Source organism: Dendropsophus ebraccatus, chromosome 1, assembly GCF_027789765.1.
Source record: "Dendropsophus ebraccatus isolate aDenEbr1 chromosome 1, aDenEbr1.pat, whole genome shotgun sequence".
Taxonomy (NCBI): Eukaryota; Metazoa; Chordata; class Amphibia; order Anura; family Hylidae; genus Dendropsophus; species Dendropsophus ebraccatus.
The window spans coordinates 225,410,560-225,482,648 of record NC_091454.1 but is presented as its reverse complement, the minus strand read 5'-3'; the positions used below and the strand labels follow the sequence as shown (position 1 = coordinate 225,482,648).

The window sequence follows — 72,089 nt, the reverse complement described above, 5'->3', positions numbered from 1 at the left end:
TTGGGGTTTGAAGGTGATCAACAACGGTCACTAGGAGGATAATAAGAAGGTTCCCGACCAGTATAAACAGGTAAGTCAGGAGGAACACAATGAATAGAAGAGATTTGTTGACATTCTGGAACCCGAGGATAAATATCTGAGCGACCTGTGTCTCATTCTCCCTACACATCATTTATCTGAAGTTTGAGAAAGTTTAAGCAGAAAAAAGACCTGAAATGGATGATAATAATAATAATAATAATAATAATAATAATAATAATAATAATAATAATAATAATAATAATAATAATAATAATAATAATAATTTCTTTATTCTACTAATGATTTCCATTAGGGCACCTCCAAACAAATCACTCAGGATACCCACCCCCCACTAAGAACCATTATACTTTTTGAAAACTGAGGATATTGTGGTTTGTATAAGCTATGTTAAAGGAAAAGTCCGTGCAGCTCCCGTGCTGGTCCCCCGGGTTCCTGGCCACTTCCAGGCCTGATTTGCTCTGACTAAGCTGTCAGATGGGACCCCGTTACGACCGCTGACTGGCTGAGCACATCATGACCTGGGTCCCAAGTCAGACCAGGGAGGGGCCAGAGACCGGAACGGTGGTACGCGGCATCAGCGCCGGAGCTGGAAATGTGACAGCATGTTATTTCTTTCAGCTTTCCCCTGCTCGGCACTTTTACAAAAAAGTAAGAGACCTCAGCGGTCTGACACAGCATTCAAGACCCCCGCAGTCACAATGAAGGGCATTTAAGGGGTTAATGACAGGCTATAGCGTGACCAGTGCAGCCTGTCATTAACGGTGAGGGCCTGGCTGCTGATTTCAGCCGACCCCCACTTGCCATGAAGTGTGCTCCACTGCTGAGCGCGCTTTATAGTTGCATATACACCCAGGACGTATCTATATGCCCAGGGTCTTCTGGTGAGACCCCCCTGAGATGCAGGCTGGCATATATACTTCCCTGTGATGATCGCCTGCCACGGCACGACATCATTCTGGTAGTACTACTGTATGGCACTATTCAAATCCCACTGATACCCACTTGATCTCTTTTCTGGCCTGCAGCTAAGGAGGCCAAAAGTTATTATTCAATGCATCTCTATGAGAGCACTCTGGTAGACATGCATTGAAGACCCTGACTTCTGGTCTTCAAAAGCCATGGAGAAATAAGAGGGGTCAGAAGAAATGTAATGTCAGCGCCAATGGGATCTGAACGGCACTGGAGCACCGGAATGAGACAGCGGTAAAGCTGTCCTCATGGGTAAGTATGCATGCCAGCCTGCAGTGAGGGAGTTAATAATAATAATAATAATAATAATAATAATAAAATGGACTGCTACTTTATTAAAGTTTTCGAGTTCAGCTGTCCAAAAACATCTCCCAATGCATTGAACACTTCCTATTCTAAGCCTTGTTCACACTGATCTCTTGTCATCTCTGTGATCACTCAGTATCAGACTCGTCACTGTTTATTCTCTGTATTTGTAAATATAGGGAACAGTTGCTTCGTATATACCTGTATACATAGTCATATCTTCTCCTCTCTCACCTGCTGATTTAATGTTTCTCAATATATCCTGATTTTCTCATCTCGTTTTCCGTTGTAGCCGCTATCTACAGACATCCGCATAATCTTTCCTTTGTTCATAGCAGACTATTCATCGTTACTCGATATTCCTTAGAGGACGCTCGGACGTAACGTGAGATGCAACAATTGTTGGCTCTTCTCTTACAAAGAGTGAAACTTCCCAGATGTTGGTGTTTTTTTATAGTGTCAGGTAAATGTGGAGGATTCAGCCAGGATCCTGAGATAATAACAAGACTCCCGGGAATACAGTGAGCAGATGAGACAGCTGATGGCAATAACTGATAGCTGACTGTAAGACGCTGGTTATGGCCCAATAGTCTAATGATTTGTTCTAACAATCAGATTATTAATTGATAATAATGAAAACAAACCATGCCCAGAATGGATCTGAATAGAAGATAAATCTTTGTCTTTTCTTTATGACCTGTCCTCCATTTATAATCTATTCCTGGTGTGAATTATTATTATTATTATTATTATTATTATTATTATTATTATTATTATTATTATTATTTTGATTTTTAATAAAAATCAACCAAAAGTTTACTAGTTTGGCATCCCGTGCTGTTTATAAAATTATCCACTTGTGACAATATGCTGCTTACATGTCTTAAATCTTTATAGATTTAAGAAACTAGTAAACTTTTGGTTGATTTCTATTAAAAATCTATAATAATAATAATAATAATAATAATAATAATAATAATAATAATAATAGTTGTTGCGTCCACCCCCTCAGCTCTCCTGATGCGGTGCGCACCATGTACCAATTGTCAGGGTGTAGGCCATCCAGCACAGTGACTGCCTTACCCCTCCCTGTGTCCATTTGTGAGATTTAGCCGTAATATGTAACTCCTGCTGACACTCACTTATAAAGCTTGATCCTTCCTGGAACCCTTTGCTGACTCTATTTGTGCCCCTAGCCGGCAGTATAGTGTTGTACTGTTATTCCTGCCTGTTACCTGCCAGCTGTCCTGTTTTTCCCCCGTCCTGTCACCCGCCATCTTCCTGGGGGTTGCCTGCCACAGAAAATCCATCCTGCCTTGTGGTTGGCTCTGGTAAAGACCCCTGGCCCCTGGGTAGGCTCCTTAGTAAGGTTCAATCATCTCTAGCAGAGGTCCAGCGGATCCACAACCCCAGTCGTTACACATATCTTGCCATTGACATTTAAGCGACTCTGTGTCCACTAACCTACCCCACCAAACCGCTAGTACCATCTGTTTGATGAGAGTAAATCCTTACCCGTCATGTCTTTTAAAATATATTTGGTGCCTTGGTTAGAGCAAAACATTTTCTTTTAATCTGCTGCGCTCTGTCATATTGGTATGGGCTATTGTGGATGTGTCCCAGGTCTGTGATGCCTCTTCTTTCTTCTTCCCCATCCTCCTCATCATTAGAAACACTCCCAGAGAGGATTTTAATTTATCGCTTGTCTCAACAGTGCACTTGTGTCACTATGGCAGCATCACTGTTTAGACAAGTAGTGAATAGAAATTCTGCCTGGGGGTATTCCTAATGATGAGGAGGATAGGGAGTTAGAAAGGAGAGGAGTTGCAGACCTGAAACACAGACAATCTAGGCCACGCCAGTATGACACAGCGCTTCAGATTGAAAGATAATTTTTACTCTAACCAAGACACCAGGGGCCTCCCAAAGGCTTTGTGGCTGTCTATACAGATTTATTATTACAGCCTGTATATGGCATTATGCACCAGTAGATAACAGATAGCAGTGTAGAGATCAGTAAAGAGAATTCTTCTGAACTAGGCAGATACTCCGGCCAGTAGCACTGCACATAAGTTTACACCGTCCAGTTTTCCGTGGCAAAAGTGGGATCCTGAGTGACATCACTTTCCTTTGGTATGGATCCTAGTGCAAGCCAGAAGTTATCCTATGCATTTCAGTGTACACTGAGTGCTCCAACCTCTAGGTTCAATATGTTTGAGGCCTTTATAGGAGTTTAAAAAAATTATGAGAAAACAATCATTTAAAAAATGTTTCCTAAAACACCCAATTACACATGAATTACCCTAGTTTAACCCCTTGCCGCAAAATGACGTTTGGGAAACGTCATGTAAAGCAGGTAGTTCCCGCAACATGACGTTTCCCAAACGTCATGCTTTCCCTGCCTCCCCCCGCTGTCCCTAGGTGAGATCGGGCAGCGGGAGGAGGCAGTATCACACTGCATCCTCCCGCTGCCTCTGCCCGAAGGGGAGCCGCGCTCCCCCCAGGCAGTTAACCCCATAGACGCCGCGGTCAATGTGACCGCAGCGTCTATGGGGAGAGCAGAACAATTGCGGCGATCGGGCGGCGATCGGGCGGCGGGAGGGGGCTGTGGCATGTTGCCTCCTCCCGCCGCCACTACTGATGTCCCCCTGGCCGTTCCGTACCCCCCCCCCCCCCCCCGGTACTGGCGGATCGCCGCTATTTCCGTTATAGCGGCGATCCGCCAGTACCGGCCATTACCGGCGTCGCCGCTGCATTTCATCTCCCCCCACCGTGAATCCACGGTGGGGGGAGATGAAATAAGTGTAAATCAGACCCCAGATCAGCCCCCCCCTCCTAGTGGCCGATCCCCGGGCGGCCATCACATCCAAGATGGCCGCCCCCATCGCTGCGAACAAACGATGTTTGTTTGCAGCGATGGAAATAAAAAAATGAATGAAACACCCATGCTCTCCGCCACCGGAGGTAGCGGAGAGCATGGGGCAGTGATCGGTGACCCCCCTGTGGGGTCCCGGAACAGGCGATCGGCGGTATATACTATATACCGCTGATCGCCTGTTACCAGTGCTGCCAGCACTTTTTATCCCCTGTCACCATAAATCATTGGTGACAGGGGATAAAAAGTGTCAGTAAGTCGCCCCCCAAGTCGCCCCCCACCCCCCCAGTCACCCTCGTCCCCCAGTCACCCCCCCTTCCCCACATACGTTACCTGATCCTGGAGCTCCGTCCTCCTCGACGTCCTGACTGCTTCTGATGTGCGCATGCGCGTCAGAAGCAGTTAGCTCTGAAAATTTAAAGTGACAGAGACCAATTTGGTCTCTCTCACTAAACTATGATTACTGTGATAGAAAATATCACAGTAACCATAGTAATACAGTGAAAATGAATGTGTAAAAAGCACAAGTGAAAAAGTGTAAATGTGAAAAAGTGAAAAACATACAAATAAAATAAAACACACATTTTATTATAGTAATAATTGCAGTTTACTCCCAGATTACCCGTAACCACCGCAGGTTGCCCGTATCTGCTCTAGTTTGCCCGTAACCGCCGCAGGTTGCCCGTAAACACGCCAGATTACATGTAACCACCGCACGTTGCCCATAACCACCACACCTTGACTGTGACCACCCCAAATTGCCAGTGACCCCTTCCAGATTGCCCGTAACTACCGCACGCTGCCTCTGACCACCCCACGTTGCCACTGACCACCGCACGTTGCCCCTGACCACCGCACATTGCCCCTTACCACCGCACATTGCCCCTGACCACCGTACGTTGCCCCTGACCACCGCACGCTGCCTCTAACCACCGCACGCTGCCTCTAACCACCGCACATTGCCCCTGACCACCGCACATTGCCCCTGACCACCGCACATTGCCCCTGACCACCGCACGCTGCCCCTGACCATCCCACGTTGCCCCTGACCACCGCACGCTGCCTCTAGCCACCGCACGTTGCCCCTGACCATCGCATGTTGCCCCTGACCATCGCACGTTGCCCCTGACCATCGCACGTTGCCCCTGACCATCGCACGTTGCCCCTGACCACCGCACGCTGCCCCTGACCATCGCACGTTGCCCCTGACCATCTCACGTTGCCCCTAACCACCGCACGTTGCCCCTGACCACCGCACGTTGCCCCTGACCACCGCACATTGCCCCTGACCACCGCACGCTGCCCCTGACCACCACACGTTGCCCCTGACCACCGCACGCTGCCTCTAACCACTGCACGTTGCCCCTGACCATCGCACGTTGCCCCTGACCATCGCACGTTGCCCCTGACCACCACACGCTGCCATTAACCACCGCACGCTGCCTCTAACCACCGCAGGTTGCCCGTATCCGCCCTAGTTTGCCCGTAACCGCCGCAGGTTGCCCGTAAACACGCCAGATTACATGTAACCACCGCACGTTGCCCATAACCACCACACCTTGACCGTAACCACCCCAAATTGCCAGTGACCCCCTCCAGATTGCCCGTAACTACCGCACGCTGCCTCTGACCACCTCACGTTGCTCCTGACCACCGCACGCTGCCTCTAACCACCACACGTTGCCTCTAACCACCGCACGTTGCCCCTGACCACCGCACGTTGCCCCTGACCACTGCACGTTGCCCCTGACCACTGCACGTTGCCCCTGACCACCGCACGTTGCCTCTAACCACCGCACGTTGCCCGTAACCACCCCAAATTGCCAGTGACCCTCTCCAGATTGGCTTTAACCACCCCAAATTACATGTACCCACCCCACGTTGCCCGTAACCACCGCACGTTGCCCGTAACCACCGCAGGTTGCCCGTAACCACCGTAGGTTGCCCGTTACCACCGCAGGTTGCCCGTTACCACCGCAGGTTGCCCATTACCACCTCCAGATTATCCGTAACCACCTCCAGACTGTCCGTAACCACCTAACATTGCCTGTAATCTAATTTGTTATTGTATTTTAGTAACTGCGCTATTCTAATATTTATTACTAGCTGCGGTTTTGCTCCAGCAAATTGGTGCTCCTTCCCTTCTGAGCCCTGCTGTGTGCTCATACAGTGGTTTATGCCCACATATGGGGTACCGTTCTACTCAGGAGAAGCTGCGTTACAGATTTTGGGGTACATTTTCTCTCCCATTCCTTGTGAAATTGAGAAATTTTAAACTAAACCAACGTATTATTGGAAAAATTCGAGTTTTTCATTTTTACTGTCTTATTTTGAATACTTTCCTCTAATACTTGTGGGGTCAAACCGCTCACTGCACCCCAAGATGAGTTCTTTGAGGGGTGTACTTTCCTAAATGGGATGACTTTTGGTGGGGTTCTATTCTGCTGACACTACAGGGGCTCTGCAAACGCACCTGGCGCTCAGAAACTTCTTCGGAAAAATCTGCACTGAAAATGCTAATTGGCGCTCCTTCCCTTCTGAGCCCTGCTGTGTGCCCATACAGTGGTTTATGCCCATATATGGGCTACTGTTCTACTCAGGAGACACTGCGTTACAGATTTTGGCATGCAGCTTCTCCCCTGTTTCTAGTGAAATTGAGAAATTTCAAACTAAACGAACATATTATTGGAAAAATTCTAGTTTTTCAATTTTACTGTCTTATTTTGAATCCTTTCCTCTAATACCTGTGGGGTCAAAATGGTCACCACACCCCAAGATGAATTCTTTGAGGGGTGTACTTTCCAAAATGGGGTGACTTTTGGGGGAGTTCTCTTCTGCGGACACTACAGGGGCACTGCAAACGCACCTGGCGCTCAGAAACTACTTCAGCTAAATCTGAACTGAAAATGCTAATTGGCGCTCCCTTCCTTCTGAGCCCTCCTGTGTGGCCATACAGTGGTTTATGCCCACATATGAGGTACCGTTGTACTCAGGAGAACCTGCGTTACAAATTTTGGGGTGCGGATTCTCTCATGTTCCTTGTGAAATTGAGAAATTTCAAACTAAACGAACATATTATTGGAAAAATTCGAGTTTTTCATTTTTACTGTCTAATTTTAAATACTTTCCTCTAATACCTGTGGGGTCAAAATGGTCACCACACCACAAGATGAATTCTTTGAGGGGTGTACTTTACAAAATGGGGTGACTTTTGGGGGGGTTCTCTTCTACGGACACTACAGGGGCTCTGCAAACGCACCTGGCGCTCAGAAACTACTTCAGCAAAATCTGAACTGAAAATGCTAATTGGCGCTCCCTTATTTCTGAGCCCTCCTGTGTGGCCATACAGTGGTTTATGCCCACATATGGGGTACCAGTATACTCAGGAGAACCTGCGTTACAAATTTTGGGGTGCGGATTCTCTCATTTTCCTTGTGAAATTGAGAAATTTCAAACTAAACGAACATATTATTGGAAAAATTCGTGTTTTTTAATTTTACTGTCTTATTTTGAATACTTTCCTCTCATACCTGTGGGGTCAAAATGCTTATCCTACCCCAAGATGAATTCTTTGAGGGGTGTACTTTCGAAAATGGGGTGACTTTTGGGGGTATACTCTTCTGCGGACACTACAGGGGCTCTGCAAACGCACCTGGCGCTCAGAAACTTCTTCAGCAAAATCTGCACTGAAAATGCTAATTGGCGCTCCTTCCCTTCTGAGCCACGCTGTGTGCCCATACAGTGGTTTATGCCCACATATGGGGTACCGTTGTATTCAGGAGAACCTGGGTTACAATTTTTGGGGTACTTTTTTTCTCTTTTTCCTTGTGAAATTGAGAAATTTCAAACTAAACGAACATATTATTGGAAAAATTCGTGTTTTTCATTTTTACTGTCTAATTTTGAATACTTTCCTCTAATACCTGTGGGGTCAAAATGCTCATCCTACCCCACGATGAATTCTTTGAGGGGTGTACTTTCGAAAATGGGGTGACTTTTGGGGGGGTTCTCTTTTACGGACACTACAGGGGCTCTGCAAACGCACCTGGCGCTCAGAAACTTCTTCAGCAAAATCTGCATTAAAAAAGCTAATTGGCACTCCTTCCCTTCTAAGCCCGGCTGTGTGCCCATACAGTATTTTACGCCCTCATATGGGGTACCGTTGTACTCAAGAGAACCTGCGTTACAAATTATGGGGTGCGGATTCTCTCATGTTCCTTTTGAAAAGGAGAAACTTTAATCTAAACATATATATTATTGGAAAATTAAAATTTTCGATTTTTTTACGGCCTAATTGTGAATACTTTCCTCCAGCCCCTGTAGGGTTAAAATGCTCATTATACCCCTTGATTAATTCTTTAAGGTGTCTAGTTTCCAAAATGGGGTCACTTATGGGGGTTTACAGCATACAAGCCTCCTAAATCAACTTAAAAAAAGAACTGGTCCCTAAAAAAAAATCAGTTTTGGAAACTTTCACAAAATGTGATAATTTGCTAATAAATTTCTAAGCCCCATAACAGCCTAAAAAAGTAAAATATGTTTCCCAGATTATGCCAGAATAAAGAGGACATATTGGTAATGTGATTTAGTAACTAATTTATGTGCTATGACTTCCTTTTTTAGAAGCAGAGAATTTCAGAAGTTCATAAAATGCAAAATTTTCAAATTTTTCATGATATTATGATGTTTTTCACAAAAAACACACAAAGTAGTGACCAAATTTTGCCACTAATATAAAGTGCCATATGTGACGAAAAAACAATCTCAGAATCGCTAGCATACGTTAAAGCATCACTGAGCTATAAGCGCATAAAGTGAGACAGGTCACATTTTGAAAAATGAGCCTGGTCATTAAGAACAAAACAGGCTTTAGAGGCAAGGGGTTAAACAAGGTGATCAGTCTTATATTAAAAATAAATCAAAATTCTGTCCTAGAAATGAAAACTCAGAGGCCTTTATTACATTTGAGCATATGGTCATTAAGGAGATAAGAGATATAACTGTCAAAAAGCCCTTAAGAAATAACTTATCTAAGCAAGTGTCAGGGCTGCGGCGGCGTCCTGCGCTCCGGACCGCCGCCGCACCCTCTCACCCTGTCCTGCAGCTGCCGGTGTCCACGTGCAGAGACCCAGCACTGCTGCCACTTCGGCCCCTGGGGACGCCTCACCTCGCCCCGCTCCTGTCCGTCGCTGTGCCGGCCGGCACGCGCGTCCCCGACTCCTAGGGCGCGCTCGCCGGCTGTCTCGGAGTTAAAGGGGCAGTCTGCCCCTAATTGGTCACAGCCCACACACTCTTCTATAAAATCCAGCCCTGCCCCACCTCAGGTGTTGGAGCCTCTACATGCTTCCCATAGCGTTTGGCCCAGCTCCCTGTTGTTCCTGACCTCAGTCCTTCTTCCCAGTTCCTGTCCACTGTTTCGGTCCCAACTCCTGCCCGCTGCTTAACCCGTTGTTTCCTGAGTACTGTCTGCCACCTGCGGTTACGCCTACAGACCTCTGCCAGCACCATCTCCTGCCTACTGCTCCTGCCACGCCTCGCCTGCTGTCACTAGCAACCGAGCCATGGGTAGCGACCTGGGGGTCGCCTGCTGCAGCAAGTCCATCCCGCCGTGCGGCGGGCTCTGGTGAAAACCAGCGGCCCCTTAGACTCCGCTCCCTGGTGAGGTTAGTGCCATCGCTAGTGACGGTTCAGTGGATCCACGACTCCAGGCGTTACAGTAGGCTCCAACCATGGATCCCGGCGAGGTGCCTGACATCCGTGACGTAGCCAGAGTGGTCGCCCAACAGGCTCAGCAGATCCAGCAGCAATCGCAGCACATCCAGCAATTGACTGCCGCCTTACAGCAGCGTACTACAGACCAGCGCACACCACCTCCTGCTGCCTCTTTGAAACTTCGACTGGCTCTCCCGAGCAAATACGGTGGTGACCCCAAGTTGTGCAGAGGGTTCCTGACTCAATGCACCATGCACATTGAACTTTTAAGCAGCCAGTTCTCTACTGAATGCTCTAAAGTGGCTTTCATCATCAGCCTCTTGGAGGGTAGGGCCCTGGAATGGGCCACGCCACTGTGGGACCAAGATGACCCGATTACTGCCAATCTCAGAAACTTCCTGGCAGAGTTTCGCTCGGTCTTTGAGGAACCTGCCCGTGCATCTTCAGCAAAGACTGCTCTACTCAATCTCTCACAAGGGAGTTCCTCCGTTGGTGACTATGCCATCCAATTCCGCACGCTGGCAGCAGAGCTAGACTGGAATGGGGCCGCTCTAGTAGCCACTTTCAAGAAGGGCCTGTCCAGTCGGGTAAAGGACGTGATCTCCGCCCGAGACCTTCCTACCTCCCTGAACGAACTTATCCTACTGGCCACCAGGGTCGATACTCGTTTTTCTGAGAGAGAAGAGGAGGTCCGGCAAGAACGGCGACTGAGCCTGTCCCGTCGCCATCACCAGCTGGTGCCGGTCTTCCAGATTCCTGTCATTCCGGTGTCCCAGCCGACTCCTGAGGTTCCTATGCAGGTGAAATGAGCTTGCCTGACGCCTGATGAGAGAACTCGTCGTCTGGAGCTGAATCTCTGCCTCTACTGCGGTGACCCTGATCATTTTCAGCAGAGATGTCCCCAACGTCCTCAAGCGTGCGGGAAACGTTGCACCTAGGACCGGTGGGAGAGGCCTCCCTAGGTGTGAATGCCACTTCTCCAAGGTTGTCTTTGCCAGTGTCCATCCAGACACCCTCAGGACAAACTCACCAGATTACTGCCTTCATAGACTCTGGGTCTGCAGGCAGTTTCATTGCAGCCACATTGGTCCAAAGATGGCGGCTACCCGTGACTCAGCTAGCCCGATCCCTGTCTATCTCCTCGGTCACCGGCGAGACTCTCACCGAAGCTGTACATTACCAGACTGTACCTCTAGTCCTCCAGGTAGGCGCTTCACATCAGGAGAAGATCTCTTTCTACGTCTTGCGCCATTCCTCTTCCGACATCCTCCTGGGCCAACCTTGGCTGCAATTACATGCCCCTAAGCTAGACTGCAGAACCAGGGAGATTCTCAGTTGGGGTCTGGACTGTCCAAACCGGTGTCTGAAACCTCCTCAGCCTCAGACTCCGTCAAGCCTCTACCTGGCCTACCAGCGGAATACCAAGACTTGGCTTATGTCTTCTCTGCCAAGGAGGCGGATTCTCTGCCCCCTCACCGGACGTACGATTGTCCCATAGACCTCCTTCCTGGAACTTCTCCTTCACGAGGTCGGGTGTACCCTCTCTCCGTACCCGAGACTGAGGCTATGTCCTCCTATATCCGGGAAAACTTACAGAAGGGTTTCATCCGCAAATCCACGTCCCCTGCTGGCGCAGGATTCTTCTTTGTGCAGAAGAAGGACGGTTCTCTCCACCCATGCATAGACTACAGGGGCCTAAATAAGGTGACTGTCAAGAACCGATATCCTCTTCCACTTATCCCCGAACTGTCCGTCTCCGTGGAGCCAGGATCTTCTCCAAGCTGGATCTCTGGGGAGCGTACAATTTAATCCGTATTCGTGAAGGAGACGAATGGAAGACCGCTTTTAACACCAGAGATGGGCACTACGAATGCCTGGTCATGCCATTCGGCCTATGCAATGCCCCAGCGGTCTTCCAGGAATTCGTCAACGACATATTCCGTGACCTCCTGTATGTCTGCGTCATCGTCTATCTCAACGACATTCTGGTCTTCTCCCCTGACCAGCAGACTCACGTGACCCAAGTACGCCAGGTCCTACGAAGGCTACAGGCCAATCGTTTGTACGCCAAGCTGAAGAAGTGCGTTTTCCATCAGCGCAGCCTTCCGTTTCTTGGCTATATTGTCTCCAATCGAGGTCTACAGATGGATCCAGCCAAACTCTCAGCTGTTCTCCAGTGGCCACGTCCCGTGGGACTCAGAGCTATCCAACGCCTCCTAGGATTTGCCAACTACTATCGGCAGTTCATCCCACATTTCTCTACCCTGGTCACGCCCATCGTGGCTCTCACTAAGAAGAAGGCAGATCCCAGGCATTGGCCACCTGAGGCCGAGCAAGCCTTCACTAGCCTAAAGTCGGCCTTTGCCTCTGCCCCTGCTCTAGTCCGCCCGGATGCCACCAAGCCGTTTTCACTTGAGGTCGACGCTTCTTCAGTGGGCGCTGGAGCCGTCCTCTCGCAAAAGGACGCATCAGGCAAGACCAGAACCTGTGGGTTCTTCTCAAAGACTTTTTCCCCTGCCCAAAGGAACTATACTATTGGCGACCGGGAACTCTTGGCGATTAAGCTGGCACTGGAGGAGTGGCGTCATCTCCTAGAGGGGGCTAGGCATCCGGTCATCATCTATACGGACCACAAGAACCTTCTCTACCTCCAATCGGCCCAACGCCTCAATCCCCGGCAGACCAGGTGGTCGCTTTTCTTTTCACGTTTGAACTTTGTTATCCATTTTCGTCTGGCTGAGAAGAACGTGAAAGCCGATGCTCTCTCCCAAGCATCTGATGTCATGGGACAAGAGGACTCTCCTCGCCACATCATACCTCCCGATCGTCTGATGCCAGTCGCCACTTCGGCTCTTCAGGGAGTACCCCCCGGAAAGACCTATGTTCGCCCTGCGCTTCGAGGAAGGATTCTGAAGTGGGGACACTCCTCATTGGTGGCCGGGCACCCTGGAGTCCAAAAGACCGGGCAACTGATCTCCCGCCACTACTGGTGGCCCAGCCTTTTCCAAGATGTCAAAGACTTTGTAGCTTCCTGTACAATCTGTGCCAAAAACAAGTCCTCCCGACTAAGACCTGCCGGCCTATTACATCCCTTGCCAGTTCCAAGCCGTCCCTGGTGCCACATAGGCATGGACTTTGTCACAGACTTGCCTCCATCTGCGGGAAACACAGTCATTTGGGTGGTCACTGACCGCTTCTCCAAGATGTCTCATTTTGTTGCTCTTCCTGGACTTCCATCTGCACCCCGTCTGGCTCAGTTGTTCTTTCAACACATCTTTCGCTTACATGGTCTTCCCCTTCACATCGTGTCCAACAGAGGCTCACAATTTGTCTCAAAGTTTTGGCGTGCCCTCTGCTCACAGCTCCAAGTGAAGTTGGACTTTTCATCTGCCTATCACCCCCAGACCAACAGTCAAGTGGAGAGGGTCAACCAGATCCTGGACAATTATCTACGTCATTTTGTCTCAGCTCGCCAAGACAACTGGTCCAGCCTACTTCCATGGGCAGAGTTTTCCTACAACCATCTGGACTCAAGTTCCACAGGCAAGTCACCCTTCTATGTGGTCTATGGGCGTCACCCTCGCCCTCCTCTGCCTCTCTCTCCATCCTCTGAGGTCCCAGCCGTGGAGGAATTGTTGTCTGACCTGCAGTCGATCTGGGAACAGACTCGACAATCTTTGCTCAAGGCATCTGACCGCATGAAGGACCAGGCGGATAAGAGAAGGAGACCTGCCACAAACTTTCTCCCAGGTGACAAAGTCTGGCTCTCGGCCAAATATGTCCGACTCAAGATTCCCAGCTACAAGTTGGGTCCTGATTCCTCGTTCCTTTCTAGGTGCTAAAACGCATCAACCCAGTCACCTACAAACTCTGTCTACCCCCTACTATGCGAAAACAAAACAAATGTGGAAAATGAAAACTTCTTGCTGAAACAAGTGAAAATTATTTACAGTGTATAGTACTGTGAAGATAAATGTGCACGTTTTGGTGCTGCACTGTACCCTTGTGTGAAATAATGACATGACCCATAGGGCTGGTATATATATATAGTCTCTCACAGTGACAGGACTACAGGTCCCATAATGCTCATACCTAGGCCGATAACAGTAAGTCCAATGCCAGCAGGTAAATGATGCAGGGTTTTACCGTGATTCAGTAGTCCTTCAGCAGCAATTATTACCAGTCCTTAGGCCAGTCCAAGACTCCTTACGCTCAACGTGTTTCCTGCGGTTCGCATTCATCAGGAGCGATGTAGATGGAGTATAGTCTTATTGTATCTCTATGACTCTGATAGCGGCCGCAGATACATGCCCGCGGCACAGATTTAAATGCTCAGCACGCCTCAATCCCGCCCCGCTCGTACGTCACAGACTTCCGGGTTACCCCTGTCACGTGTTCGTGACGTCATAGTATGCAGAGTGAGAAGGCGTGCTCAAGCTGGTGATGTGTGATAGGGATCGTGGGGAACTCCGCCCCGTTCACGGCTATATTGATACAGCATAGTGGATAGTATGTTCTAGTGAAGGTTAGTGATGTGCATACTCATAGCAACACACGGAGTGTACAATGCCCTGTTCGGCACGTCCATGTCAGCATATTGTCAACTAGAGAGGCACTCAGACTCATCACTAGTGAGTGACCTCGAAAACAAAATCAGGAGAAACTATGTCCAATAAGTATCAGCCTAAGATAGTGTTAATGGTTCTCCTTCGGGCAGCACGGCGGCTGCATATATACTGCATACAGGTAGCACAGCGGCCACCATCTTTACTGATGCAGATGCCCAACTAAAGAACAACACGGCGGTTGACCACACATAGAGCGCTTGGTGCTAGACCATGGCGCAGCACAGCGGCTGCCACAAACGGTGAGTGGCACCATGCACCCAGGCAGCACGGCGGCTGCTATAGCATACATACATAGATGGTGCCAAGCATTAAGACAGTACGGCGGCTGTCAACGTTAGAATGCTGGCTCCAACTTACAGGGCAGCACGGCGGCTGCTATAATAGACTCAGATGGTATCAAGCATTAGGACAGTACGGCGACTGTCCAAGTTAGCATGCTGGCTCAACCTGACAGAACAGCACGGCGGCTGCTATGGCATACACAGATGGTGCCAAGCATTAAGACAGTACGGCGACTGTCAACGTTAAAAATGCTGGCTCCACCTGACAGGACAGCACGGCGGCTGTCAGATCATGTATTTCCTAGGACCGGGTAGTGAGACAGTACGCCAGCTACCCCCCAAATAGTATCCTGGTCCCATCCGATCAGTCAGATCATATGTTCATCTGGTGAGTGTCCAATTCAGCCTATATGAAGCTGTTGTATTGGATGTAATCATTGAGTCCTTGTGGTTTGAGAGCACGGAGTTTGTAAGTCCATTCTGCTTCTTTCCGCAGGATAAGGTTCTCCCAGTCACCGCCTCTCACATTTGTTTTCACCACTTCAAGGACCGGAAAAGAGATTTGTCTCGAGTCACAATTATGCATCTCTTTACAATGTAGCCCTACCGGGGTATCCCTGCCATGCGTGACGTCACCTACATGTTCCCTCATCCTCTCTCTCAGGGGTCTGATCGTTTTGCCAACGTAGTTACGTGGACATGAACAGGTAAGTACATAGATCACCCCCTTCGTGGAGCAGTTAGTGAATTCATTGATGGGGTAGGAGATCCCTGTGACAGCACTCTTGACTACCTTGCTTTGCGAATCCCAAACGCCTTCCATGTTTCCCTCTTAAAGCCAGTGGTCCTCAACCGATTTTCCAACAAATCTTCGTCCTCTGCTCTACAAGCCGTCTCAGATGACGTCTACATTGTTAAAGACATTCTGGCCAGACGTTTTTTCCTAGTGGACTGGAGAGGTTTTGGTCCTGAGGAGAGATCCTGGGAACCCGAGGCTAATATCCTGGATCGGGACCTTCTCAAGGGATTCTTGCAGGCTAGAAAGAGGGGGAGGCCAAAGGGGGGGGGGGGGGGTACTGTCCGGGCTGCTGCGGCGTCCCGCGGTCCGGACCCCCTCACCCTGTCCTGCAGCCGCCGGTGTCCACGTGCAGGGACCCGGCGCTGCTGCCACTTCGGCCCCTGGGGGCGCCTCACCTCGCCCCGCTCCTGTCCGTCGCTGTGCCGGCCGACTCACGCGTCCCCGCCTCCTATGGCACGCGCGCGCCGGCTGTCTTGGAATTAGAGGGGCAGTCCGCCCCTATTTGGTCACAGCCCACACTGTCTCCTATAAAATCCAGCCCTGCCCCACCTCAGGTGTTGGAGCCTCTACATGCTTCCCATAGCGTTTGGCCCAGCTCCCTGTTGTTCCTGACCTCAGTCCTTGTTCCCAGTTCCTGTCCACTGTCCCGGTCCCTAGCTCCTGCCCGCTGCTTAACCCGTTGTTTGCCACCTGCGGTTACGCCTACAGACCTCTGCCTACACTATCTTCTGCCTACTGCTCCTGCCACGCCTCGCCTGCTGTCACTAGCAACCGAGCCAGGGGTAGCGACCTGGGGGTCGCCTGCCACAGCAAGTCCATCCCGCCGTGCGGCGGGCTCTGGTTAAAACCAGCGGCCCCTTAGACTCCGCTCCCTGGTGAGGTTAGTGCCATCGCTAGTGACGGTTCAGTGGATCCACGACTCCAGGCATTACAGCAAGAGATCACAGCAATGAAAACTTTACAAACAAATAACAATATTATTATTCGCCTCGCTGACAAAGGGGGCTATATAGTCATTCAGGATCAAGAAAATACCCACAGAGAATCCCTCTGCCTCCGCAATGACACTAAAACATATGAAAAACTTAAATCCAACCCTGTAAACATATACATAAAGGAACTTCTGACAGTAGTTCGGAGGGGACGTGACATGGGTATTTTATCCGAGCAGGAGAGCAAATACATAACTAACTTAAACCCAATAACACCAGTATTTTATCATATACCTAAAATCCATAGATGCCAGAACGCCCCCCAGGGACGCCCATTATATCTGGAATAGGAGGACCAACATTCAATCTGTCATGTTATGTAGATGGTTTCCTCCAGGAGTGTGTTCAACTTCCAAATTATCTGAAAGATTCTTAACATATTTTGCAACTGTTAAGCAAAGTGTAATGGGAAGAAAACTATATAATGGGTACACTAGACATCACCTCATTGTATACTGTCATCCAGCATGACAAAGGACGACAATCTGCGGGTTTTTTTTCTAAACAGTCCAAACGTTTTTTAGACTCACAAATCAATTTTATAGGGGATTGTATCACCTTTGTTCTAACCAATAATTATTTTCTAACCGCTATATAGGCCAGTGGGAGAATCAGTACATATTTCCTGGTGGCCAACTGGGTGCGGACCTGCTCCTCTGGCACGGTTTTATTGATGATGTTGTTTTTATTTGGAAAGGTGATGAAACAAGTTTACATACATTTTTAATTCATATTAATAAAAATGACTTTTATTAACAATTCACACCCACATTTAGTTGTAAAGAAATTAATTTTTTAGACCTGACTATTTACATTGCGAATAATTCTGTATATATGTCAGGATTGTGCCTTGGCACTCCTCGGTTCGGGCTGTGCGGCCGAGAAGGCGCTGATTTTGAGGTTTCTGTGCAGTTTCCAAATCCCTGTCTGAACACAGTCTTGCTCGCTGTTGCCTGGCAGCTGCAGGTGAGCTGTGTTGAGGATCAGGGGCTGGTTCAATCTGCTGCTGGACTGAGTCCCTTATCCTGCATAAATTGTATTCAGCTCCAGCACTCCTTGCTGGTTATTGGAGTTCTAAAATCCTGTTCAGCTATGTACAGTATCTCTTTCTGTTTTTGACCCTTGGCTTTCTCTGCTTGGGCTATCCTTGTTTGCTGCCTGCCCTGAACCTTGTGCCTGTATCTGGACCTTTCTCTTGCCTGTTGCTTTGTACTTGGCTGCCCGCTGTTGCCGACCCGGACTGTTGACTTTCATTGCATTGTGTTTGTCTGTCTGTCCTGTTACGTGTTATCCACCTATTTCAGTGTAGGGACTGGCACCATGGTTGTTCGCAGTCGCCTAGGGCTGTCTTGTGAAAAGTAGGCAGTGACAGTGGGCGAGTTCAGCTTAGGGCTCACTGTTCTTGTCTCTTCTGCCTATTTTGCCAGTGTTCCGGTGCTAACAATATACTAAAACCTATAATAAACCCACAGACAGCCATTGTTTTATTGACACAGTTGCCATCTTCCAATATGGCTTACCAACATCCCGAAAAGCCAGTTCATCTGTCTGAAAAGAAACTGTACCAAGTATGAGAAGGAAGCAAAGGAAATTCAGGAGAAATTAAGTGCAAATGGTTATTATAATACACAGATGAACAAGTCTAGAAAAGAGGTCAGTGACATCCCTACGAAACACTTATTGGTGGATAGGAAGAAAGAGAAAGTGGACCCCAGCCCTACAACAATAGAAGTGCCATTTATTACTACATACAACAAACAGAGCTACATGTTAAAAAGAATTGTAAGAAAATATTGGGACATGCTAAAACATGATAGAATGGTGGGGGACAAACTACCAGCCCAACCATCATTCATATTCAGGAAGGCATGCAACGTAGGAAACATGGTGGCTCCCACTATAAAAACACAGAGGAATAAAACCAGTAACCACCTATTCTCCCTCCCCCCGGGCTTCTACCCCTGCAAATATTGCAAAGCATGCAACATCTAAGGAAAACAAAGAAAAGTTATAACCACGGGAGAAGCTCCAGCAATGGGAGAGGACAATATAAAAATGAAAGACCATATTACTTGTAAATCAAAGAGAGTAATCTACTGCATTGTGTGTCCTTGTGGTAAACAATAGATAGGCCGGACTAAAAGGTTGCTAACTACACGTATACAGGAACATCTCTACAACATAAACAGAAAATCTGAAGGTCATCCACTGTCCCGTCACTATATTGAATGTCATAACTGCTCATTCAGAGATTCATATTTTTTTTGGTCTGGAGAAAATAACATCTCATTGGAGAGGAGGTAATTTTTGGGAGAAAATGTCCAGAGCAGAAACAAAATGGATTTTTGAACTGAACTCATTAGCCCCACAAGGCTTAAATTTAGATCTAGAACTGTTTGCCTTTTTGGGACACATTGTAACAGAAAAGGGGCGGGGGCATGTAAATGATCTGATGAAATGCCATGCAATCAATGCAAATTCAGAGAAGAAACATAAGTTTAAGCAAAGGGTCACTATTTACAACAAACTATTTGATGTGGACTTTCCAATACACATTACAAGTATGTGTTTTATAAAACATGGAGGAATTTGAACAGAACTCTCCATAATGTTAATAAACCCTGGCAATAGGTGGGCTGGAAAGGATCCAAGGAAAAGCCCTATCCCTGATGAAGGTGTCCGTGTACACTGAAATGCATAGAATAATAATGCATAGAATTGCATTAGGATCCATACCAAAGGAGAGTGACGTCACTCAGGATCCCACTTTTGCCACGGAAAACTCGACTGTGTAAACTTATGTGCAGTGCTACCGGCCGGAGCATCTGCCTAGTTTAGAAGATTTCTCTCTGTTGATTAACTTCTCTACACTGCATGAAAGCTGTCTGTTGTTTCGTGTTCACACTATGTATGGTTGGGACCGTCGACAAGTTGGCCACTGTCGCTAGGACTGCTGTGGAAAGTAGGCAGGGACAGTGGGGCGGGTGCCAGTGTTAGGGCTGCACCTGTCCTTTGTCTTGCTGGTCCTATATATCCTGTCACGTCGAGTTTCCAGTTAGTATATAGAGGGACATGTAGCCAGTTTTGGACAGTTCTTATCAGAGTGTTTTAGAGTGGGAGCCAACAAGATAAGTGTTCCTGCTGCAGTGTATTCCAGGGCCTGGCCTTAAGGTCAAGACCCAGTTGTGTGACTTTATGAGAGACATTATCTGTTTCTTCTCAAGCACCTTCATCCTAGCCATGTCCAGCTAGAGAGTAATGCAGTGAGACTGCAGTAGGACAGGAAAACAGGAAAACCCTATCCACACTTGTCGGCTATTCTTCTTCAACCCTGAAAAATGAGACAGGGGAGATGTCAGTAGCTAGGTAAGCCCAACTAAAGCCAAACAGTCTACTGCCAACTGGTTTCCTTAGAGTTCCCCTAATGGTTAGCTTTACCCAATAGATGGGGCCTGCATTCTTGGATCTCATGTCACTCTGTGCCAACAGACAGCATTAGGAAGATTTTCATATGCATGGATGTGGGTAGTATTCACTACGCCCCCACAAAGTACCTAAAGGTCTGGATAAGGGCCACTACACTCCTTGCTCTGCAGGCAGTCATCCATCACGACCCTACAAGTCACTAATTTCAGTCTCAAGTGAAGTAAAAATCTATTTTAGTCTCTTAAAGTAACCACAGATTATATTATATCCACCAGTAAGAAGCTGTGATTGTTAAAGGACAACTCTGGTGCAAAGAGGGGGAAAACAATGGCAAATATAATTTCTATACTTATCCTCACTCCCGGGTTCATCACTGCTCAAATCTCCCGTCCTATCACCGTCTTCTTCTCTCCAGTACTTTCTCCTTCTTCGTCTGACAGCGTCAGGTGACTGATAGCTTGCTCAGGCAATCGGAGCTGAGCAAGCTGTCAGTCATCTTCTCATGTCTCACAGGGTGGCCCACTGTGAAGACGTCATCGACACAAGAGGGCACCGACTGTGGTTGACAAGGATACGTATATGTTTTATTACTTCTGGAGGCGAAGGGGTTGAAGTGATAGGGAAGGGGGGTAGAAAGGTAATTAAAGCACATTACAAGGTTATATATCTTTGTAATGTGTTTTAATTACCAGGAAAAAATTCTATATTCCGCCAGCAAGAAGCTGTGATGTAAAATTATATCCTCAAGTATATTCAAAAGTATATTCCAAGTACGCAGCTCATCAAGGGATCTCAGTCAGCAAAGTATTATCTATAGTGCACCTTATTGATTCTGTTGAAGACTTTTGTTGTATACTATGCCTTTAAATGGCACTCCAGCATTTTTTCCCCCAAATCAACTGGTTTTAGAAAGTTTGTAATTTACATATATTTAAAAATATCAAGTCTTCCCATACTTATCAGCTGCTGTATGTCCTGCAGGAAGTGATGTATTCTCTCCAGTCTGACACTTTGTTCTCTGCTATCACCTCTGTCCATGTGTGAAACTGTCCAGAGCAGGAGAGATTTAAATGGTTAAATAGAAGACACAGACATTGGTCTGTGTTTGCTATTAGCGGCAGCCTCAACCTGGAAGACAATGTGCATAGAGAGCTCACATGGTGAGAGTTCTGTATACCACCTTATAAGCAGCATGATGCACCAGGTATGTCATGGTGCCTTAAGGCTGGTTCCAAAATGCCCCGCTCCCCCCCCCCCCCCAAAAAAAAAAAAAAGAAAAAAAGAAAAAAAAACACTGTGGCCATATGTTTGCTTTGAGTTAATGGAATTTAATAAAATGCACCCCCCCCCCCCCCTCCATGGCATTTTTTCTTCTCTCTGCTTTTTTTTTTTTTTCCTGTTGGCTTTGTGGCAGTTTTTTTCCAAAAACCAACCATCGTGGTGATGGTTTGGCGTATTTTTCTGGAAACTGTGGCATTTCTCTCCCATAGAGTTCAATGGAATTGCTTTTGTTTCTCTCAAAAACACTAAAGGCAAAAAAGCCAATCACACCTAAAGTAAGAAACGTCAGAAAAACAGCCAAAATAATCAAATAGCAGTTTTTCTGGTGTTTTTTGGAGGAGAAAAATACCAAGAAAAACTTGTGCCTGGGGGCACCTTAAGGATAAATATGGGATAAATATATATATCTATCAAAACTAAAGAGAACACACAATACAAATACCAAAAATACCCACATACAGTGACCATATAGGGGTATTCTTCAGTTTTAAATATCATATAAGTGAATTCAGTGCAGTTGCATCCAGTGACTTATAGGGGTCATCTTTTTCTTTCTTCTACATCCAGCAATGACTGCCAAGTAAAATTTTCCCAGCTACAACTCATCCAAACAAAAAACTTTGATAAGTGCTTTGTTTGGAGATGGTGCAACCATTGTATATATAATCGAAAAGTGCCTGTAAGTGTTGGGTGAGTCAGTCACCTGCCAATCTCTGACTACAGGTAAGAAGTTGGTGGAACTGTCAGAGATAGAGTAAAAGGTAAGGGGACAGCAGAGGGCAAGGCAAAATTTAAGGAATGTTATATGCATGCCTGAAGAGTCTTTAGAGCATGATATTTGTTCAAGCCAGGTCTCCTTTATTCACCACCTTCACAGTTATCCAAAAGTAAGAAGACGTGGCCTCCTAAGGGTCAGCAGATTTAATGTGTGAGGAAAATTATGTTATAACGCTATTTCAACTCGTGGGGAAGATTTCTCAAACATAGTGTAACGTGAAACTGACTCAGTTGCCCCTAGCAACCAATCTAATTTCACCTTTCATTCCACCTGGCCACCAACTGGTCATGTTCTGAGGTTCTCCTTAGTATTTTACAGGTGGTATAGCTATAGTCAGTGCATCAGGTATTATCACAGATGCTCTCTGTATGGGATATCCTGAAATCATGACCTGTTAGTGGGCCATGAAGACTGGAATTGAGAAGCAATGTTCTAAAAATATGTTTTTAGCAAACCTTTATCCCTAATAACACTTAGACAGGTGGCTGTATAGTGTCATTGTTTTATTGTTATCGCTAGTCAGTTATACAATACTTGAAGCATAGTTACATTTTTTACTTACAGTAGTAGTGTTCCTTTGTATGTCTTGCCATGCCTATGCATTTTGAAAGATACGGCTGATGGTTTTTTCCATAGCTGTCTTGATCTCATGGCTCCTTAGGCTGTAGATGATGGGATTCAGCAATGGGGTGACTACTATGTACAACAGGGATCTATATTTATTGATATAGGATGAGCTCTGATCAGATGGAGCCATGTAGACTGTGATTAGTGTCCCGTAATACATACACACTGTGACCAGGTGGGAGCTACATGTGGAGAAGGCTTTTCTCCGACCAAAAGTTGAAGAAATTTTTAAAATGGAAAACATAATACAAATATAGGTCACTATGATAAAAACAAATGGACAAAATATGACAAAGATGGAAAATACAAAGTCTAGATTTATTAGAATGGAAGTGTCTGAAGTGGCCAATTCCACCATGGGACCAAAGTCACAGAAGAAGTGGTCAATGGAATTCAAGCCACAGAAAGTAAATTGGATAAGAACGAGAATCTCACTTGATTCTATTATACTGATTAAAACCCATGATCCTATAACAAGCTGGAGACAAAGTTCTGGACCCATCAATGAAGAATAGCGTAATGGATGACAAATGGCCAAATATCGATCATAGGACATGACGGCAATAAGGTAACATTGAATAAAACCAAATAGACAAAATAAATACAATTGTAATATACAACCCCAAAAGGACAAGATGACCTTCTTGACAAATATTATGTCCAACATCATGGGGACAACGGTGGTAGTTAGCAAGACATCGGCTATGGATAAATGTTTGAGGAAGAGGAACATTGGGGTTTTGAGGTGATCAATAATGGTCACTAAGAGGATAATAAGAAGGTTTCCACCCAGTATAAACAGATAAGTCAGGAGGAACACAATGAAGAGAGGAGACCTGTATTTGTGGAGACTCTGAAATCCAAGGAGCCATATCTGTGTGACCTGTGTCTGATTCTCCTCACACATCACTGTTATGATAATGAATATCCAAGGATTTCTTTCTACAATAAACTAAAAAAAAATTCTAATTAGAAATGGTGTCCATCTAATTGAGCTGATGTGATGTACAATAATTGGTGGCTCTTCTATAGCAAAATTACCAAAGACTTGTTGGTGTCTTTTATAGTATCAGTAAAACACAGAAGATTCCTCCAGGATCCTGATCTGATAAAAAGACTCCGGGGGATATAGTGAACAGATGAGATGGTGATTAGGTTAATTGATGGGTTAGTTGCACTTTGGGAAAGGTTTATTATGGACCAATATTCTTAGTAACAAGTCATTGTTATTCTTAGATATGAACAGGCCTATAGTGGTGTGGAAGGTAAATGGTATTAGAAATAATGTCAGTACTGTACAGTACAGTAATGTCAGTGAAATAGTTGGAAAAAGCTAATATACAGATAGAATATAAAACAGATTGTTTTACACCCTCAGCCTCTGGGTTCTTCCACAGTCATATGATAGCGATTTGGAGGGAGAGGAAACGGCATCACTGGAACAGACTGGAAGAGGCAGTGCAGTAGCCAGAGGGAGAAGGCAGTCTAAAACAAGTGGTCTCGAAACTGTTTCTCAGAGCACCCCCTTTGTTCGAAGCTAATGCACAGAGGGCTCAATCTTCATTGGTGTGGTGCTTTTTAAAAAAAAAAAAAAAAAAAAAAAAAGCTCAGAGAATAGGTGCATTGTCTTGTGCAACCTCTTTCATGCAAAGATAAACTAGGGAGCCACTACTAACAACTTGACCACCACCACCATATCAACATAGCACCTAACTAGGTGGAACCAAGTTTGTGGTCTTCAACCAGCGCTTATATGTGACAACACAGTGCCTTCCCATGTCTTAGGTGCTGGCAGTGCATCCTTTAACATGCTTTCCTATCCCAGCATTCAGCTCTCAGTACCCCACATTGTAACCCCTTAGAAATGTTGCCATATGAGCTAGAGGAAACTGAGGCATTCCACGGCTTCATGGAGACGGCTGTCTCTTGGTACTTCATACCCAGCCAGTGCAATTTTTCACTCTGTGCTCAACTAGCCTTACACCAGCAGGTCATGTGTAGTATCACCTGTGCTCTGACCAATGTGGCTACAGGGAAGGTCCACTTAACCACCGACACATGGAGCAATGTAGACATGGTTTCCTTGGCAGATTATTTCAGTTCCCCCGACCTCTCCGCCTCTAAATTCTCCTCTACTTCCCAATTATCATCTGTGAGCCTGCTGCCATTAGATGCAAGCTGCAAAGGCTGCAGCATTGTCATGGGAAAGCAGCAAAAGGCCAGGCTGAAACTGCCCAGCCTAGGCAAAAAAACTGCACACAACCACAGAGCTGTTGAATAGTATCCAGCAGCAGACTGACATGGTTGTGTGTATTACAATGGCCATAACTTGGTGGGTTTTTTCAGCTCGGCAACCTCACTCACATGCCATACCTGGCACATGTCTTCAAACTTATGGTTCAGCATTTTCTAAAAACATACCCTGATGTGCCTGAGCTGCTCTACAAGATGTGTCGCGTGTATGGCCATTTTGGAAGATTCCCCACTGGGCTGCCCTGAAGACACTGCAGAAGTGCTTTGGTTTCTCAGCTCCCTGACTTTTGTGTGATGTGACTTTGGACTGGAACTCTAAATTCTACATGTTGGCCAGGTTTTGTAAGCAGCAGAGAGTCATCAGGGAGTACCAGCTGCAAAATGTCAGTCAGTTTGCCAGTCAGCCTCTAGACTTCAGTAATAAGGACTGTGCATGGATGGCTGACATCTGTGAGGTTTTAACAAAGTTTGAGGAGTCAAACCAGATGGTGAGTGGCGACGCAAGTAGTGTGAGCTTAATCATACCACTGCTGTCTCTATTAAAAGGCTCACTGCAGTCCATTAAGGATGACACTTTGCTCAAGAGCCAGAAGTTAGAGCAAATAGCCTAAAGATGAGAAGATATAGAGTCATCTTCCTGTTGAAGACCAGGGAAGGAAACCTATTGCCAAGGGGTGCCGCCCAGTAGGGAGATCACCAAACGACCCTGATACATATTCCCTTTAGTACCACTTGGTTGTGAGTATTGGAACATAAATAGGAAAATACCAGTCTAGCTGTTCACCTTCCTCAACCCACAGTATAGGGAGAAGTTAATTATCTCCTTCCCCAAGAGAAGTGAAGTACACAAGTCCAGCTATAACACAAGGTCCTGGTGGACAAATTGTTTAAAGCCTTTCCATCTGATAATGCTACTGGCAGATTAATTGGTTTCGTGGGCCATGAGGGGACCAGGAAGTATGGCAAGCATTGGAAGAGGAACACTTTCCAAGACGTGAAACATGTTTATGACACCCAACCAGGATAAATCCACTGATACGCATCTTGGGAGGCCACGGCAGGACAAGTTCTTCACAGACTGCACAGATCACTCTGCACTTTTCAACTATTGGGTGTCAAAGCTGGACACATGGCATGAACTGGCGCTGTACGCCTTAGAAGTGCTTGCCTGCCTTGCCATTAGCATCTTGTCAGAAAGAGTATTTAGCACTGCGGGGGCATTATTACAGATAAGTATATCCAGCTGAGAATGCTGAAAGGCTAATAGTTATCAAGATAAATAATGTACGGACTTCCCCCAGACTTCTCTTCACCAGTGCAAACTGACAGGTGTGTTGGCATCTTACTCCTCCTTCTAAGACTCTCAATGTGCTGAAGATAGAAATTGTTACGGGGGCCATCACTAGGCTTTGGATCACAATTTTTACAGGGGTAACGGAAGAGTCCACACACAGTTTTTTGTGTCTTCAGCAGAAAGCAGCGTGTTAAAAGCTGGGTGAAGGAGACTGAATAGATAATAAAAATGTATGGAATGAATTGTTAGTCTCACCATGGACAACAACATATGGAAAGTTATGTTTGAGCAGAATATCCCTTTAAGTATACTGTAGGGTGTCATCTTCCCACCAATGTTTAATTTTAATTCAAAATTAAATTTAAAATTCAATTTTCAAATTCAATTTCAACCTCAACTTTGATTTTGCCAGAGCCATCCAATCTTCCAAGGAGTTAGATATTAATGATCACCTTCCAGTAGTAGGTAGACATAGGTTCCCTTATTGTGTAGATATACAGTACAGTGATCCTCTGTAGGTATCAAGACTGGGAAAAGGGCCAATCTTTAGAGCAACGAATCCCCAGCAAATGGTCCATCCAGCTGACATCTTGTTGAAATCCTACTCCGGTATAAATGAACAGCTTATATTTGAATAACAACATATTTCAAGAGATACAAACCCTCTCTTTATGGTTATCTTATATAGTAAAAAGCTAGAATTTCACAATACACCTTCGACAGTAAACAACTTTGCGTTATAATGAGTTACTATGTAACGTCACAGACTGGATTAGATATAATGTAGGGTAAATCAGTGTTGCACACCTCTCGTTTTTAGGTTGGTGCTCAGTGGGTTATGGTTCTTCAACCATGCACATCCATAAGAAGTAAAATCCACGGCACTCAAAATAATGCAGAAGTGATAGTTTATTTTACAGTGATAGAAAAAGGTTGTATACTCCGACCAGTATGAAATATATAAGCAGTAGAGATCGTGACTATAAAGCGAGCTTTCGGCCCTTCCCGGGCCTTCCTCAGGCTAGTAGATCTCACTAGAAGTGTGTGTGTCCAAGATCTCGGTGGAGTGTGCACACTCCACCGAGATCTTGGACACACACACTTCTAGTGAGATCTACTAGCCTGAGGAAGGCCCGGGAAGGGCCGAAAGCTCGCTTTATAGTCACGATCTCTACTGCTTATATATTTCCTACTGGTCGGAGTATACAACCTTTTTCTATCACTGTAAAATAAACTATCACTTCTGCATTATTTTGAGTGCCGTGGATTTTACTTCTTATGGATTAGATATAAATGATATGAAAATAAAAATGTAGAATATTAAATTATAGTATTTCATTATTTTATGATATATATTAAGAATATAATGAATGATGCACAATGTCACCTGATGACTGTTTGCTGGGGGATTCAGCAACCTACAGATTCACCCATTTTCCCTATTATTATTATTATTATTATTATTACTACATTAAGGCAAATGGCAGATTGTTACATGGTGGAAGAGGACCCTGCCCACGAGGGCTTACAATCTATAAGGTACTGGAAGAGAAACAGAAGTGCAGCCAATCAAGTGTGATGCAGGATTGTTATAGGTTGTAGACTAGTTTGAAGAGATAGGTGTTCAGGTTACTTTTGAAGGTCTTGATGGTGGATGAGAGCCGGAAGTGTCTGGTAGCGAGTATGGGGGAGGCTCAGGCAAAGTCTTGGAGGTGGTTGTGTGAAATATAAACAAGGATAAGCGCAACAGGAGGTCACTGGAGGATTGAAGGTTGCGTGAGGGATAGTAGCAGGATATCAGGTCAGAGATGTATGAAGGGGACAGGTTGTGGATGGCCTTGTACGTCGTGGTCAACAATTTAAAATCAATACGTTGGGCAATGGGGAGCCAGTGAAAGGATTGGCAGAGGGATCTCTTTTTGTTATCGATGAATCTTGGGGGTCGAAGAGCAGTGACCCCTTCTAGATCTCACAGAGGGGGAGTTGTACCCAGGATACATGTGCAGTCCTCTCCCCATAAAGTGCGATTTGCCTACCATCTGTAACCGCACATGCAGTGCTTATATACCTCTCTTCTCTATAACCATAGGAAAATAACCAGAACACCAAACTGATATTCAATATGGCGTGAGCTATATCAAGAGAAAATAACATAAACAACCCCTTAGATGCGTTTGACACCTCTGGAACCACACACGTATTTCCTGACCGAAGGGCTCCATTGTCCTCTTCAGACTATTCGCAGTTGCTGGATATGCCATAAGCGTCTTGATTTTCAGTTCAACAGGAGCTAAGATGAAGTTACACCTCACAACCACTACAAACTGAGACAAACGTCACTGGGTAGTGAGGCCACAGAGCCGATCGGTGCAAGTGTCGGGTGTAAGCACACTGCCAACCCATGATTGATGACCTATTCTGTGGATGATTGATCAGTCATTTTTTGAGTTAAAAGCACGAAACTGAGCCCCTTCTGATCAGCCAGACCTCATTAATCATGTAAAAAAAGATAAATTGTAATTTTTGGATAATCCCTTTAAATATTTTGATGATTATCTTTTTTTACATGTGTACCATACTGATATATTTTCTATTTCTCTATAAACTTCCATACCATCTAAATCTAACCATCACCATACCATCTAACTTCACCGGAGCTCAGTCCTCTGCACCAAACTCATCATCATTTGTCTTTATGGAGCTTGCTAAACGTTCATTGTCTAAAGTCATGCTGGAGCAGGAGAAATCCTTCTCCAAACTATTGCCCAAAGATGTATGACTGTTGTGTAAACTATGGGGGAGATTTATCAAAGGGTGTAAAATTTAGACTGGTGCAAACTATCCACAGCAACCAATCACAGCTCAGCTTTAGGCAGTGCTGAAATGAAAGCTGAGCTGTGATTGGTTGCTGTGGGCAGTTTGCACCAGTCTTAATTTTACACCCTTTGATAAATCTCCCCCTATGTGTGTACTAAACCTCTGTCCCTAATAACACTTAGACAGGTGGCTATATACTGTCATAGTTTTACTATACTCACTAGTTAGGTATGCAATACTTCATGCAAAGGGGATTTGTAATTACATTTTTTACTTACACTAGTATTGTATCTTTTGTATGTCTCGTCATGCCTATGCCTTTTGAAGGATACGACTGATGACTTTTTGAATGGCTCTCTTGATCTCATGGCTCCTTAGGCTGTAGATGATGGGATTCATCAGTGGGGTCACTACTATGTACAACAGGGAAATGTATTTATTGATATAGGATGAGCTCTGATCAGATGGAGCCATGTAGACTGTGATCAGGGTCCCGTAATACATACAAACTGTGATCAGGTGGGAGCTACATGTAGAGAAGGCTTTTCTCCTATCGAAAGTTGAAGACATTTTTAAGATAGAGAAAAAAATACAAATATAGGTCATAATGATAAAAACAAATGGGAAAAATATGAAAAGGGTGGAAAGTACAAAGTCTTGCATCATTAGAGCGGAAGTGTCTGAAGTGGCCAATTCCACCACAGGACCAAAGTCACAGAAGAAGTGGTCAATGGAATTCAAGCCACAGAAGGTAAACTGGATAAGAATGAGAATCTCACTTGATACTATTACATTCATTACAACCCATGATCCTATAACAAGCTGGAGGCAAATCTCTGGACCCATCAATGAAGAATAACGTAATGGAAGACAAATAGCCAAATATCGATCATAGGACATGACGGCGATGAGGAGACATTGAATAAAACCAAATAGACAAAATAAATACAATTGTAATATACAGCCCCAAATGGGCAAAATACCCTCCTCAGCAAATATTATATCCAACATCATGGGGACAACGGTGGTGGTTAGTGAGACGTCAGCTACGGATAAGTGTTTGAGGAATAGAAACATTGGGGTTTTGAGGTGATCAATAATGGTCACTAAGAGGATAATAAGAAGGTTCCCGACCAGTATAAAGAGGTAAGTCAGGAGGAACACAATGAATAGAAGAGACCTGTATTTTTGGAGACCAAATCCAAGGAGCCGTATCTGAGTGACCTGTGTCTGATTCTCCTCACACATTACTATTATGAATATCCTAAAATTTATTTCTACAATGAAAAAAAAGCTAAAATGAATCCCATATAAAAAAATAGGTAATAAATTCTTATAAGAAATGGTTTTTATTGGAGGACTATCACATACAGATTACATTATATATTAAGTGTATAAATACAGCTGAAGTGATGTTTAAGTACTGTTGGCTCTTCTCTGATTTTTGAAGATCCTGGAGTCTTTTATAGTATCAATAAAACATAGCGGATTCTCCCATGATGACTAGACAGGGGAATATAGTGAAGAGACGAGACGATTATTAGATTAATTGTTGGTTTATTTGCGCTTTAGGAGACGTTTGTTACAGACCAATTTTATAATAATTGATTGTTATTCTTAGACTGATCGAGAAATAAGGTTTTCCAAGAATATGAACAAAAGGTTTGTTCGGATTACATTTTGGGCTATAGGTGTGTGGAAAGTAAAAGGTACAGATGAGCCAAGTTACATAACAAATGAAGAGAAGCACTTACAGTAGTTTGCTTGGCACTTGCCTTATACATTGTCTGCACACATTGTGCAGCACTTAGCTTGCTCGGCACTCAGCTTATACATCGGCTGCATTTGATCTCTGTGCAGCTCTCTGACGCTCCACCCTGGGTGCCCTGAAAATCTGAATACAGTCCTGAAAAACGTCTGGCAGTTTCCCAGAACTGGATCCAGCTTTTTCAGAAACCCAAAAGTTGGTTTCGGGAGTTTGCCAAAATTTGGCCTAAAATTTTAAACTTTGCACCCACCCTCTGTACCCACAATCTGACCCACCCAAATGGCTTGTACCTTCGGATAGCTGCTTTTAATCCAAGATCTGTCCTGGGGTCCGTTCGGCAGGTGATGCAGTTATTGTCCTAAAAAACAACTTTTTCAACCGGCAGCCCCGTGCCCAGTGGGCGGGGCTTAGATTGTGTATGCATTAGGCTGGCACTAGGGATGGTCCGAACCTGTCGAGGTTCGAGTTCGTACGAACTCGGACTCTCGGCAATGATTCCCGCTGTCTTAAACCTCCGTGCAGAGGTTGGATACAGCGGGAAAACCGCCTGGCAAACTGGGATACAGACTATGGCGGTGGCTGTATCCCGGTTTTCCAGGCGGTCCTCCCGCTGTATCCACCCTCTGCACAGAGGTTTAAGACATCGGGAATCATTGCCGGGAGTCCAGCTTCGTACGAACCCGAATCTCGGCAGGTTCGGACCATCCCTAGCTGGCACACCCTCTCTGTCCCTCCTCATCATTTGGAATACTCCAGGCAGATTGTCTCATATACATCACCTGTGTGAATACTGAACAGGGGCTGGATCGTTAAGGCACCTGTGCAATGTTCAGACAGGAGAAAATGTTCCAGTGGCATTCCTAATGATGAAGAGGGTGGGGAGGAGGAACGGAGGGGTGGTGCAAAGTTTGGGCACAGATATTCCAAGCCCCGGCCATTTGGCACGGGGCTGCAAGTTTAAAAGTTGTTTTTTAGGACAATAACTGCATCACCTGCCGAACGGACCCCAGGACAGATCTTGGATTAAAGGCAGCTATCCGAAGGTACAAGTGGTTTTGGGGGGAGGGGGTCAGATTGTGGGTACAGAGTTGCTTTAAATGAACTAAAACCGCTAAACTATGGCAGCTAAACTAGTTGGATTATAGGGGCTCTTTTGAAGCAAATACCAAGTACAAAACATATATTCTTTGTTGGCAAAAAAGAAAAAAAAATGTATCACATTGCTTTGTATGGGTAAAGCATCCACGTCTGCATGCAATTTTGCAACACACACACACGAGGAAACCCATCAAAACCAGTGACATAAATGCCTGCTAAACACCTTTATATTTGCATCTACATCCCTTTGTTTACTCTCCATAGTACCATGTTTCTGCTTCTTTGTTTAGATCCCTGCATGAAAGTTAAACCAGACTAGAGAAGAATATGGCGGCAGGTACAAGTAATTGTGAGTCCAGCTGTGCGCAAGTGTTTATGGGGAGGCCGGAGGAGGTGGAGGAGCCCTGACCCCACTGATGCTTCGTAGATGGCCTGAGGAGGATAAGGGGTCCTGGCATCTGTGGTGGACTGTAGAGGAGGATGATTTGCCACCATGTCCCTTTCCATCACTGCCCAACAACAGGGAAGCAGTCAATTCAGATGAATCAGTCCACCACTAACCCATTGGGAGGTTGTTTCTGGCATTGAAGCTCAAGTAAATGACTTGCGTCTAGAAGACCCAAAGAGGCCGTAAAGCTGTGAGCGTGCAGCAGTCCCATAAAGGCCGTCAAGCTGAGTTTGCAGAAATCTTAAAAAAGCCATTAAACTGTGAGCGTGCAGCAGTCCCAGAAAAGCTGCTAAGCTGTGAATGTGTAGAAGTCTCATGAATCCTAGCTATGCCCATGGTGTACACATACAGTACAGAATTCTGTGATCAGATTCACTCAGGCTGGCTTGGTTGTTCCTTTACAGTAGAAGGTCTAGCTAGCTCACTGATGTTGAGAAACACGTGATGGTGTCTTTGCAGTATTTTTTTCATATTTTATTTACTGTCCTGGAGGGCAATGTTCCTAGATTCACTGATGTTAAGAAATGTGATGGTTATCTACATGTAGTCAACCATCATTTTCTTGAATGCACTTACTGAGTTTGTTCTCACTAGCCAGAATCCTACTCCACATTGATGAGGGGCAAATACCCTGAAACAGCTTTCTATGGATAGATATCTTACTTGGATATTTCCCAAGTCATGTCAGTTTTGCCTGTGGCTTGTTTTGAAAGGTGGTTCCCTGACTAGAGATCAGGGAGAGAGCTGCTGCTGGTCAGGGAGAGTGTCAGTGTAGGATTTAGCCTTCCAGTAGGCAGGGTATATACTAGCAATACAAACAAACAGACCTTTTTTTAGGGCTTCAAAGCATTTTTTTACTACAGACTGCTGGCTGGGACTTGCAGTGCTGCTACCACGATTTCACCAGAACACTGTGGTGACCGGCTGCTGGCAGAAAGGGGACATTATGTGTTGCACACAGACCCCTAAGAAGTGCTGAGTACTCTTTTTTTTATTATTTGGGGGCTGGTGGTCCTGCTGTACTACATTGGATTGCTGGGATTTGTAGTACACCCGCATAGAACTTCACTGCTCATTGGACGGGGGTATCACAGCGTGTATCCCACCTCCTGTTCAGACTTGCCAGTAAATCTGGTGTGTTTTTAGGGGGGGGTAGGGGGGGGGGGGGGTATGGTTAGGTCTGGTGTGACAGTGTTGTTCAGGTCTGGTATGGCTGTGACGCCTGGAGCTATTACCTACCTATTTCCATCAGACAATATGCAGACTGCTCTAATGACTGATTTAATGTGGAAATTTATGTTTTAAGCAGTTAAAAACCATGAACATGCGATTCAGACAATGTTTCTTCATGTAGAGAAATGCATGTGGCCGAAACCACTCTCCTCCACGCTACGCAAAATGGGGCGTCTACAGGTTTAGTGCCTAGGGCAGCAGCAGCTGTTAATAAGGTCTTGCGTGTATCTAGGTCCAGCCAGTACCAGATTGTACTGTACAGCTTCCCCCTAAACTCGTGGGGACTACACTGTATTGCTGGGATTTGTAGTACATCCTGCTTAGCACTTCACTGCTAATTGTAAGAGGGTATCACAGCGTGTATTTAGGTCCAGCCAGTGCCAGATTGTACCGTACAGCCCCCCCCTAAACTCATGGGGACTACACTGTATTGCTGGGATTTGTAGTACATCCTGCATAGAACTTCACTGCTCATTGTAATGGGGTGTCCCAGAGTGTGTATAGGTCCAGCCAGTACCAGATTGTACCGTACAGCCCCCCAAAATTTGTGGGAGCACAAGTATTTTTCCTGATTTCTGTATCTCATACGCAAGGCCTATCTCAGTTCCATACTGTGCAGTGTCCATAAAATGGTGAACCCCAGGGGTAAGGGTCGAGGACAAGGTCAAACTGAAAACAACGGTGGGGGGAGAAGTGGGGAGTCACATGATGCAGGGAATGCTACCCCAACTGCTAGAGTTAATTTTATAGTCAAATCCAATTTACCTTCTGTTGGGGGGTGAATGATGTATAAGTTTGTCTGTTTGTGTCTTTCTCTTACTTTCTTTCTCTGCTGGTCAGCTAAACCTCTTTCTATCCACTGTTATTTCTACAGACAGACAAGTGCAGCACTTCCCACCAACACACATCCACCAACATACAAACAGCATCACAGCTTACCAGGAGGAACCAGAGGGGAGGGGGTGCTGGGTTTATATGGAGCACTGGATGTAATCAAGGAACACTGGGAAAAACCTGACCCAAAAAAAAAAAACTTGGTTGAATATGTCATTTCTATGCGTGACAAGCTGAATGAGTTGGCTGATTTTGTAAAAATCAACCATACCAAGGCGCAGTCACACATGAAAGGGTGGTATGACAAATCTGCTAAAGAGAAATGTTTTTTTGCCAGATGATAAAGTTCTGTTATTACTTCCATCTTCTGACAACAAACTGCTACTAAAATGGCGGGGACCATTCAAAGTCTTGCGTCAAACTGGTCCAGTAGATTATGAGATTGCTATGCCCTGCAGAATTCAGGAAAAGAAAATTTTAAATGCAAATCTGCTTAAGGGTGCGTTCACACCTACAGGATCTGCAGCAGATTTGATGGTGCAGATTTGATGCTGTGTTCAGTTATTTAAATGAAATCTGCTGCGGATCTGCAGCAGAAAATAAGCAGCGGATCCGGTAAGTGTGAACGTACCCTAAAAAATGGTTTGATAGACCAAATGTTGCTTGTACCATATTATCAGAATGTTAACTTAAAGGGGTTGTCCGGCGATAAAAAATTATTCACAGAATAACACACATTACAAAGTTATACAACTTTGTAATGTATGTTATGTCTGTGAATGGCCCCCTTCCCCGTGTCCCCCCACCCACGCTAGACCCGGAAGTGTGGTGCATTATACTCACCGCATCTCGTGTCGTCCACGGTCTCCGATCGTCAGCAGTGACGTCTTCTTCGGGAGCTTGGCGGATCTTCCCGAGTGCCGGCCACCCTCTGCAGCGTCATCCGAAGCTCAGCCGCGATTGGCTGAGCATAACTGTGCTCAGCCAATCGCGGCTGAGCGGCTGATGACGCGGCCACGTCATCAGCTGCTCAGCCGCGATTGGCTGAGCACAGTTATGCTCAGCCAATCGCGGCTGAGCTTCGGATGACGCTGCAGAGGGCGACCGGCACTCGGGAACATCCGCCGGCCTCCCGAAGAAGACGTCACTGCTGACGATCGGAGACCGTGGTCGGCACGTGACAGGTAATGTATAGCGCACCACACTTCGGGGTACACGGGTGGGGGTGGTGGGACACGGGGAAGGGGGCCATTCACAGACATAACATACATTACAAAGTTGTATAACTTTGTAATGTGTGTTATTCTGTGAATATTTTTTTATCGCCGGACAACCCCTTTAATGTTCTTAAGAACTCTTATTTAATATTGTCCCCCACATCCAACCACTGTCCAATCACAGATATTTGTAGAGGCAGTGAACTTTCACATGAGCAACACAAAGATATAGACCTTATACTTCAGAAACACAAACCTACATTTGTTTCTACACCTGGTTGCACAGAGTTGACCCAACATGTAATTGACACTGGTGATGCTAAACCAATACGTCAAAACCCTTCAGAGTGGCAGAAAAACTTAAACCTGTGATAGAAGAGGAAGTTCAAAACATGCTACAATTAGGTGTCATTAAGCCATCATGTAGTCCCTGGTGTTCTCCTATTGTCCTTGTCCCCCCAAAAAAACTGGGGGTATGAGATTTTGTATTGATTTTAGAAAACGTAACCAGGTTTCTAAATTTGATACCTACCCTATGCCCAATATTGATGAATTGATTTCTAGGTTGGGTGAAGCGCAATACATCTCTACATTTGATTTAACCAAAGGCTATTGGCAGATCCCACTTGGAAAAGACTCCAAAGAAAAAACAGGTTTTGCTACTCCAGAAGGTTTATTTCAATGTACCCGAATGCCTTTTGGCCTACTAGACTAATGGACACCATCATTAAGCCACATAGGCCATATTGTTCGGCTTATCTTGATGGTGTCATTGTCTTTAGTCGTGACTGGAAGTCTCATATTTTGCATGTAGACAATGTAATATCTGCCATAGCCAATGCTGGGCTCACAGTCAATCCAGCCAAATGTACCATAGCCCAAAAAGAAACATCGCATCTTGGCTATGTTATAGGTGGTGGAAAAATCAAACCAGAAGTGTCCAAGGTCCAAGCAGTAAGGGATGCTCCCATTCCAAAAACAAAGAAGGAGGTAAGATCATTTTTAGGGCTGGCTGGCTATTATCGCAGATTTATTCCAAATTTTTCTAGTTTGGCAGCTCCTTTAAGTGATCTTACTAAAAAAACTAAGTCAAACCTTGTTGAGTGGACATCTGAGTGTGAAGATGCATTCAACAACCTAAAACAGAACCTGTGTACTGCCCCTGTATTGAGCAATCCAAATTTTTCTTTACCGTTTCAAGTCCAAGTTGATGCGTCAGAAAGAGGTATAGGAGCTGTACTTTGTCAGATTCAGAGTGGAGAAGAACATCCAATTCTGTACATAAGTAGGAAACTATTTCCCAGAGAAGAGAAATATTCTACGATAGAAAAGGAATGTTTGGCCATCAAATGGGCTACAGAAAGTTTGCGCTATTATTTACTAGGCAAAGAATTTGTATTAGTTTCTGACCATCATCCTTTGTTCTGGTTGAACACAATGAAAGGTGACAATGCTCGTCTAACAAGGTGGTACCTAAGCTTACAAACTTACCGCTTCTCGGTAGAGTACAAACCAGAAAGTCAGCACAAGAATGCTGACCACCTATCCCGATTTGGTACTCAAGTTCAAGAACCTTCTTTTGTGGAAGGACAAGCTTCCACTTGAGCTGGGGGGTATGTTGGGGGGTGAGTGATGTATAAGTTTGTCTGTTTGTGTCTGTCTCTTACTTTCTTTCTCTGCTGGCCAGCTAAACCTCATTCTTTCAACTGTTATTTCTGCAGACAGACAAGTGCAGCATTTCCCACCAACACACATCCACCAACATACAAACAGCATCACAGCTTACCAGGAGGAACCAGAGGGGAGGGGGTGCTGGGTTTATATGGAGCACTGACCTGATTACTGCCAGGTGAGGCTGAGCTGGAGCTATGCAGCTATAGTGGGTTTTGTATTCCTGGTTATTTTGTATATTTCTATCTTATTTATTTTCACATTATGTATTATGATTTTATGCTGTGTAAGAAAAGGACAAGTTTGTAGCGCTTTTATGTTTGAATCTAGACTGATGTGTATATTTCTTTAAGAGTGTTGCATTTTGGGTAAATTGGGTATAAAGACACCTGGAATCCCTAGGTTTAGAGAGTCTGGCTCAGAGTATGTGAGCTGGAAAAGCAGGGTGCTGCTTGATACCACGGCAGCTGCAACAAACCCTGATCTGTTGTATATTATTTGTTTTGTTATTTTGCTTAAAATAAAGAAGAAGATTTTTTTTTTATTTTTTGCTATGACTGAGTGACATTGCTTCTTTTTGTAACCTCAACAAATCCCACACCTCAGCACCTTTTTTGTCTTGTCCATTTCAAACCATATTATCTGTGGATGTCATCTTATCTTAGGGGTGTCCTCTGCCATCCTTTCACCAGTCCTTCTATCTTTTTTTATTTTTTTTGAAGGCAGGGTTGACCAAGTCTTTTTAATAGACACTTGCCCTCTCTTAGAGACTCTTTAAAGGATTGAAAGTGTATTCATTCATTCAAATCAAATTCCGGGGCCTCTTAAGAAGACTGTATTGTTATTCTTCGTCCCTACCTCCAAAGATATGCCTCTCACGCACAACTGCATGTGGGTGTGAGGCTAAATCTAGCCATAATTGTATTGTCCATCTTGGTCTGGGTCTGTGGTGTCAGGCTAAGTTTTTGGGTGTTCCATATGCTACCGGTGTTTGAATGGTTCCATGTGTTCTCACCACCATGTTGTGTCAGGCTAAATTTTGGGTTGGTTCAAATGCTAACTCTGCTTTAATGAAACTCTGTGTCCTCACCGCCATGCTGTGTCAGGCCTAATTTTTGGGAGGCTCACTTGCTACCTCACTTTTAATGGTTCTCTGAGTCCTCACTGCCATGCTCTGTCGTCACACTTTGTCTGTGGAGGAGCGGGACTGGTTGCCGGGGGCCCGCCGATCGCACCCCCGCCAACCAGCCAGCTGTTTTATTTATTTATTTATTTTACTATAACTCTACTGTGTCAGGCCTAATTTTTGTGAGGTTCCACGCCTGCCTCATCTAAAGGCCGGGAATGGCCACTTTATTATTATTATTATTTTTTTCTAACCTTTAATTAAAATTTTAAAATCAAATCGACTTCAATTCAAGTGCAATTTTGCAGGGCTGTCTGGTCATCTATTGTATCTCCAAGATACCCGCCACTGTTCAAAGGAACAGACAGTGATAATGGTGGATCCTAATTTAGCATCCTTGTGTTGTCCATTTCGTACCATATAATCTGTGGATGTCAACTCACGGGTGTTCTCTGCCGTCCTTTCATTTTTAGCTCGGGGCCTCTTGAGAAGACTGTATTGTTATTCTTCTTCCCTACCTCCAAAGAGATGCCTATCACGCACAACTGCATGAGCGTGTGAGGCTAAATCTAGCCATAATCCGGCTATTTTAGTTTTAGGTAAAGCAGCACTGCCGTGGGTAGGTGCCAACAGGCGTTGCTCAAACTGATGAGCAGTACCTTCTACCTTCCTTGGATGTTTTAGCCGATTTGAAAGCAGGATTGACCAGACCTTTCATCAGTTCCTTCTATCCTTCCTCGTATGTTGTTGTAGCCTTTTTGAAGGCAGGATTGACCAGGTCTTTTTAATACACAGGCTACCGCACTTGCCGTCTCTTAGAGACTCTTTAAAGGATTGAAAGTGTATTCGTTCAAATTCCGTGGCCTCTTAAGAAGACTGTATTGTTCTCTGTGTCCTCACTGCCATGCTCTGACGTTACACTTCGTCTGCGGAGGAGCGGGACTGGTTGCCGGGGGCCCGCCAATCGCACCCTCGCCAATCAGCCAGCTGTTTTATTTTATTTTTTTGTCTAGCCGTTGCCGGGGCCTCACCACCCCCGGTCGAGAGGCATCAGGTGTACCCTTGAAGGTGACTGACAGCTGGCCTAGCCAGTTAGCTGTCAGCACCCAGGTTCGTGTCCACTAAATATCCCAGCCCCTGGACACACTCCAATTTTTGGGTGGGCTCACTTGCTTCCTTACTTCCTCACTTGCTTCCCAAGTTTGGAGGTTTTTTTTAAAGAAAGTGCGGTTGACCGACTGACCGTAGTGTGCCACATGTGCCACGCCAGGATCAGCAGGGGAGCCACCACTACCAGCCTAACCACTACCAGCATGCGCAGGCATATGAGTGCTAAACACCCTATTCAGTGGAACGAAGGACATTCAGTGACTGTAAGTCGCACCCCTGCTCCTTCCCCTGTGTCACGTGCTGGCTCTGTCAGTCCCCCCGCCCAGGCCCCAGGCACGAGCGCCTCCCGCCCTACATGCACCCCTTCACCTCCATTATGCTCCAGATCCTCCAGCAAGGTGTCCAAGTGCAGCTTTCAACTGTCCCTGCAGCAGACCTTTGAACGGAAGCGCAAATACACTGCCACTCACCCGCAAGCACAAGCCCTTAATATGCAAACTGCTGGGCTTGGAGATGCTGCCCTATCGGCTGGTAGAGACAGAGGCTTTTAGGAACCTCATGGCAGTGGCTGTCCCACGGTACTCTGTCCCCAGCCGCCACTACTTTTCAAGGTGTGCCGTCCTAGCCCTACACCAGTTGTTGAGCGTGTATGGCCTGAAGAGGAGGAATTGGTGGAGGAGGAGGAGGAGGAAATTAAGGCTAGTGAGGAGAGGGAGTTTTTGTGTGTTGGGAACCTGGCGCACATGGCTGACTTTATGTTATGCTGTCTTTCCCGTGACCTCGGGTTAAAACATTTTTTGACAACACAGATTACTGGGTGTTCACCCTCCTGGACCTTCGGTACAAACAGAACTTTTCCACTCTCATTCCTGCCGAGGAACGCAGTATGAGAGTGAATCAATATCAACAGGCCCTGGTGCAGAAGCTTAAAATGTACTTCCCATCTGACACCACTAGTGCCAGAGGACGTAGTTCTGTGGGCCCAAGAGCGGGGAAGAGGAGCGGTGGAGCAGGCAGCTTGTTAAGGGGCAGGAAAACACTCTCCAAGGCTTTTGACAGTTTCATGGCACTCCAGCAAGACTATGTCAACCGTCCAGAAAAGGGTCTGGCCTAATTATTGGGAGGCTCAAGTGCTTCCTCACTCACTTCTAATGATTCTCTGTGTCCTCACTGCCATGCTCTGACGTCACACTACGTCTGCGGAGGAGCGGGACTGGTTGCCAGGGACCCGCCGATCGCGCCCCCGCCAACCAGCGAGCTGTTTTATTTTAGTTTTTTTGGTCTAACCGTGGCCGGTGCCTCACCACCCCCGGTCGAGAGGCATCAGGTGTACCCTTGATAGTGACTGACAGCTGGCCTAGCCAGTTAGCTGTCAGCACCCGGGTTCGTGTGTAATTAGCAGTGAGCTTGGTTGCGTGTGACAAGGGGTGGAACCTGGTGGCGGCTCTGAAACTCGGAAGCCTCACACATGTACCATGTCTGGCACATGTCTTCAACCTAATGTTGCTGCGGTTCCTTAAAACTTACCCCAAGGTGGCTTACTTGCTCAACAAGGTGCACAGCATCTGTGCGCATTTCCGCAAGTCAACCAGTTAAACTGACCCCAACTGCTATAGTCCAATTCAAAGTCAAATTCAAACTCAAAACAACGGTGGTGAAGAAGAGGGGAGTCACATGATGCAAAGAATGTTACCCAAACTGCTACAGTCAAATTCATAGTCAAATTCAATTTACCTTCCTTGTCTTGTCCATTTCGAACCATATTATCTGTGGATATCATCTTATCTTACGGGTGTCCTCTGCCATTTTTTCACCAGTACCTTCGACCTTTTTTTTGATGTTGTAGTCATTTTTAAGGCAGGATTGACCACAGCAGTAATGGACATCCATGTTGACCACTGGTGAGCCTGCCCTTGCCTCCATGTTGGCTACTGCTGGTCCTTAACTGGCATCCATGTTGACTACTAGAGACTACTGGTGTTTCTGCCCTTGCTTCCATTTTGGCCACTGCTTGGCCTTAACTGGCATCCATGTAGACTACTGATGGGCCTTTACTGGCATCCATGTTGACTATTGGTGTGCCTGCCTTTGCCTCTATGTTGGCTACTGCTGGGCCTTAACTGGCATCCATTTTGACTACTGCTGACTACTGGTGTGCCTGCCCTTGCCTCCATGTTGGCCACTACTTGGCCTTAACTGGCATCCATGTTGACTACTGTTGTGCCTGCCCTTGCCTCCATGTTGGCTACTGCTGAGCCTTAAATGGCATCCATGTAGACTACTGCTGGGCCTTTACTTGCCTCCATGTTGGCTACTGCTGAGCCTTAACTGGCCTCCATGTTGGCTACTGCTGGGCCTTAACTGGCATCCATGTTGACTACTGCTGACTACTGGTGTGCCTGCCCTTGCCTCCATGTTGGGCCACTGCTTGGCCTTAACTGGCATCCATGTTGATTACTGGTGTGCCTGCCCTTGCCTCCATGTTGGCTACTGCTGGGCCTTAACTGGCATCCATGTAGACTACTGCTGGGCCTTTACTTGCCTCCATGTTGGCTACTGCTGAGCCTTAACTGGCCTCCATGTTGGCTACTGCTGGGCCTTAACTGGCATCCATGTTGACTACTGCTGACTACTGGTGTGCCTGCCCTTGCCTCCATGTTGGGCCACTGCTTGGCCTTAACTGGCATCCATGTTGATTACTGGTGTGCCTGCCCTTGCCTCCATGTTGGCTACTGCTGGGCCTTAACTGGCATCCATGTAGACTACTGCTGGGCCTTTACTGGCATCCATGTTGACTACTGCTGTGCCTGCCCTTGCCTCCATGTTGGCTACTGCTGGGCCTTAACTGGCATCCATGTAGACTACTGCTGGGCCTTTACTGGCATCCATGTTGTAACAAGTATGGAATGAATTGTTAGTCTCACCAACATATGAAAAGTTATGTTTGAGCCGAATACCCATTTAATTATAGTGTCAGGTGCCATCTTCCCACCAATGTCGAATTTCAAATTAAAACTAAATTTTCAAACTAAATTTCAAATTCAATTAGGAAATAAACCCTGGTTTGCCAAGGCTGTCAGGTCTCCCAAGAAGGTAGATATTAATGATCACCTTCCCATAGTAGGTAGACATAGGTACCCTCTTTATGTAGACATACAGTAAGTGCTCTTCTGTATGTGTCAAGAGTGGGAAAAAGGGAAATCTTTAGAGCGATGAATCCGCAGCAAATGGTCCTCCCAGCTGACATATTGTTGAAATCCTACTCCGGTATAGATGAACAGGTTATATTTGAATAACAACACGTTTCAAGAGCTACAACCCCTCTCTTCATGGTTGTGCTATATAGTGTGAAAGCTAGAAATTCATATTACACCTTTGACAGCGAACAAGTCTGTGTTATAATGAGTGACTAAGTAACCTCACAGACTGAAATAGATATATATTATACAAAAATAAAAAAAGATATTAAATTATAGTATTTTATTTTTATTATTACTATTATTATTATTATTATTATTATTATTATTATTATTATTATTATTATTATTATTATGGCGTATATTAAGAATATAATGAATGATGCACAATGTAAGCTGATGACTGTTTGCCGGGGGATTCAGCCATCTACAGATTCACCCATTCCCTTTTTTATGGTGCCTTTTGGTTATGGAGTTTATCGATGAATCTCAGAGAATGAAAAGCAGTGACAGCATACTGCACGTCTGCAGTCCACTGACCATAAAGGTCGATTTGTCTACCATCTGTAACATGCAGTGCCTATCTGCCTGTCTTCTCTACAATCATAGGAGAATAACCAGCACACCAAATTTATATAGCATATTGCGTGCTCTATATCCACAGAATATGACATAAATTACCCCTTATATGCGGTTGACATCTCTGGAAACCCACACCTACTGTATATCCACAACGAAGGGCTCCCCTGCCCTCTCCAGACTGCTCACAGTTCCTGCCATTCCATAAGTGTCTTGGTTTTCAGTTGACCAGGAGCAGAGCTGCAGTTACACATCACAACCACTACACGGAGAGAAACGTCACTGGGTAGCTAATCTGCTGATGATACATCAGTCCTTTTTTTGAGTTAAGAGCAGTAAGAGTCCTTGTCTTTGCAGTCGTTCTCTTATCAGCTAGACATGAATAATCATATAGATAGAAAATAAATTGTAATTTTAGGATATGCCCTCTAAGGCCTCCTTAAGCATATTAATGTTTTTTTTTGGTTTTTTTGTTTTACATGTACAGTATACCGTAATCATACATTTTCTATTTCTCTATAAACTTGATGAGATCAGACTTCATGTGTTGGATTCCTAACCAGGCCCGGATTGGTAATCTGGCACAGCGGGCAAATGCCCTCTGGGCCATTAAGATTACTGATCAGTGGGCCGCGGGCCCTTTGCAGAGGCTGAGTGAACAGCACTGCCAACCGCCGCACTGTTCACTCAGCCTCTGCCAGGGTTGTTCTGGGCTGGCATATGTTCCAGTCCCCGCCTCCCAATCCCACTACCCCCAAACACACCTAAGGGCTGCTGCCTTTAAAAATCCTTTGTACAGTAGACGTGACGCGCGCAGGCACGTCTGCTGAACTCTGCCCCTGACGTCTGACGTCACTTCCGGACGTGCCGCAGAGGAGCCTGGAGATCAAAGGAGAAGATGCCGCCGCCGGGTTTCAGCAGAGAATAGCTGCTGGGGACTGGAGCATGGTGCATGGAGCATCTTCTCCTTTGATCTCCGGGCTCCTCTGCGGCACGTCCGGAAGTGACGTCAGCCGTCAGGGGTAGAGTTCAGCAGACGTGCCTGTGTGTGGCATGTCTGCTGTACGAAGGATTTTAAAGGGGCAGAGCGGCCACTAATTGGCAGTGAGTAGTGACGAACTTGGCCGATTGAAGCAGAATTTGCTGCAGCGTGTATTGTACACCGCTATCCATAATATATCACAAATAATATGGTATGTGGGCTGCTGAGGTTGGAGTGCCAGGGCTGATTTTTAGTCCCAGTCCAGCCCTGTTCCTAACCATCAAACCTGTGTAAGCCTCCTGGGCTATCCGTTGGTGTTGCCCATCTTTTGTGACTATTACACCTTCTACTCTTTTAGAAAGATGATTTTTAGTGTGTCTGTGTCTATCTGTGCTATTGTTGGGGAAGGAGGCCGAGCTCACAATCTAACTTCACCAGAGCTCAGTCCTCCGCACCAAACTCATCATCACTTGTCTTTATGGAGCTCCCTAAACGTTCATTGTCTAAAGTAATGCTGGATCAGGAGAAATCCTTCTCCAAACTATTGCCCAAAGTTGTATGACTGATGTCTAAAATATGTTTGTACCAAACCTCTGTCCCTAATAACACTTAGACAGAAAGCTATATAGTGTGATTGTTTTATTATATCCACTAGTCAGGCAATACTTCCTGCAAAGGAGATTTTTTAATTAATTTTTTTTTAACTTACAGTAGTATTGTACCTTTCTATGTCTATACATTTTGAAGGATACGGCTGATGATTTTTTGCATGGCTCTCTTGATCTCATGGCTCCTCAGGCTGTAGATGATGGGATTCATCAGTGGGGTCACTACTATGTACAACAGAGATCTGTATTTATTGATATAGGATGAGCTCTGATCAGATGGAGCCATGTAAACTGTGATTAGAGTCCCGTAATACATACACACTGTGACCAGGTGGGAACTACAAGTAGAGAAGGCTTTTCTCCTATCGAAAGTTGAAGACATTTTTAAGATGGAGAAAAAAATACAAATATAGGTCATTATGATAAAAACAAATGGGAAAAATATGAAAAGGGTGGAAAGAACAAAGTCTTGCATCATTAGAGCAGAAGTGTCCGAAGTGGCCAATTCCACCACGGGACCAAAGTCACAGAAGAAGTGGTCAATGGAATTCAAGCCACAAAAGGCAAATTGGATAAGAACAAAAATCTCACTTGATATTAATAAACTCATTAAAACCCATGAACCTGTAACAAGCTGGAGGCAAATCTCTGGACTCATCAATGAAGAATAACGTAATGGAAGACAAATGGCCAAATATCGATCATAGGACATGACGGCAATGATGAGACATTGAACAAATCCAAATATACAAAATAAATATAATTGTAATATACAACCCCAAAAGGGCAAAGCACCCTCCTCAGCAAATATTATGTCCAACATCATAGGGACAACAGTGGTGGTTAGTGAGACGTCAGCTATGGATAAGTGTTTGAGGAATAGAAACATTGGGGTTTTGAGGTGATCGATAATGGTCACTAAGAGGATAATAAGAAGGTTTCCGACAAGTATAAATAGATAAGTCAGGAGGAACACAATGAATAAAAGAGACCTGTATTTGTGGAGATTCTGGAATCCAAGGAGCCGTATCTGAGTGACCTGTGTCTGATTCTCCTTACACATCATTAATATGTTAGTGAATATCTATGAATATATTTCTACAATAAACTTAAAAAAAATAAAAGTAGCACACAAACGTGGATACATATATCTGATATGAATCACATAATAATTAGGTATTAAATTCTTATTAGAAATGGTTTCTGTTGGAGGGCGGTCACAGCAAGTCTTAGATTCCGTATGTAAATTCAGCTGATGTGATTTAAAAGGACTGCTCGCTCTTCTCTGACAAACAATTGAATTTTCAAGATCTTGGTGTCTTTTATAGTATATGGAAAACATAGAGGATTCTCCCATGACGACTAGACTGGGGAATATAGCGAAGAGACAAGACGGTGTTTAGATTAATTAATGGTTTTATTGCACTTTGAGAGATGTTTGTTATAAACTAGTATTGTAATAATTCATTGTTATTCTTGGACTGGTCAAGAAATAATGTTATAGGACAAGGTGGGCACCACAAATATGGCTAAATGATTAGGTGGGTGCTGCTTACTACCCTATAATCTATAGATCAATATGCAAAAGAGAGGATAGAGGAATAGAGGATATAGTGAGTCAAGCGCACTCCTGAAATCTTGTAATAAAATAGCTTATTTATCACCGTCTACAAAGAATAAAAACATTTAAAATCAGAAAACAGCAACAACCTATGATGTAAGTTTGTGCTGCCTTGCTATAAAAACAAGCTCAATAAGCAAATGGGGTTGGACTGAGTATGAAAAAAAAAAAAAAGAGAGACAGTAAAGTATATCATGCTTAACACATATACAAATGATCGTCAAACCACCCAAATACGGCGTCCCAATATAGCAGAACACAGAATATCCCATGCGGTTTGATGTTGGATTCAGGCTCCCATGACCTCCCTTCAGGACCAAAAACTTTTCAGTGCACCAGAAAGTACTGTCTCCCTCTAACTGTCTTCATGACCAGAACGTCTTTCACGGCGAAGATGTCTGAAGAAATTGATTGTGGGGGAGGAGAGATGTTTTACCTTGAGAACCGGTTGAGGACCACAGGCTTTAAGAGAGATATGTACTGTAATACTGTCAATGGTCCAAGGAATTATGGGCCAAATTTATAGTTTGGAATCTTAAGCCGTACATATTTAGCAGACATACACCAAAATTCAGTTAAGCAGTATTCCCTCACTCAGTTACTATTATTGTCTCACATCTGAATGGGGAAATAAGTATTATGTAAAGGAGACCAACATAATAAGGGTTCTAGTTACTAAACAGCAAACCAACAAAAGCACAACTGAACCTCGAACTGATATCAATATAAACAAATCTTTATTGTATAAATTATTAAAAAACACACATGAAATGACAAAAAGCAGAAAAAGGAATGAAGCAATCAACCACTTCTGGAAAAGAGGTTAAAAAACACACAATGACAACGAACATACAAGCAGGGGGTGATGGTGGTAACTCATAAAGGTGTAATGCAAATGTGAGTAGTATCCTATCTGCTAAATCGAGAAAACATACACCTAAATACTTATATCACAAGCGTAGTAGCTGTAAACAAAGTTAGAGGTATATTACCAAGAGTGGCAATGAGGTAAAGAGTCCACCAGCAGCCCCCAGTCATTTCATGTGTGTTTTTTAATAATTTATACAATAAAGATTTGTTTATATTGATATCAGTTCGAGGTTCAGTTGTGCTTTTGTTGGTTTGTATATTTAGCAGACAGCCAGACCTTGTCACCAGGAGGGAAGGTTACAGCAGGTCTCCTCCTCCTGTCCGCCTGGGACTTCATGCGACTGGCGGCAAGCATCAGGGATTGGCATGTTTGTTCCCAAATGGACGAAAAATCCTTCATTAGTTCATACATGGCAGATACCTCGGAGGAAGTTGGCAGAGGTAACAGGGGTCGAGGGTGTCGCCTATAAACAACGAAGAATGTTGATTTGCCATTAGAGTCCAGATATTGTATGAGAACTCTGCCCAGGGAAGTAGATTAGACCAGTTGTCCTGCCGAGCAGAGAACAGATAGCGGAGAAAGTGACCTAAGACCTTGTTGACTCTCTCGACCTGTCTGTTGCATTCAGGGGGGTAAGCTGCAGAAAAATTCAACTTAACCTGAAGCTGGGAACAGAAAGCTCACCAAAACCTTGAGACAAATTGAGGTCCCCTGTCAGAAACGATATGCAGGGGCAGACCATGCAGACAGAAGATATGCAAAAGGAAAAGACTGGCCAATTGGTGGATGGAAGGCAAGCTGGGAAGATACACAAAATGGAACATCTTAGAAATATGGTCCCTAACTACCCAGATGACAGTGTTACTTTCAGAAGATGGAAGACCAGTAACAAAGCCCATGGCAATATGTTCCCAAGGAAGATTGGGAATGGCTAAGGGCTGGAGTAGGCTGGCAGGTTTTATTGAGTGACCTTATTTTTGGCACAGGTGGTACAAGAGGCCACATAGTCCTTGATATACTTATGAAGACTTGGCCACCAGTAATGTTGAGAGATCAGCTGCCTGTCTTCAGAACACCAGGATTACCAGTGACCCAGGGAGCATGACCCCATTTCAGTATTCTCCTTCGAAGCACAGGACACACATAAGTTTTGCAACACTTTGCAAAATCGAAGCAGCCACAGGAACTAAGCGCTCAGGTGGGATGATGTGACAGGGTGTGTCTTCTTGCCCCAGAACATCAGACAACCGTGAGAGAAAGTTAGCATTTACAGCATGTTCTTCTCTGCCAGACAGAAATGGATGATAAAGTTGAATTGGGAGAAGAAGAGTAACCACCTGGCTTGTCTGAGGTTGAGACGTTGTGCTGTCTGGAGGTAGAGGAGATTCTTGTGATCTGTGTAGACGTTAAATGAATTCTTTTCTCCCTCCAGTAGGTGACGCCACTCCTTCATGGGCTCACTGCAGCAGGCAACCCCCAGGTCGCTACCCCTGGCTAGGTTTGCTAACTTTGGTGGGCGAGGTGCAGCTGGAGACACGTGGGCTAACAGAAACACAGCAAGACTCACGGCTGGGACCACAAAAAGCAGGGCTCATGGTTGGAACCACATGAAGCAGGAACACAGAGGGGCTCGAGGCAGGAACCACGGGCAGGAACAACGAAGAGCTGGGACCACACACTAAGGGAAAGCATGTAGAGGCTCCAACAGGGAATGTCAGGACAGGTGCTTTATTTATAGGGACAGGTGATTGGTGTACTAACCAATTAAGGGCGCACGGCCCCTTTTAATCTGTGACAGTCGGCGCGTGTGCGCTCTAGGAGGCAGGGATGCACACGCCGACCGGAACAACAGGAAACAGGAGCGTGGGGCAGTAAGGCACTCAGTCGGGCCAAAGCAGCAGCGCCATACCCTAGCACATGGGCTACGCCGCCCGCTACCAGAACACAGTGGGAAAACAGCGGAGTGGAAGCAGTGGCCAAGAGCCGTGAGGCTCCAACAGGGAATGGCAGGACAGGTGCTTTATTTATAAGGACAGGTGATCGGTGTACTAACCAATCAGGGGCTCACTGCCCCTTTAAATCTGTGACAGTCAGCGCGCGTGCACTCTAGAAGGCAGGGACACACATGCTGACCGGGACAACAGGAAACAGAACATGGGGAGGTAAGGCGCTCAGTCGGGCCAAAGCAGCAGCAGCACCACCAGCCTGTGGGCTCCGGCACCCGCTACCAAAACATAGTGGGGAAACAGTGTAGTGGAAGCAGCTGGCCGACGTCGCAGCCGTGGCACTTTGTATAGGTAAAGCATCTGTTTCAAGTGTTTCTGCATGTCCCCCCCCCACACACACACACACAGACATATACATGCAAATATACATCAAAACCAGTGCCAGAAAGGCCTTCTAAACACCATTAGATCTGCATCTACATCCCTTTGTTTACTCCCTGTGGAACTGTGCCTCTACTTCTGTGTTTCGGTCCCTGCATGAAAGTGAAACCAGTTTAGAGAAAAGAATGGCGTCAGGTGCAATTGTGAGTGACGTACTTACCGGGATCTAGCTGTGCACAAGCCTTTACGTGGTGGCCTGAGGAGCCCTGGCTCCACTGGTGTTTTGTGGATGGCCTGAGGAAGATGAGGGGCCCTGGCATCGACAAGTCTTTATGGGGTGGCCGTAGAGCAGGAGGATTTGCTACCATGTCCCTTATCACCACTGCCCAGAAAAAGAAAGGCAGTCAAGTCAGATGAATCAGTCCACCACTCCCCCACAAGGATGTCATATTGGACATTGATCAAAGTGCTTCACTTTGTTTAGATGAGCGACGCACTCATTTCTAGTTATATTGTTCCCTCAATGCAAAGAGACCCCCAGTATGTAGATATAAATAACCCCCCCTCAAGTAGGTAGATATAGGTGTTCCCTTGTGAAAACATTCAGTAGGTGTTGGCGCCTCCTTTCTATAGACCAGTGGCATAGCTATCATGAAGGAAGCCCACACCATTGATATGGGGCTCATGCACTAAGGGGGTCTACAGGCCCACAATGGCATCTGGCATTCTAATTGTGAGTGTTCATGAAAAATGCTCACAGTTTAATGTGCCCTGAGTGACAGAGCAAGAAGTCATTGGCTTATTGCCCTGACAGTCTCTCTCTGTCATTCTCTGTCACAGCTCCCTGACACAGTGACATCATTCATGTGTTTCAATTCTGAAAGATGGAGCACTAGGGGACTGCACCACTCCAGGTTGTGTATAAGCGTGTGTGTGTGTGTGTGTGTGTGTGTGTGTGTGTGTGTGTCGGGAGGGGGGGGGGGGGGTGAATCCTAGCTCTGCCCCTGGTGTAGACATAGAGTAGGTAGCAACATTGAAAGAATGAACACCAACCGACCTTATATTTCAAATTCTGTGACCTCATTCACACAGACCTAAATGTGTAGAGAGACTCTCTCTACTCTCTACCCTGTTCTAGCACTGCTTAATAAAATGTTATAATTAAGAATAATTTATTTGATTTCACCATCTTGGCTGAGACATGGCTTTCTAAGGTCTACTAGATTTACTATGTTCAGATATTGGCAGAACTTATGCCAGAGATCTATTATTTTGTAAGACTGGTGTGCACACTTACTAGGCTTTGCTCCTACTAACCAGAATACTAATCCACACTGATAAGGGGCAAGTACCCTGAGACAGCTGTCTGTGGATGGATACCTTGCTTGGGTTTTTCCCAAGTTCTCTCATTTTTGACTGTGGCTTGTTGGAAGGTGAGTTCCTTGACTGGAGACTCCCGATGGCTTGGTTGTTCCTTTCTGGTAGCAGGTTTAGCTAGCTCACTGACATTAAGAAACATGTGATGGTGTTTCCGCAGTATTTTTGCATACATGGTTTACGGACTGACCTATATGAGCTTGTTGAATGTCCAGTTCCGAAACCATGGGTGTTAATGTGAAGTTGACCCTCTTTGTGGCCAATAGCTTTTACTCCTTTAGAGGCAGGGATATGTCTTGGGGCATTTGCCTTTACACTTGTAAGGTCAGGCACTGATGTTAGGATAACTCACAGGCTTAGGCTTGCTCAGACTTCCAGGGCATCCGAAAGGTGTTGGATTGGGGCTAACATCAAACACTAATATTGGGAAAGATGTTCAGGCTTAGTTTCAATTCATCCCAAAGGTGTTAGATAGGCATACCAAAGTCCTTAAGCTTTGTCTTTAGGGAGCTGGGTTTAAAAACCACGGAAAACCATTATAACAAATAATAATTAGAAAGGGTATCCAAATAGCTGACGATAAGCTTTGAATGGACATTGAGGAAGCTCTTTCCCTTAAACCATTGAGGTCTATTATTTTTGTGTTGGATTGTGTTGGATTGTGTTGGATTCCTAACCATCAAACCTGTGTAAGCCTCCTGGGTCATCCGTGGGTGTTGCCCATCTTTTGTGGCTATTACACCTTCTACTCTTTTAGAAAGATGATTTTTAGTGTGTCTGTCTTTTATTCAAACTTTATGAGGTCAGGTGCTATTGTTGGGAACGAGGCTGAGCTCACAATCTAACTTCACCAGAGCTCAGTCCCCCCACCAAACTCATCATCACTTGTTTTTATGGAGCTTGCTAAACGTTTATTATCTGAAGTCATGCTGGAACAGGAAAAATCCTTCTCCAAACTATTGCCCAAAGTTGTGTGACTCTGTGTAAAATATGTGTGTACCAAACCTCTGTCCCTAATAACACTTAAACAGGTGGCTATTAGAGATGAGCGAATACGATTGATCGAGTAGTTATTCGATCGAATATTGCGGTATTCAAAATATTCAAATTCAAGCGAGTAGTGTGGCGAATACACGGGAAACATTGGAAAGCCCTTCCATTGCAGTTGGCACTTTTTTTTAATCCAATGACCATGCAGGTAGGCCGTGAGGGACCCTGGGAGTACACACGCAGCGCAAAAACGGCGTCTACCCTCATTGGATGGCTGAACCACATGACCTCGAATCTTAAGTATTTGGCTCCCGCCTCTCGACCGCAGATGAGCTTTCAACCTAGTTAGGGAGAGATCTTGCAGCAGGGAGAGAGAGGTTTCAGTTTTGGTTAGGCAGGATTACTACAGAACCCAAAAGTCCTTTTCAGGGCTAAGATCCAGCGAAAAAGTCATCTCTGAATCCAGAGCACTTCTCAGTGCTAAGAAATAGATGATATAAAAGCAGCATCAGCAGGTGTTTTCATTCCAATACCCTGTGTGTACAAGTGACTTATAGTGTCCCTGGTTTAGCCCACTAAGGGCACGTGATATATACTGTTCCAGTATCCCAGAAAAAGGCACGTCATACATACTGTTCTAGTAACGTTCGTACAGCATTACGCGTGATACGTGCGAATAACATGACACTCTGCAGACACACATTGGAATCATGTATGTAACACTGCGCAAGAAATACAAACGAAAGGTGTGAACATTGCCATAAATGTTCGTAAAGCGTTCACAAATATTTTTCCTTCGCAGCTGCAGAGAGTGGCATTATACTGCGATTTTGTGGTGTTGGGTGCACCCAAGCATGCTCCCCCTAATGTCCCAGTGTCATTCGGAGGTGTTGGCATCGTTTAGGGAGGTTTTATGGGGGACTTGGTGACCTCCAAGTGGTAGAATTTTGATTTCCAAGTGCCGCAAATTTTTTTCCCATAGACAATAATGGGATCGAATACTCGTTCGAATAGTCGAATATTGGTGCCTATTCGATTCAAATTCTCAAAAGTCGAATATTTCACTACTCGCTCATCTTTAATGGCTATTTACTGTCATAGTTTTAGTACATTCACTAGTTAGGTATGCAATACTTCATGAAAAGGGGATTTGTAATGACATTTTTACTTACAGTAGTAGTGTTCCTTTGTATGTCTCGTCATGCCTATGCATTTTGAAGGATAAGGCTAATGATTTTTTGCATACCTCTCTTGATCTCATGGCTCCTCAGGCTGTAGATGATGGGATTCATCAGTGGGGTCACTACTACGTACAATAGGGATCTGTATTTATTGATATAGGATGAGCTCTGATCAGATGGAGCCATGTAAACTGTCATTAGTGTCCCATAATACATACACACTGTGATCAGGTGGGAACTACACGTAGAGAAGGCTTTTCTCCTATTGAAAGTTGAAGACATTTTTAAGATGGAGAAAAAAATAGAAATATAGGTCATTATGATAAAAACAAATGGGAAAAATATGACAAGGATGGAAATAACAAAGTCTTGCATTATCAGAATGGAAGTGTCTGAAGTGACCAATTCCAATATGGGACCAAAGTCACATAAGAAGTGGTCAATGGAATTCAAGCCACAGAATTTAAATTGGAGAAGAACAATGATGTCACATACTAGTATCATACCCATTAAAATCCATGATCCTATAACAAGCTGGAGGCAAATCTCTGGATTCATCAATGAAGAATAACGTAACGGAAGACAAATGGCTAAATATCGATCATAGGACATGACGGCAATGATGAGACATTGAACAAATCCAAATATACAAAATAAATACAATTGTAATAAACAACCCCAAAAGAGCAAAACACCCTCCTCAGCAAATATTATGTCCAACATCATAGGGACAACGATGGTGGTTAGTGAGACGTCGGCTATGGATAAGTGTTTGAGGAATAGAAACATTGGGGTTTTGAGGTGATCAATAATGGTCACTAACAGGATAATAAGAAGGTTCCCGACCAGTATAAAGAGGTAAGTCAGGAGGAACACAATGAATAGAACAGGTCTTTATTTGTGGAGACTCTGGAATCCAAGGAGCCGTATCTGAGTGATCTGTGTCTTATTCTCCTCACACATCCTTAATAAGTTAGTGAATATCTAAGATAAAGAAAAACAAAGCACACAAACGTGTAAAAAAAAAAAAAAAAAAAAAAAAGCTGAAATTAATCCCATAAAAGGAATTAAATTCTTATTAGAAATTGTTTCCATCGGAGGACGATCACACACAGATAATATTATATATTACGTATATAAATACAGCTGATTTGAAGATCTTGGTGCCTTTTATAGTATAAAGATAACATAGCGGATTCTCCCATGATGACTAGACCGGGGAATATAGTGAAGAGATGAGATGGTGATTAGATTAATTGATGATTTAGTTGCGCTTTAGGAGAGGTTTGTTACAGACTAATTTTAGAATAATTGATTGTTATTCTTAGACTGATCAAGAAATAAGGCTATCCAATAATATGACAAAAGGTTTGTTCAGATTACACTTCGGGCTATAGGTGTGTGGAAGGTCAGATGAGCAAACTTACATTACAAACAAAACAAAGCACTTACAGTAGATTGCTCGGCACTTGGCCTCTACAGCGGCTGCCTTTGATCTCTGTGCCGCTCTCTGACGCTCCACCCTGGGTGCCCTGAAAAGCTGGATACAGTCCTGAAAAACATCTGTCACTTTCCCAGAATGTTTGTAAGGTCAATTTGCTTATCTCTAGTAAAAGACTAGACAAATAGCTTTACAGAGAAGCACAATAGTATCTGCCAGGTCACCATGTTTCTGCAGGTTAGGGGCCTATTCCACAGAGCGATAATCGGCCGTATCGGAGCGATTTTCGCTACGTAAAATAGAGAGAATGATCAGCTGATGATCGTGTCTTCGGCTGATCGTTCATTTAGGTTCAGACCTAAAATCATTGTTGGCCACCAGCGCATCACTACGGTGGAATAGCGGTGCACGGCGGCGGCGACCGACCATTTTAGCAGCACCATACCTTACCTGTCCAGGCTGCAGGTCTTCTCCCGGGGTCCCGCGCGCAGCAGCTTCGGAGCAGGGCTGTCTGAACTGACAGACCGCTCAGCCAAACACTGGCCGGGACCGCAGCAGCCATTGATTGGCTGAGCCGTCTGTCAGCAACAATCGGGACCCCCTGCAGTGGGATTGGGGGGGGGTCCAGATCATTTTCCCTGAACGCCAGAGGAGTTTTAAATACTTCAATGTGGTCCAAGCGGCGATCTTCTCATAGAGCCTGTGACAGGTCCAATCTACACAGCTATGAGACTAAGAAAAACTAGAGCTTATGGTGAAAAGATAGCATCCCATACAGCCCGTAGGTCAAAGAAAACCCTTATAATAATCACAATAGGGCAATTTTATTCATCAATATGTGCAAATAAAAAGTTTTCATGTAAAACATTAGAAAATCTATGAACATGCGTATTGTTGGACTGATTTACAGAATGAAGATATTTTGTCAGGTTTACTGTAAAGTGCATTCGGTAGACACAGGACCCCCGAAAAAGTTAAAAGAAATGATGATTAGCGGACAAGTTAGTTTTATTCTACCAAAATGTCTCATCTATAATTTTATGGTCCCCCTATATGTTCCAGTGTGGTGACCCAAGGGTGCTAGGGGCTTTTTGCAAGGGCTAGGGTTGCGGTACCGCTACGGTGCTGGTCACAGGGCTCGGACTGATAAAACCCTCCCTAGGTCCCAGTACACACTTGTGAAATGTTAAAGGAGTAGTCCATTTGTCCCCTGTAGTTTAGTGGTGCAGGACAGTGAGGCACAAAGTCCAAGAGAAACTTATTCAGATGAAAAGTTTTACTCAAGTCATTTAAAGGTGCAGTACAGAAAAATACAAAGTCCTTTTGTACACAAGGTGCAGTTTAGTAGTTTGAGAAGTTGGCTTGTCAGGGTCCCTCTTAATACATGAGAATACTTGAGAGTCACACATTTTGACTGGAAGATTACAAAAACACTGGAGGACACCTCAAGCGCTGTGACGGGTAAGTTAGTGAGAATAAACGTTACTTGGAGACCCGAGAACAGACGGACTACCTTAAGTACAGTACTCTGCTGTAGGTGCTTTAACCTCTTTGTAGTTGGGGGCAATAAACTAGAAGACAACCTGTACTCACGCACTCACTATGATGATCCGTCTATTGCTAGACGTGGGCACTGAGTGACATGTCCAGTGGTACAGGCCCCGGTTAAAGTGTCACTGTTCGTTCAAAAATCTTTTGACATGTCATAGAGATATGTAAAAATTTTTGATCACTCTGGGTTAGAGTGTTCAGTGTACTGATGGGGAGAATGAGCCGGGAGACGGTGTGCTGCAGTGCGTCCGCTTCCCGCTCTGTGTAAGGATAAAAGATTTGGGCTCCATAGAGCTGCATTATAAGGCCGACTCTTTTTTCTAACACTGAATCGTGTCTTCTTCTAGATTTTTTTTTTTTTTTTTTTAATGACAGGTACACTGTAAGGCTATGTTCACACTACGTATGAGACGGGCCGTTCCGTGACCCGGCCGGCCTCTGACCGGATCATACTTAAGTACCGGCCGGATGATCATTCCGACCGCAGGGTTCTGATGCGGGCGCATCAGCGCGCGCCCACATCAGAACTCCCCAAAGCACACTATGAAGCAAGCGGCCGGAGCCGGATTCAGTGTTCAGGGTTTTCTACGGCCGCAATTCATTAAATAGCAGCCACAGAAAACTGACATGTCAGTTATTTGCGGGTCCGCACGGGATCCCAGCCGGAGCGTATACGATGTGTACACGCTCCTTCCGGGATCCCATAGAAATGTAGGCAATGTTCCGATGGCAACAACGGCCTTACTTTTACGTAGTGTGAACATAGCCTGAGGGTGACCCAACCATTTTGGGTTTCCTTTCCAAGAGGAAAGTGTTTTTAGAAAGAAAAAAAAAATGAACTCAAGAATAGAAATGATCGAACAGCGGAAAATCTTAGGTTCTATAGAACTAGAACCTTGTCGAAACCTTTCACATTTGATTTTGGATGCCTTCCCGGTCCGTGAGGAATGAAGAGACAACCCGGGTACCGGGTAATAGGCTGTATCCCCGAATTACTGGCGGCACCCAGACTGCCTTCTCCTTCCCCATGGACCGGGAAGGCATCGAAAATCAAATGTAAAAGGTTTCGACTAGGTTCTAGTTCTATAGAACCTAAGATTTTTCGCTGTTCGATCATCTCTATTCAAGAACAAGAGGAAGGGATGATGGGTAGTCTCTATACATATACAAGGAGGGGATGGATGATGGGAAGGGAGAGGGATGATGGGTAGTCTCTATACATATACAAGGAGGGGATGGATGATGGGAAGGGAGAGGGATGATGGGTAGGCTCTATACATATACAAGGGGGGGATAGATAGAGGGAAGAGGGACGGATGATGAGTAGATTCTATAGATAAGCATTTATGTTATTTTGTTCTAGGCCAGAGATGTCAAACTCAGGCCCTCCAGCTCTTTTAAAACTACAAGTCCCATCATACCCGGACAGCCAAAGCTGTAGCTTTGGCTGTCCAGGCATGATGGGAATTGTAGTTTTAAAACCGCTGGAGGGCCTGAGTTTGACACGTCTGTTCTAGGCTCTTGTCTCTCCTGTAGTGAAGCCTCCACTGTTTTGCTGTGACCAGATCCTGGGGTAGACGGTTCCTCAGATCACTAGGACGTCTTTTCTATGAATCCAAAACTGAACAGCGTCCACCACATGGGGCCGCACCAAAGCTTTATAAAGCGGTAATATTATATCACGTTCCCAAAAGTCCAGGCCTGTTATACACATGACAATATCCTGCTGGCCTTAGAAGCAGCTGACTGACATTGTGTGCTGTTCTGTAGTCTATTATCTACAAGTACACCCAGATCCTTCTCCATCAGCGACTCTCCCAAAGTAACTCCCCCTAGGACATATGATGCTACAGGTTATTATTCCCCCTGGAACATATGATGCTGCAGGTTATTACTCCCCCTAGGACATATGATGCTGCAGGTTATTATTCCCCCTAGGACATATGATGGTGCAGGTTATTACTCCCCCTAGGACATATGATGCTGCAGGTTATTATTCCCCCTGGAACATATGATGCTGCAGGTTATTACTCCCCCTAGGACATATGATGCTGCAGGTTATTACTCCCCCTGGGACATATGATGCTGCAGGCTATTACTCCTCCTAGGACATATGATGCTGCAGGTTATTACTCCCCCTAGGACATATGATGCTGCAGGTTATTACTCCCCCTGGGACATATGATGCTGCAGGTTATTACTCACCCTAGGACATATGATGCTGCAGGTTATTAATCCCCCTAGGACATATGATGCTGCAGGTTATTGCTCCCCCTGGGACATATGATGCTGCAGGTTATTACTCCTCCTAGGACATATGATGCATGCAGGTTATTACTCCTCCTAGGACATATGATGCATGCAGGTTATTACTCCTCCTAGGACATATGATGCTGCAGGTTATTACTCTCGCTAGAACATATTATGCTGCAGGTTATTACTGCCCCTAGGACATATGATGCTGCAGGTTATTACTCCCCCTTGGACATAAGATGCTGCAGGTTATTAGTACCCAGGTGCATTACTTTACATTTATCCACATTGAACCTCAATTGCCAAGTAGACACCCAAATACTCAGTGTGTCTAAGTCTTCCTGTAACATCTGCACATCCTCCATAGATTATACTGTACTACAAAGCCTGTAACATCTGCACATCCTCCATAGACTATACTGTACTACAAAGCCTGTAACATCTGCACATCCTCCATAGACTGTACTGTACTACAAAGCCTGTAACATCTGCACATCCTCCATAGACTGTACTGTACTACAAAGCCTGTAACATCTGCACATCCTCCATAGACTATACTGTACTACAAAGCCTGTAACATCTGCACATCCTCCATAGACTGTACTGTACTACAAAGCCTGTAACATCTGCACATCCTCCATAGACTGTACTGTACTACAAAGCCTGTAACATCTGCACATCCTCCATAGACTGTACTGTACTACAAAGCCTGTAACATCTGCACATCCTCCATAGACTGTACTGTACTACAAAGCCTGTAACATCTGCACATCCTCCATAGACTGTACTGTACTACAAAGCTTGGCGTCATCTGAAAAGATGTTACGGTCCTGGTGAGTTGGAGCAGGGTACGTCGACATAATTGCTCTTCTCTAATGCACTGGCTAAAGAGTGAAGCTCCTGGAGAATTCAGGGCTCATAAGGAACAGAATAGCCTCTCACCAAGTATAGGTTGTTGGTCCCCTTTTTGAGGTTGCTACACCGGAGGTTTACTACCCCAACAAGGCTAGAAAACAGGAACACAATTAAAGTCACATACACCATTAAAGGGAACCTGTTCCTAAGACAATGATATATAATTTATCACTGTCATAGTATAGAGCAGGAAGAACAGAACAGATTGCTATATATCTTTGTGCGAAAAAAATTAAATATAACTTTGTAACATTATTGAAATCTCTGATCATTCTGCGATAAGGAGTCCAGTGGGCGGTGTCTCTCAATAGACTGGACTCTCTAGTACGGAAACATCAGAGATTCCAATTTATAAATTAAGTTATACTTAATCTTTTCCCAAAAATATATGTAAATCTGCTCAGCTTCTTTTGCTCTATAACACGATGCTGATAGCTTAGGTAACATTTTCATAATAACAGGTTTCCTTTAGCTTTTTTTACATTTTCATTCAGTTGTACTCACAGTAATAGAAATTACAGAGTGACATCTAGTAACAAAAATCCAGACTCCTTCAGGTCAGAGGCGGGCCTATCACTTGTGCAGCCTGTTCAGCTGCACAGGGGCCCAGACCAATAGAGGGGCCCTCCAGGCTCAGACTCTAAAGTGTCAGCTCAGCATGGAACATGTCTGTAGTGGGCCCCCAGGCAGTATTAGCACCCGGGAAGTGCGGGCCCCCTGCTCCTGGGGGCCCACTTGATCACTGGATGCTGTGCCCGGCTGGGGCTGGTTCTACTCTCTTCTCCTGCACACTGCTGCTGACAGACGCTCCTGTACTCCACTGTCTGGCATACCTTGTGTGAGGAGGAGAGGAGATCCTGCAGGGTTATGGCTGCCAGGGAAGGGATGTGGTGGCAGGGGCTGGAGGGATCCTGCAGGGTTATGGCTGCCAGGGACAGGACTGTGAAGAGGAGCAGCAGCAGCTGTGACAGTGAGTGATTATTGTCAGTGTGTCTGTCAGGCTGCTGGAAGTTGTAGGATAGAGGGTGGACTGTGTAAGAGAAAGCACAGAGCCCCCCACCCTCTGATGCTGATGTTTGATTGTAAGTTTATACCTTTTTTGCCAATAACTGTGCCCCCCCCCCTCCCCCCCCTGCATCATGGTTGTTGTTTTTTTTTTTTTTTTTTTTTTCATCTACCCAGGGCCATATTAACAACTGCTGCTGCCCTAGGTACTAAACCTGAAGATTCCCCATCTTCATGCAACGATTGGCCTTACCAGACCTGACCAATACCACCATACCTACGACCTCCCCGGAAAAGACACCGGATTTACTGGCAAGTCTGAACGAGAGGTGGGAGACTTTAAAAAAAAAAAAAAGGTTTTTCCTTCCCCTGGTCCCTGGTGCTACCCTAGGCACCGGACCACGGGTGCCTAGTGGTAAATACGGCCCTGCATCTACCCTCTAAGCAGCCACATACAGTACATGTCTCCCACCTGTGCAGCCACAAACAGTACATGTATCCTCCAAGTATAACAGCTTCAGGCAATAGACCTCCCAGCATTTACTGCAGTCTGTAGCCCTCAGGATGTGCTGCGATTTGAAGTACAAATGAGCAGACAACTAAAGGGGTTGTCTTCTTGGAAACTACAAATCCCAGCATTCTCTGAGAGTTTCATAAGTGTAAGGAATTCTGAGAGTTGTAGTTATGGTTATTTAGGGAGTTGTGGTCACAGATACATCAGTGCAGGATGGGACCAGGTCTGCATGTCACTTCTGACGGGATCTTTATTTGGATGCCCCCATGATCAGTTCCATTGGTGGCCACAGGTACCCCAGTCCACACTAAGACCTGCATAGACTACAGTAAGTCCTTGTGGGCCCTGGCATATGTGCTGTAGGGCCCTCCCGAGAAACCAGGACACATGTACCGGATACCCGGGCATACATATGTGTGTAACACAAAGGTGGAGAGATGAATTGGTTATGGGGGCGCAACACATATTTTTTGCACATGGGCCCTCTGCAGTCTGTGTCCACCCCTGCCCTGGTAGCTGTAATTAACCCTTATTGCTGTCTATGGTAGTCCTAGTTTACTCCCAGGAATGCCCCTGGTATCTGATGCTAATCCCCACTGATGCCCCTTGTAGCTGATGTTGACCCCCTTTTACTCCTCTCCCATGCTGCCCAGGTCCTCTTCGCTAGTCTGTGCCGGTTTTCTCCTGCAGGCGGCACACAATGAAATGACATCATCAGCCAGCAGGAGAAAGAAGACGTATGCCGCTCTAGTGGGGAAGGAACCGTCGCGCACAGCACCCTCCCGTGTCTGGTGGTGGTCACTTTCACAGACACAGGAGGATGCCCTACGCGCCAGCTCCTGCTCCACCAGAGCGGTTCCCATCACAGGAGAGCCATGGGCCGCATCGGGATGTCTCAGGGGCCGGAGGTTCCCCGCCCCTGGTGTAAGATTAAGAGCTTCCTAAATGTCCAACCAAAATTTATTGTCAGATATTTTAATACCCTTTCTAATTAGTATCTAATTTTATATTTTATAATATATAAGTATAATAGTTCACAGTGGTTTGAACAGACATAGCTTGAACACTATGGAGTCGATGAACCTAAGAGGCCTGATCATAACACCATTCAACGCCATCTTCACCAATATTAGTGTTTAACCTCACACGTCTAGAGGGACAATTACATATTAACCTCACACGTCTAGAGGGACAATTACATATTAACCTCAATGGTCTTGGAAGGGGATTCAACATGCTCATATAGGCCATAGGTCAGAAAGTTACCACACAAGATCTGATCTATATACAAGATCTGATCTATATACTGTATATATTTATAATTTTTTTTACGGGGGGGGGGGGGGGAGTTTTAAAACTAAAGTAATTTGGCCCAAAATAAAATTAAAAAACAACAACAAGAAATCCAGCATAGTGGCATACTAGGCTCACTTATTGATATGCACGGCACTGTAATGAAGCAGCCGTGCAGATGTTTACCACAGATTCAGACCTCTGTGCACACTAGATGAAGGTTACTGATTGCAGGTAGGGGTAAAAACTACTGCCACACCATCACACTGTATACAAAACACTTTATACAGACCTCTATACAGTGAGCATATAAAGATTGAAGCTCAGTGACTGTACATCCACTGACGTCTTCTCTGATTAGAATTTTCCTCTTTTGTCATCTTCCCTATTTGGCTCAGATCACTATGACTTTTTCTGGTCACAATTCATCTCCGCAGAATCTGCCAACAGAGATCTTAGGCTCTGCACTTTTATATTACCTTCTACCCATGTCTATACAAGCTGTCCATCCATAGTGCCCCAAATGGTAATGATGACCCCTTAACCCCTAGGCCCGTACGTCCAGGGCCACCTCCATGTGTTCAGAGCGGGGTCCATTCTTTGGACGGAGGACGGAATCCGCCCATGCATAGAATGGAGTCTATGACACAGGCGGAGACACGCGTGTCCGCCACAGTGTGCCGGCGGGTGCGAGCTGTGGAATGCGCGCCGGGTTATCCGTCACCATTCCGTAGTGTGCATGTACCCTTAATAGGTAGAGGCACTCACATGAAAATACAGCACAATAACCCTGGATTACTGGAGCAGTCCAGATTATTGGCCCTGGGTGGTTCGCCAAACCACGCTTATTATAAACCCCCACTGGGCAATGGAGAGAGTTTTACAAAGCAAATTGCTGCCTATTCTTTAAGGAAATTAGCCCCCCCAAAAAAAAAAATAAATAAATATATATATATATATATATATATATATATATATATATATTGCGGCCACACATGTTGTCTGGAGCATCACTGGGCAGGAGAAAAGGATTAACCATAATCCCTAGCACCCATCCAATCCACTCCAGGCCCCTCTGTGATGTCAGCACACCCCCCCCCCCCCCTCTATATAAGGCGGTTTGGTAACGGAGGTGGCCAGTCGGACGTGTGTGGAGGAGAGAGCGTGATGGCAGCAGTTAGAGCAGAGCAGGGAGAGACTAACAGTGATATAGGGACAGAGAGGAGAGGAATGGCGGAAATTGGATGAGTGACTGGCTGATTGACTTTTTTTAAAAAAAAATTGTGATTTTCCGATTTTTTTTTTTAACTTTTACAACAATATGCTTTAACAAATTTCCCCTTCTGTAATAGTCCCAGTATTGTAGCTACTATAGTTTTGGTTGTTTTAATGAAATTGGTTAAGATTTGATTCGCAAATCTTAATGAGTTTGACCGAAAATTCAGAAAGCTTGAACAACAAATTTCCGGCTGCTTTGCTCATCTCTACTCCCAAGCCTTATCCAACATTGCTTAGAAGTGTCATGATATAAGTATATTTCTTGATTCACAAAAGGCTTAAAATGCTTCCGATTTGCTGTTCAGTACATGATATGCCACTACTAGCTGATCTGCCACACCTCCGAAACTTTTTATCCATTGCCACTATTATTATTATTATTATTATTATTATTATTATTACTACATATAATGTCAACAAATTATTATAAATAACAATAATAATAACAACATAATGATGTTAGGCTATACGAAGCCTCTTTCAAAGTGTTAATAAACTCTTAGTTAATGCTACGACCCATCTCATCTGTTCACTTTATTCCCTGGAGTCTTGTTATCATATCAGGATCCTGGGGGAATCCCTCACGTTTACCTGACGCTATAAAAAACGCCGACATCTGGTAATTCCAGAGCTAAAATTCTTATTTCTCATTACAGTTGGATACATACCAGATGTCTTGTGAGCGTCCTAGTGATGTGATACATTTTCTGACTATTTCATTACCTTTCTGCTTAAACTTTATTTTTATTTATATGTAAAATATTGGGTATTTGACATATAAAAATGTTGTGTGAGGAGAATGAGACTCAAGTCACTCAGATACGACTGACTGGGTTCCAAAGTCTCCACAAATACAAATCTCTTCTATTCATTGTGTTCCTCCTGACTTACCTCTTTATACTAGTCGGGAACCTTCTTATTATCCTCTTAGTGACCATTATTGATCACCTCCAAACCCCAATGTATTTCTTTCTCAAGCACCTATCCATAGCTGACGTCCTGGAAACCACCACCATTGTCCCCATGATGTTGGACATAATATTTGCTGAGGAGGGTGTTTTTACCTTTTGGGGTTGTATATTACAACTGTGTTTATTTGGTATGTTTGGATATGTTCAATGTTACCTCATTGCCGTCATGTCCTACGATCGATATTTGGCCATTTGTCAACCATTACGTAATTCTTCATTGATGGGTCCACATCTTTGCCTCGGGCTTGTTATTTGGCCATGGTTTTTAGCCGGTATGTTCATATTAAGTGAGATCCTCGTTGTTCTTCAACTAAGCTTCTGTGGCTTGACTTCCATTGACCACTTCTTCTGCGACTTTGGTCCTACCATGGAATTGGCCACTTCGGACACTTCCATTTTGCTATTGCAAGATTTTGTTATATCCATTTTTGCTTTCTTTCTACCATTCTCTTTTATCATTGTGACCTACATTTGCATTTTCTTCGATATCCTTAAAATTTCTTCAACTCATAGTGGAAAAAAAGCCTTCTCCACATGTTCCTCTCACCTGATCACAGTGTGTGTGTATTATGGGACCCTAATCACAGTCTATATGAGTCCATCTAATGAAAACACATCCCATATCAACAAATACAGATCTCTGTTGTATCTAGTAGTGACCCCATTGATGAATCCCATCATCTACAGCCTGAGGAACAACAAGATCAAGACAGCTATTCAAAAAGTGATCAGTTGTATTTTTAAAAATTAATAGAAGAGATTAAATATTTGACCGAAAGGTACAATACTACTGTATATGAAGGCCTAGTTATAAATCATACTGGGGTGAAGCCTGACTGCAGAGCTGGATGGCAGCGTGATCACTTAGCTCTCTACAGCAACAGACAAAATCCTCTCACTGAGGCACCAGAACCAATTCAAATTGGGTAAGATTAGCAAAGAAAGAAAAGATCCGAGAAGCTTCGGCACAATATATGAGAGGTTAGTCGGAGATAGATAAATTTCCTCAGGAAGAAAACAGGCCATCCCCCCAATACCCCCCCCCACCACCACCACCACCACTGTGCTCACCTGCTTAACCCTGCTGTTCTGTTCGGTCAAAAAAAAATTTTTTTGTTTTGTTTTAAATATTCATTATGTGGTTCTGAAACTTTTAGTTCATTGACTTTTTCTCATTTGAGGGGTTCTTACTAATAGCAGTTTTTATTTATTTATTTTTGTTTACTTTTTGCTCCACGTCTTTTTTTACACACGTACTGTTCGGTCAAAAAGGACCGATAGCCTTTTATACTAATCCCCAGCCATTTTTTGAAAAAAAATAAAGGAGTTATAATCTCATATTGGTCTATATAGTTCATCAACTACTATTTATCAGTTTATCTAGTTCCTTTTGGTCCGTGCAGAGTTACACATACATCTTATATAATGCTGGTGAAAATGCAACTGTTGATGAACAACTGGTGTCATTCAGAGGTAGGTGCCCATTCAGACAGTATATTCCAAGTAAGACGGCAAACTATGGCATCAAAATATGGACTCTGAAAAAAGTTCATACACTGTAAATGCTCAGGTATACATAGGAAAAAATCATACAGAAAGAGCTGACAAAAATCAAGGTATGCGAGTAGTTTTGGATTTGACACATGGGCTCATAGGACGAAGTGTTAGATGGGACAATTTTTTTCACATCACACCGACTGGGGCAGAAAAGAAAAATGACCCTGCTGGGTACTGTTAGAAAAAATAAGCCATAACTGCTGCAAGGTGTCCTCTGTAAGAGAGACGTTTATAGTTCTATGTTTTATACTACAATAGTAGTTTCTTACGTTCCCAAAAAACACAAAGGTGTCATTTTGATGAGCACAATGCACCATGATAATGCAACCAGTAACCGAGAGGACAGAAAGCCAAGCAGGATGTTACATTACATTGCCGCAAATGGGGCAGATGATACTTTAGATTAACTCATAGTCACTTACACCTGTAACGCCAAACTCCTGTCCAACATCAAGTTATCACAAACCAAATGTGATATGTTGCAAATGTGTAAAGTACTTATGCAAAAGACATGTAAAGTATACTTGTGACGAATGCAAACAGTAAGTTTTGCACCTTGAACCTTTACATTTTATAGAGGGAAAAACTAGACTTTATTTTTTTTTAAATATATTTACTTACAGTTTGATGTTATTAGTTATAATTTACAGTTTTAGGCTATGTTCACACTACGTGAACACCCGGCCGTTCTGTGACCCCGGTCACGGAACGGACGGTCTCAGCCCGGATCATCCCAGCCGGTACTTAAGTACCGGCTGGGTGATCTTTCCGGCCGCGGACCTCTGATGCGGGCGCATCAGCGCGCACCCGCATCAGAGCTTCCCATAGCCCACAGTGAAGCAAGTGGCCCGAGCCGCTTGCTTCACTGTGTGAACTGACAGGTCTTTCTGCGGCCGAAATTCACTAAATTCCGGCCGCAGAAAACTGACATGTCAGTTTTTCCAGCGCCGCATGGGATCCCGGCCAGAGCGCATACGATGTGTGTACGCTCCGGCTGGGATCCCATTGAAAATAAGGCTATGTTCCACCCTCAAAACTGCGGCCGTAGTTCTGCGGCGACAAGCCTTAGGCTGGGTTCCCACACAGTATATTTCAGGCAGTATTTGGTCCTCATGTCAGGTCCTCATAGCAACCAAAACCAGGAGTGGATTGAAAACACAGAAAGGATCTGTTCACACAATGATGAAATTGAGTGGATGGCCGTCATATAACGGTAAATAATGGCCATTATTTCAATATAACAGCCATTTAAAATAACAGCAAATATTTGCCATTAAATGACGGCCATCCACTCAATTACAACATTATGTGAACAGATCCTTTCTGTGTTTTCAATCCACTCCTGGTTTTGGTTGCTATGAGGACCAAATACTGCCTGAAATATACTGTGTGGGAACCCAGCCTAATAAAGATTTTTTTGTGCAAATGTGCAATATACATGAATAATGCAGTAAGGCCATGTAACATTTTTTGACACACACAAAAAAATAAAAATTACGTTTTTAATTTCATTTTTCATTTGTTTATGAACAACCATGTTCACATTCAGTTTATGGCCATGTTCACACGGTGTAAGAGACCGGCTGTTCCGTGACCCGGCCCGTATCAGAACTCCCCACAGCACACTAAGCCGCAGCCGCTAGCTTTATAGTGTGCACTGACATGTCAGTTGTTTGCGGCACCACTAGGGGTCGCGGCCAGAGTGTATACTATGTGTATACGCTCTGGCCAGGATCCTATAGACAACCGGCCAACGTACTTTCTCATATTAACTATGGCCGTTGTTGCAATCGGCATCTATGGCCGTAGACATATGAAAAAATACATTGCGTGAACATAGCCTAAAAATGCAAAAGAAATTCAAATAAAACACTTAAATTAGTTAAAAATCTAGACTTTAATAGGCCCTGTCAAAAATGACCGGAACATTATATGTGCATAGTAGAACTGAACAGAAGAGCGGGTTTAAAATGGTGCCGGCCCTGTCCAGCGAGCATGAACGAGAAGAAGACACAGGCACCGAACAGTTTAAACGCTGCATGACCAGGAAGAATGGAGACCTCGCTCACCACTAAGAAGGAGCAAAATGTCACAGAAATAAAGGCGCCATATTGGACATAGGACTGAGAATTTGAAGGCAGTCCTCACAGTCCTCACAGTCCTCCTTCTGCAATTCTGTAGCACTTGCCCTACAGCAATGATCAAGAAAAGATCAAAGGCCTTCCAGAGTCATAGGCAGCCGAGGCGCTGCCATCCGTAGTGATGTAGGTTTTTCAGCAGCTTGTGAGAAGAGAGTACAACGTGCTCTTAGACAGCTGCCGAGTGCTCAAGACCCACCACAAGATATTGTATGTGGGTTAATAAGGGATGTGATGTGGATACAGCAGCGCTCTTCGAAAGCCATTCCTACTTAGATGTTCCAAGACATCGCAGCCTCAACTCTGGTCAAGAGACGTATACTCAACCCTTTTTTGCAGTCGCTGAGGGAATTATAACTGACCTACTCCTGGACTTACCCATTTGGTATTTCTATCCAGAAGGACGGAAGACTCATTACAATCTGTTTTTCTCCAGACCTAGAAGAAGCATGGCCTGCTTTAGGATTGATTCTAAGGATATACCGTTGTGGCTACCTCTGAAACCGTTCCGCAATCTCCTAATGCCACCGCAGATAACACCATGGTCTGAGGTGAAGAAGAACAAGTCCCCAAGAGTGAGGAAATCTGCAGCACGCCTCATAGAAGCACCACTTAGAGACCTTGCTTGAAGGAAGGGACTATCAGCTTCACACTATTCTCTGCCCACCTGGTATTGCGTTGGATACAATGACAAGATCACAGTCCTTTCAAGGTGACACTCAACTGTTGTTGAACTGTGGTTCTGCTTCTCAGAATGACTTATTGCCAAAGTTTAATGCTCCTCTTCCCACTTGCTACTTTCTTTTCTCTGTTTCTGATGTTTATGCACACTGTGACACATAGTTGACAGTAAAAATAATAAAAAAAAAAAAAAAAAAAGTTTTTTTTCCAGATGTATCTGGATATTCGTGCATTTCTTTTCACTGCACTTTTTTTACTTGCAAGTTTTAGCAGAACAATCTTACAATAACTTGTAGGTAGGATGATACATGACAGCAAGTCAAAAATAGACCAGTAGTGTTTATGCGAAATGCCCGCCATCAATTCAAAAGGTTAAGATTATCTAGCTGGTAGGCTGCAAGGACTGTCAGGCATCTTGTAAGAGATATGGCCATTATAAGTGCCAGGACAGGACTGAATTAGGGGATGAAGGGACAAAGGAAGGGTGAGTAGGGAAAGAGGGAGGTGGGAGACATGAAATGAGGCTAGCCTCCGTGCCTACAGATTATTTGTAGTAGAAAAACATTTCCAAACATTAAGGAACCAAAGATCATTTATCTGGGGTCAATGTACCAAGACACAATTCTTGAAGAGTTCTCCTGGATTCTGATGCAATGTCCAAGAACCCATGTGCACATAGGTCGTTACTGAAGGTATATTTGTCATAGCTTGTAACCTGAAGCAGGGGCAGACACAGACTGCAGAGGGCCCCTGTGTAAGAAATGTATTTGGGCCCCCATAACCCATTAGTTTCTCTACCTTTGTGTTACACACATATGAACGCCCAGGTATCCGGTACATGTGTCCTGGTTTCTCGGGAGGGCCCTACAGCACATATGCCAGGGCCCACAAGGACTTACTGTAGTCTATGCAGGTCTTAGTGTGGGACTGGGGTACCTGTGGCCACCAATAGAACTGATCATGAGGGGCACCCAAATAATGAACCCATCAGAAGTGACATGCTGACCTGGTCCCATCCTGCACTGATGTATCTGTGACCACAACTCCCTGAATAACCATAACTACAACTCTCAGAATGCTTTGCACATATGAAGCTCTCAGAGAATGCTGGGAGTTGTAGTTTCCAAGAGGACAACCCCTTGAGTTGTCTGCTCATTTGTACTTCAAATCGCAGCACATTCTAAGGGGTTCAGACTGCAGTAAATGCTGAGAGTTGAAGTGCCTGCAGCTGTTGTACTTGGAGGGTCCCGGATGCATTATACACTGGATTCTGTGTGGGGGATGGGAGTATATAGCTCAGAGTGTGGAAGTGACCCCAGAACAGCACTAATAGGGGAGAGAACAAATGGGCCCTAATCACTTCTGGGGAACACGTGGGAGACATGTACTGTATGTGGCTACACAGGTAGAATACATGTACTATATGTGGCTGCACAGGTGGGATACATGTACTGTATGTGGCTGCACAGGTGGGAGACATGTACTGTATGTGGCTGCACAGGTGGGAGACATGTACTGTATGTGGCTGCACAGGTGGGAGACATGTACTGTATGTGGCTGCACAGGTGGGAGACATGTACTGTATGTGGCTGCACAGGTGGGAGACATGTACTGCATGTGGCTGCACAGGTAGGAGACATGTACTGTATGTGGCTGCACATGTGGGAGACATGTACTGTATGTGGCTGCACAGGTGGGAGACATGTACTGTATGTGGCTGCACAGATTAGATACATGTACTGTATGTGGCTGCACAGGTAGGAGACATGTACTGTATGTGGCTGCACAGGTGGGAGACATGTACTGTATGTGGCTGCACAGGTGGGGACATGAACTGTATGTGGCTGCACAGGTGGGAGACATGTACTGCATGTGGCTGCACAGGTGGGGACATGAACTGTATGTGGCTGCACAGGTTGGGGAGATGAACTGTATGTGGCTGCACAGGTGGGAGACATGTACTGCATGTGGCTGCACAGGTGGGAGACATGTACTGCATGTGGCTGCACAGGTGGGAGACATGTACTGTATGTGGCTGCACAGGTGGGGGACATGAACTGTATGTGGCTGCACAGGTTGGGGACATGAACTGTATGTGGCTGCACAGGTGGGAGACATGTACTGCATGTGGCTGCACAGGTGGGAGACATGTACTGTATGTGGCCGCACAGGTAGGAGACATGTACTGTATGTGGCTGCACAGGTGGGAGACATGTACTGTATGTGGCTGCACAGGTGGGGGACATGAACTGTATGTGGCTGCACAGGTGGGAGACATGTACTGCATGTGGCTGCACAGGTGGGAGACATGTACTGTATGTGGCTGCACAGGTAGGAGACATGTACTGTATGTGGCTGCACATGTGGGAGACATGTACTGTATGTGGCTGCACAGGTGGGAGACATGTACTGTATGTGGCTGCACAGATTAGATACATGTACTGTATGTGGCTGCACAGGTAGGAGACATGTACTGTGTGTGGCTGCACAGATTAGATACATGTACTGTAGGTGGCTGCACAGGTAGGAGACATGTACTGTATGTCCAGAAACATAAAACCTCCACTCCAACCACTAGGTAAAATCGGGCGCTGGTCCAAGATAGGAAAAAATTCCAAAATGGAGATAAAAAAGTATGTATATTTATTAAAACACAACGCTTTTCGAAGTCGTGCTGACTTCTTTCTCAAGTGTATAACAAAAGAATGTTTTTCAAGATCTATAAAAAGGGTGGTTTGCACATGCCCAGTAGCAGCCAAAGATACAGGTGATGTCTTATTACATACATAATACCTCCCAACAGGGAGTGGATCAAGTTACAAGTAAACCTGCTTTCACTTAATACATAAAACACTTCTACAAAGAAGAAATCAGAGGCAAGCAAACCAAAAAAAAGGGATAAACACAAACATCAGAGGATAAAATAAAAATATATGTATAAAATATATAATAAATATATAATAATAAAAGCCTATCTTGTATTCTCAATCGTTTCGTTTAATCCCTGCGGTGTAAGAGTAGCTAATTTAAAAATCCAAAAGGATTCCCGATTTATCAGTTGTCTATATCTGTACGGGTGATTTTCTGGGATTTGTTAGATCAGTGGAATTATTCTGATGGTGACTTGAAAAATGTTTAGATATACTATGAAGAAGGAAAGCTTTTTTTATATTA

At 44.8% G+C, this 72,089-nt stretch overlaps 5 protein-coding genes and 1 pseudogene across 5 annotated transcripts in view; 1 reads left to right on the top strand and 5 right to left on the bottom strand.

Moving 5' to 3' along the window:
* LOC138785432 (olfactory receptor 10A7-like) overlaps nucleotides 1-169 on the bottom strand; it is a 933-nt gene extending 764 nt beyond the window's left edge. The window contains exon 1 of the mRNA XM_069961397.1: nucleotides 1-169. This exon is cut by the window's left edge and continues 764 nt beyond it. Coding sequence (XP_069817498.1) covers nucleotides 1-169 — 169 coding nt within the window.
* Nucleotides 170-22,684: 22,515 nt separating this feature from the next.
* On the bottom strand, nucleotides 22,685-23,623 carry LOC138785426 (olfactory receptor 5P81-like). The gene has a single exon (XM_069961383.1). The coding sequence runs from the start codon at nucleotides 23,621-23,623 to the stop codon at nucleotides 22,685-22,687; it is 939 nt and encodes a 312-aa protein (XP_069817484.1).
* A 5,769-nt stretch (nucleotides 23,624-29,392) lies between these two features.
* On the bottom strand, nucleotides 29,393-30,328 carry LOC138785421 (olfactory receptor 10A7-like). Its single transcript, XM_069961370.1, has one exon. The coding sequence runs from the start codon at nucleotides 30,326-30,328 to the stop codon at nucleotides 29,393-29,395; it is 936 nt and encodes a 311-aa protein (XP_069817471.1).
* Nucleotides 30,329-45,075: 14,747 nt separating this feature from the next.
* On the bottom strand, nucleotides 45,076-46,014 carry LOC138785413 (olfactory receptor 1-like). Its single transcript, XM_069961357.1, has one exon. It carries the CDS (start codon nucleotides 46,012-46,014, stop codon nucleotides 45,076-45,078), a length of 939 nt encoding a protein of 312 aa, XP_069817458.1.
* A 7,328-nt stretch (nucleotides 46,015-53,342) lies between these two features.
* On the bottom strand, nucleotides 53,343-54,281 carry LOC138785410 (olfactory receptor 10A7-like; annotated as a pseudogene).
* Nucleotides 54,282-64,351: 10,070 nt separating this feature from the next.
* LOC138785403 (olfactory receptor 11A1-like) lies at nucleotides 64,352-65,290 on the top strand. Its single transcript, XM_069961330.1, has one exon. The coding sequence runs from the start codon at nucleotides 64,352-64,354 to the stop codon at nucleotides 65,288-65,290; it is 939 nt and encodes a 312-aa protein (XP_069817431.1).
* The last annotated feature ends 6,799 nt before the right edge of the window (nucleotides 65,291-72,089 follow it).

What these genes read in the sequence shown, in the direction of transcription:
- LOC138785426 (XM_069961383.1), bottom strand. Translation starts at nt 23,623, where the DNA reads ATGTGTGAGGAGAATCAGACACAGGTCACACAGATATGGCTCCTTGGA.
- LOC138785421 (XM_069961370.1), bottom strand. Translation starts at nt 30,328, where the DNA reads ATGTGTGAGGAGAATCAGACACAGGTCACTCAGATACGGCTCCTTGGA.
- LOC138785403 (XM_069961330.1), top strand. Translation starts at nt 64,352, where the DNA reads ATGTTGTGTGAGGAGAATGAGACTCAAGTCACTCAGATACGACTGACT.
- LOC138785413 (XM_069961357.1), bottom strand. Translation starts at nt 46,014, where the DNA reads ATGTGTAAGGAGAATCAGACACAGGTCACTCAGATACGGCTCCTTGGA.